General features: G+C 43.7%; 4 protein-coding genes across 6 annotated transcripts in view; 1 reads left to right on the forward strand and 3 right to left on the reverse strand.

The window, feature by feature from the left end:
- Nucleotides 1–17,350: 17,350 nt before the first annotated feature.
- On the reverse strand, nucleotides 17,351–27,582 carry fah (fumarylacetoacetate hydrolase (fumarylacetoacetase)). The gene is made up of 14 exons (XM_012817237.3): nucleotides 27,298–27,582; nucleotides 26,986–27,096; nucleotides 26,761–26,882; nucleotides 26,399–26,448; nucleotides 25,717–25,807; nucleotides 24,573–24,670; nucleotides 24,227–24,279; nucleotides 23,822–23,921; nucleotides 20,517–20,647; nucleotides 20,126–20,201; nucleotides 19,594–19,640; nucleotides 19,220–19,321; nucleotides 18,769–18,886; nucleotides 17,351–17,768 (listed from the first exon to the last, which is right to left on the reverse strand). The coding sequence occupies exons 1-14, from the start codon at nucleotides 27,460–27,462 to the stop codon at nucleotides 17,692–17,694; spliced, it is 1,341 nt and encodes a 446-aa protein (XP_012672691.2). The 5' UTR covers nucleotides 27,463–27,582; the 3' UTR covers nucleotides 17,351–17,691.
- Nucleotides 27,583–27,695: 113 nt separating this feature from the next.
- On the reverse strand, nucleotides 27,696–37,032 carry zfand6 (zinc finger, AN1-type domain 6). 2 transcript variants are annotated; one of them, XM_012817271.3, is made up of 6 exons: nucleotides 36,735–37,032; nucleotides 31,158–31,312; nucleotides 30,656–30,770; nucleotides 30,273–30,376; nucleotides 28,817–28,933; nucleotides 27,696–28,631 (listed from the first exon to the last, which is right to left on the reverse strand). In XM_012817271.3, exons 2-6 carry the CDS (start codon nucleotides 31,306–31,308, stop codon nucleotides 28,483–28,485), a joined length of 636 nt encoding a protein of 211 aa, XP_012672725.1. In that variant the 5' UTR covers nucleotides 31,309–31,312; nucleotides 36,735–37,032; the 3' UTR covers nucleotides 27,696–28,482. The 2 variants fall into 2 exon arrangements, with proteins under 2 accessions (XP_012672725.1, XP_031425585.1); XM_031569725.2 differs by lacking the exon at nucleotides 36,735–37,032 and adding an exon at nucleotides 35,860–36,719.
- Nucleotides 37,033–37,297: 265 nt separating this feature from the next.
- Nucleotides 37,298–42,173, forward strand: mthfs (5,10-methenyltetrahydrofolate synthetase (5-formyltetrahydrofolate cyclo-ligase)). Its single transcript, XM_012817245.3, has 3 exons — nucleotides 37,298–37,596; nucleotides 38,777–39,041; nucleotides 41,387–42,173. Exons 1-3 carry the CDS (start codon nucleotides 37,486–37,488, stop codon nucleotides 41,608–41,610), a joined length of 600 nt encoding a protein of 199 aa, XP_012672699.1. The 5' UTR covers nucleotides 37,298–37,485; the 3' UTR covers nucleotides 41,611–42,173.
- Nucleotides 42,174–65,346: 23,173 nt separating this feature from the next.
- Nucleotides 65,347–72,089, reverse strand: part of minar1 (membrane integral NOTCH2 associated receptor 1) — a 13,896-nt gene continuing 7,153 nt past the window's right edge. For both annotated transcript variants that reach the window (XM_031569726.1, XM_012817252.2), the window contains exons 3-4: nucleotides 71,371–71,622; nucleotides 65,347–66,894 (exon numbers count right to left, since the gene is read on the reverse strand). In XM_031569726.1, coding sequence (XP_031425586.1) covers nucleotides 66,697–66,894; nucleotides 71,371–71,622 — 450 coding nt within the window. In that variant the 3' untranslated portion in view covers nucleotides 65,347–66,696. The remainder of the gene's footprint in view (nucleotides 66,895–71,370; nucleotides 71,623–72,089) is intronic.

Raw genomic sequence — 72,089 nt, forward strand, 5'->3', positions numbered from 1 at the left:
GTGAAACACAGAGAGCTTCCCTAAGGTCATGAGTCATGGCTCCTGTAATATAATTGTATGTTAGGGCCCCATTTTAAGACTGGGTCTGGGTGCGCCTGCATCCCTTGGACCCCCTATAGCACCGGGCCTGCAGTCAAACAGGCCCAGTTTGACACGCAACAGAAGCATCTGACATAACACAATCTGACCTCTTGAACATTTATCTGCTAATCCAGGCTGCCCCCTTCTGTTGGCCCTGCCATGCACTTCCCAGTATTGCTTCTCTCCTGTAGACTGTGCAAAAAAACAGACTCTAAATCAAAGGGGTTTTGTGTAGCATCAATTATATCGATTCCCTAAGGACAAGTAAGGAGCCTTGTGTTGTATTATATTTGTGCACTAATGTGTAACAAGCAGTGGAAGTTGTCCTGTTTGAAAGACAGCTTGTGGCACTTGGGACATCTCTTGTGTCCAACAGAATAAGATATAATACGTTATTAATAGGAGTAAATGGGTCAGCAGTTACACATAAAAGGCACCATGGAATAGGAGCTCAAAGCAAGCTCTTTGGCCCTTTATATCATTCTGGAGTGGACAAAGCTGTTGGGGAGGGCAACAGCTGACGAATGCTTCACCAGCTACAGTCATTTTGTAGGTAACTAAACAACGACTTCAGAAGACACAACTAGGTAAGATGGGACATGAACTGCTAGATGCAACAGTTAGGATTTTGTGTGTTGATACATGCAGGAGGTTTGTATGACCATACATGCATGTGTTTTTATTTGTGTGCCTGCGTGTGTTTAAGGGTGTATATGTCAGCTCCCAAGTTTGTCCGTAAGCAGGACTACAGCACGTAAGTCCAAACGGCCCGTGTTGTTCTTCAGCTACAATAAACAGACAGTTTGGGCGTGTTTGCCCTTGACCTGAAGTCATTTTGTGTAGGACAGGAAGCACAGTTCCGTGTCAGGATGAGCAACCTCTTTTAGACAGAAACATCCAGAATGCGGGAGGGTGAGCATACACACCAGAACGAAGCTGCCAGTTGGCTCACATTAACATCAACACCACCACCCCCACTCCCCCCTTCACCCGGAGCTGACACTTTCTCTCTTTGACGACTAATTGGACTAACCCTTTTGTGTTGAACAATACGGCAGCAGCCTGAGAGATGTTGTGGTGGTGTCTGTGTGAAGTTGGGGAGCTCCGGCCTCTGGCACTGTTGCATTGTTTCATAACGAGGACCTGCAGGGAACAGCATCAGGAGGGAGGCGTGCTTAATGTTGCAAGTAGCAGACAGTTCAATTGTGCCAAAGCAGAGTGAGTGTATATTGAGGCGTACAAACGCTCTTCTGGCAAACACCACCAGAAACACAGGAATGTGTCCATTCTCTTGACTAGACACATGCTTGCATACATGCACAAAAAAGAAAACTGGAATTGCAGAATCACACATACAAACATGCAGAGACAAACACCATGCATAAAGACAAGAGCTCTCTATCTCACACACACACACACACACACACACACACACACACACACACACACACACACACAGAGAGAGACTAGGACAGGCAGCAGTCTGGAGAGCGAGTGTGCTGGTAGTGATTGAGAATGTGTGTGAGTGGTGCTGCACCTGGCTGCACGAGTCTCTCTCTCTCTCTCTCTCTCTCTCTCTCTCTCTCTCTCTCTCTCTCTTCCCCCCACTCTCTCCAGTAGACGAGTGTGTTTGTGCATGTGGAGTCTGAGGAGGCAGTCTGTTGCTGCCCTGGGCTCCACTCTCCACACGCAGGGCGATGCAGTAAGTCTGCGAGGCAGAGCAGTGCAGCAGATACTCTCGCCGGTCTTCAGCAGCTCCAGCTCCAGCTCCATCTCCAGCTCCAGCTCCATCTCCAGCTCCATCTCCAGCTCCAGCAGCCGTGCCGGGAACACGCCAGCCAGCCAGCCCACCCTCGGCACGCCAGCATGTGAGGAGAGCAGGTATGCAGTGGCCCCCTTTCTGCCAACCATCTCGGCAACTCTTGCTGTGTTGGTTTGTGAGTGAGTGTTTGTGTGTGTTGCTTTCGCTGTGCTGTTCCTTTGATCTGGAGGGTGGGAGATGTCGGACATAAACGTCCAGCCAGCAGATGCTCTCCTTTTGGACTTATATGGACGATGAGAGGGGCTAGTCTGGTTTTAGGGAGTGAAAAAGAGGAGACTTTCAATTTGGTTGTCAGTCCATCTTGTGGTCTCAGTGCTTGTTTTTCTTGTGGTTGTGTTTTGGGACTGGGCTTTGGGAGTTCTCCATTGACACATTTTTCAAAGTTCATGTACATAATATGGCTGTAGTTTAGAGTTGAAGTCGTGTACCAGAGTTGAAGTCATCTTCCAGTCTTGCTCTACTCCATCTCTTTACCTAAATGTTTTGCTTGTTTTCTGTCCACAAAAAGTTTGCGGGCAGAGAATGTACAATTGCAATGACACAATAATAACTGACTTGGGTTCTTAGCTTAATTACAGACAGGTTGTTGTTAAAACTGGGAACAATCTAAATTAATACTTAATGCATGTAGTGTAATGCAGCAACTAATTTGGCGTATAATTTAATCATTTCGTCAACATGATCAGCCCAGTATGCACTCACAGCGGGTTCTACAAGGAATTCTATATTCCACAATAATTGCAGGTAAGGTTTTGTAGTGATTCTTCCGGTCATACATTTCAGGGAACTTGTACTTAAATGCCCATAAGGTATTGGTAGCTTTTTCACTACATTTAGAGAAGCAATTACCTATGGGTTATAGACAAATTGGGCAGAGACAATAGGGACAATAAATAAGTATGTCAAACAGAACAATACTGTTTCACACACAAAATGATTAATAGTGTTGTATTGTGAAAGTTGTAAATATCCATGTGAATAAATAAAACATTTTTGCAAGGGGATACCATGGGCAAGCATCCAAAACCACTCAAAAGCTAATTAGCCCAGTCTGAAGTCTTAAAGTAAATGAATTGGGTCGGGGGAAATGAACCATTGAAACCCAATGTGTCTCAGCCTCATCTGTTCCTCCTCCAAATCTATTGAGCTTTTTCTTTTTCATTGGTGCTCATGCATTTATTCCCACTCATTCATTCAGTCCAGTCCAGTAATGCTTTGTTAAAGCTATTAGTTTGTACCTTAGCGAGAGAATACAGCGATAAACAATATCAATCTTAACATGGTTTTGCAGTGACAAAGATTTATATATATAAATATATCCATAATGACTGATACAGGGATGCCCTATTGTTTTACGATGAGTCGCTCTTTTTCCCCAAGGAGTTACAGACTGTGCTGCAAACCAAAATATCTGAGGATACTACAGTCACTTGAGACCCTATATAGCGTGACACGTGTATTTAGAATGGGCCATCCAGGACTTTAGTATTGCACTTTGTTCAGTTCAATGAACTATTAGTACCCATTGCCGAGATTCATCAGAAAGATTGCCATTAATGGAGATTGTGGAGTCAATAGAACGTGCTGTCAGCAGGGCATTGGGGATTTTTTGTGCGGTTTCAGCCAGGTCCAAGATGGATGCAGCAGCAATCACTCGAGGGGGGGCTCCTCTCTGTCCTCCTCTTAGTGTCAGAGAGGAATTGGCACACGGGGAGTGAGACTATCGGCACGGGGAGAGCCAGGGAGGACGCAGCCCGCAGCGTCTGCTGGCACCAAGAGGACAGATCTGTATCAAGATCAATGGGCCATTTAGAGATGATTACAGCCATGTGTACTGACACTTCTGGGCGCTCTGATGGCGCTCCAAGTGATCTGTGCTGTGGATGCTGATGTTAAATAGGAGTATTAGTGATCTGTGCTGTGGATGCTGATGTTAAATAGGAGTATTAGTGATCTGTGCTGCGGATGCTGATGTTAAATAGGAGTATTAGTGATCTGTGCTGCGGATGCTGATGTTAAATAGGAGTATTAGTGATCTGTGCTGTGGATGCTGATGTTAAATAGGAGTATTAGTGAACTGTGCTGTGGATGCTGATGTTATATAGGAGTATTAGTGCAACAGTCAGAAGGAGCAAACTCTCTGTCATATTTGATGGACAAGTCCCATCACAAACTAACAATCTAATAAAAGGGCTTTTACATTTCTGCCTGGGGGAGTTAAGGGTTTCTTGCTGAGTAATCACACACACACACACACACACACACACACACACACACACACACACACACACACACACACACACATTCACACACACACACACACACACACACACACACACACACACACACACACACACACACACACACACACACACACACACACACACACACACACACACACACACTTTTGTATAAACTGCCTTGACAGTCCACACTGCCTTTGACAGTTCTGTGGGTTTCAAGGTGCCCGCTTGTGACCACTCCTCCTCTGTTGACACAGTACATCTATAGAAGGAAAATGTATTGTTTTTGTTTGTTTTGTTTGCTCTACCTCTGTGTCTTAATTCATGCCCCACTGTGTCTTCACACTTCCCTGATGGGTGCCGGTGGCAGGTAGCCTCTGGGCCGGTGCCCTCTGAGGGGCTCTGGTGGCAGGTAGCCTCTGGGGCGGTGCCCTCTGGGGGGCTCTGGTGGCAGGGGAGAGCCTTCTGGCAGCGAGCCAGCCTCCGTGCGGGGACATCGCCCGCTGAAAGACATTTTCCTTTCCCTCCTCCTCCGATGTTGGAGGGCGACATATACTACCAAGACTTCCTCCTCCCAAAGCTGAAAGAAGTGTTCAGTGTTCCAAGGCTGAAGAGTGTTGGTTACGGACACAAGAGTGATCTTTTAGAAGCCAGCATCCACAATGTGTAAAATCATAAACATTAGCAGAGTAGCTCTGGAGTTATGATGCCGAGGTACAGTGTGCTCTTTCATGCTGAGGCAGAATAGATGGCTTAGTTTCGCTTTTTGATTTGCTCCGTGAAACATGGTTATTCTAAATCTGAATATGATTTGGAACACATATTTTGCAAGGACAGAAAAGATTAAAAAAAAAATTGCTCGGCCGTTATGTGACTTTCCAGTCAGTTTTTCAGACAACAATACATTATTCTGCTTAATGCATAATGCTTATGATGGCTCAATCACTCACTGAGAACAATGGGCCATAAAATTGCATTATTAAATTGATTCTGAAAGTAGAGTAAAAAAACTTATAGAAGACATCAAATCATTTCTATATGTCTGACCTTGCACATATCAGCATATTCCACAGGGGTAAAATATGTACATTTCCTATTCCTGACTGAACATCAGTGTCTTTTGAACTACTTACCGTAAGACCTTGCCACAGGACATCGCATTGGAACAATACTTGCACTCTGAAAGTCTAATCCACTGGAGGCCAATGGCCATGGGACAGTAGAGCCCAATCAGTAGGTGGGCAGCTCTTTTTTCAAAAAGTCAAAGTCAAAGTAGCTTTATTGTCAATTTCCTGCATGTCAGACATACAAGGAAACGATAAAAACGTTTCCCACTCTCCCACGGTGAAACATATAAAGTGCACAGGCACAACAACAGATAAGACAAGACATTTAGATACATATAGATATACATATAGATATAAAAAAAACATACAGATACACGTACAGCAGCAGCAGCATACGTTTTTCTTTAAAGTGAGGTTATGGTAGTGCAAAAAAGGCAATTTAGTAATGGCAGCAAAAAGACATCCTGTAAGATGTATTTGCCACCAGAACAGAATCAGGTGAGTCATTTGGACTTGTCATGGCAAGCTGTGGCCATGGCTTTATGGCCTGGGAGCTTGTTTTCTCAAGCAGCCCAAATTCATGCCACATCAGCAGCTCCATTTGATGTGTTTGCTGCTTCTGCAAAGGCTACATGTTCTACCATCGATGATCAGGTCCTCTGAAGTATCAACGAGTTACAACTGCCTGCGGCACTCTCCTTCTCTCTGCTGCTCTACTTGAGCGCTTTGAGTTGTTTTGTTGCCATTCTTTGTCCTGGGTTTCTTTGTGACTCTGGTGAGATGGGAGTGAGACCCTAAGGGAGATTGCTACATAGGAGCTCACAGAGGAGATTGCTACATAGGGAGCTCACAGTGGAGGGTTGGACGTGCCACTTGTGTGTCTGAAGGATTTCTGATCCCCATCTGGGCTCATTGTGATGTGTGTGTGCCTGTGAGTGTGTGTGTGTGTGTGTGTGTGTTTGTGTGAGTGTGTGTGTGAGAGAGAGTGTGAGTGTGAGTGTGTGTGTGAGAGAGAGAGAGAGAGAGAGAGAGAAAGAGAGAGAGAAGCCAGTGGACACACCAGATGCTCTCTGGCAGATGGGGTCCTAATGAATGGAATCATCCCCCACAACTCTGCCACCAGCCAGAAGAAATAAAGTCAAGAGAATCATGTAAATAACATCAAATAAAAACTAAAACTAATATATGCGAGCTTGCCAGTCTCATGCAGGCAGTAGGGAAGTTCCTCCCGAGTCCTGAGTTTTCCCCGTGCGTGTCTTGTGCTGGTGAGTGACATAGTGATGTCGATACCGGCGAGCGGAAGAGTGGTTATCAGCACAGCCAGTGCCGACTCTTACCCGCCGCCCCGTGATTGGGCTGTTAATCACAGTAGGCAATTATGAATATACGCTTGGTGTCGTGCTGGATTAGAGCTTAAATGATAACACTGGGGGAAGGAATTTATCTGCTCTGGCAGAGGAAGGGGCTTGGACTGATGAGAATGGGTAAAGGGAAGCTTACCCCGAGCATTCATTTACGCACGGCGGAACAGACTGCTCCCGACGCGCCCACCCTAGCCCACGCCCAGGGTTCCCCCGCCAGCCTTCAAGATCCCATTACTCATCAATATTTACGCGGGGCAATGATGAATCAACATCACCCTGGCTGGAGATTTTGACCAGAGTCACAGTTTCACAAAGACAATTCATCATCTTAATTAGAAGCCCAAAGCTGCAAACGATTGTCATTCATCACCAGCGCTGCTGCCATGTTGAACAGCACACTCCAGTTGTCTTGGGCCTAGGCCCAGTTTTCATACTTCTTCTGTGAGTGATTTTTTCCACAAGCTCACAACAGAGTTTGTTTTTAGGCACGTGATGTTTCCTCTGCCGAGAGTCCTATGGCAATTCAGACCTATCAAATTACGCCCCCTATGATTTGAATGCACAGAGGGAAGTCAGAAGTCAACCTGTTTCTCTCTATCTTCTTAACAATTCAAAACGTTTGAATTGATTTTCTCATTCTGATCTCTGTTTAGGTTCATTTATCAAAGAGAGTATTTCAAAGAAAGCATTACTATTGATAGAAGCTTGTTATATGTCAGTACCTGCACAGAGCACACTTTGTGTCGTCTGTTCATTTGTGGAGATAAGAGATCTGACATGTTTTTTTTTTTTATACCAGAGTTTTTTTTGCCAGGCACTGAGAGTCTATCAAAACAGAAGTGGAGCGCATTTGCTCCGTGTCAAGTTAATTTAGAGATGAAAGCTTTCCTTTTTCTGGAGTCTTCGGCTGACGGAGTCAGCTGTAATTCTCCATTAAATTGCTAATGGTGTTACCAAGGTTACTGTTGCCCCAGCAGACAGGGAACAGCACACACACACACACACACACACACACACACACACACACACACACACACACACACACACACAAAAGAAAAGCATGTTCTGTTATTTATGATGAATTGCTTGTTACGGTGATGTATGCAATGTATCCCAAAATGTGCTGACATGGGAAACAGGGAGTTCTTGCCGTGATCCTTGAGGTGGACCATCAAAGGGGTCTTTCAAATGTGAGGTCCTGCCGAGATGCATTATTAAAGGTGATTCTTTTCCCCCAGGTCCTATGGCTTCTCAGCGCGCCTGTCAGCTCTCTGTGCTGCTCGTCAGGGGAAAGGGCTGTGCCTGCCAAAACGTTCCCACTCAAGGGTAATGAGTTGCCAGGTTCCCTGAGACCCCTGACTTACATGATGTTGACTAACTTAAATTACCCAGCCTACACCGCAACTGATCGGAAACACATACTGTATCTTTGCGGAGGTCAATACGTAATTAACATCAGGCCACATTTAAGAGCTCCATTTCAGAGTGTAGAAACAGCATGGCCAGCATGATGATTGGTGCGTCATCACCTCTATCAACAGCATTCAAACACCGACGGAGGGTTCTTTGAGGTCAGCCTTGATTTTGACTGTTCAGCTTTCTGATGAGTTTAATGGGGCCAGGGCTAGTAATGCTGAGATGCTATTGCTTTGGCTTCTGCCTCGGAAATGAATCGCTCTGACAGGGAATGCAGGGTGGGGCGGGGGCTGGGGCGGGTGGGGCTGGTGGGGCTGGGGCTGGGGCTGGTGGGGGAGGGGGTGGGGCGGGGTGGGGTGGGGTGGGGCGGGTGGGGATGGGGCTGGGGCTGGGGCTGGGGCTGGGGCTGGGGCTGGTGGGGCTGGTGGGGCTGGTGGGGATGGGGGAGGGGGTGGGGGGCAGTTCATAGGGCAGTAAAAGCCCTCCAATGTTCAGAGTGGATTCAATCCCATCATGCCACGATGTTTCATTCAGTGTGGCATTAGATCGCGTCAGGGCTCAGCACTCAGTCCTACTTTACAGGTGGCAGGGGGGGCGGCACCAGCTCCATCAGCAGAGGCAACGTGGCCGGGAGATTTAGATGCACCTCTGCACTTAATGTGCCAATTAAAGCCAACTGATTGGTTTGAGAGTGCTGTCACTTGTTTAGCTTCAGGATTTAATTAGCAGGGAGGACAAAGAGGCTATTTAAAAAAAATGAAAAATCCCCAGTGCACTTCAGCCCATCTCTGAGGTGCCGAGCGTACGTACGCCTGCCTGCCTGCCTGTCTGCCACATGGCACTGCTTGGAGAATGAGCCCAGCAGAGGCTGCTTGATTCCCATCAGTGCTGCTCTGGGTATATTATTACACAGCCACATCATTCGGTTGCTCTGAGAGCACAGACATGGAGACACTCAGCTCAGCTCCTAAATGGTTCAACTGTGGCGTCGAAAGACTGCGCGGGCTTTCTCTGCGCTCTCACAGTAGATTAAGGTGATAGATGGATGGGCAAATATACAGCTCCGGTTACAAAATAATCTTGGCTGGAAACACAAGGCACAAGTCGCCAGATCGCATTTGCTCCTCTCTTCTCCATCATGGTGAGGGGGAAATGTTGCTGTGTCATCAGAAGATTGACTGAAAAAGTACATCAACAATCTGTTGGTGGCTGCAAAAGAAAATGTCATCAGAAGATGAACTAGTGTCAATAGTGTGAAGAGTATAGTCTGTGATAAATCATTTAAGAGTTTCACCATCCTCACATAACATGAATAAAGTATAGGCTCTTGAAAACAAAGAGTCACACAACGAGGGGTTCACTTCTCACAGGGCCTTTAATGAGTCAGATTAAAATACAAAATACTGGATCTCCAGCACCTCAGCACAACATACTGGATCACATGTCTAGGCTTGACACAATAAGGATTTGAATTTCAGTGCTCCTAAAATGAGCTATCCTACTTGGTCGGAGCCAAGAACAGTAGCTCCTACATTTCAGAAAGCCTTATCAGTATACAGGGGGTTGAGAGCGGTGCCAAGGCAGAGTATCCGAAGTTCACACAGTACTATGCCAGCACAACCCAAGTGACAAATGAAGTGTTAAAACCGAAGCCCATGGCCCTAAATGAGGCCTATACTCATACAATAGGCCTTTAGAACTCTGAAAGAGGCCTGTTGACCGCCGGCTGACTGCACTGGAGATATTCGCTGAGACCTCGGTCTGTCCTTCTCTCTAACTATGTGTCACTGCTCGACTCAGACTTGCAGCTCATATCTTATTTGGCTGCTGTGGATGTATTGGCATAGGTTGTCGAAGGTGGAGATGAGTCACTAGATTTCATTTTCCCCTCCCTGATGATCGGCGGGGGTCCGACATGACTGACCGCGCTCACCTTCCTCTGCATTATTCAATGCCAGCCAATCAGATTATGTGCCCCGTTTATGAACGGCTCTGAACGGACAAGGGTAATTACCACGAAGTAATCAACCATATTCATGCAAATAGAGGGTTTATGAACTGGAGTTTTTCCAATCGTGTCGGGACTGTAAAAATGATTGGTGCCTCAGGGAGTAGGTATCGACAGAACCCCCTCTCCCCTCTCCATAATTATAAGCATAATGTCTATTGATCGCCCTTTTCCCGTCCATACACCTCACCGCACAAAAGTAGCGGTAGCATAGGAACAGTCGAATGTAGTCTTGTGGTCTGAATTGTTTAAGACCTGGATTTCCCAGCGTTGGCAGAGGGTCACGCTGAGTATGAGGGCATGGCCGAATCACAGAGGCTGAGGCCCGGGCGTTTAAGTTCTGCTTACCATGCACAGTTGCGGGGGCACGGGGTGGAATAATTGATCCGCCCCTTTGTTTTAATAGCCACACTGAACTGTGTGGCCCCCTACGAGTGCTGGGTTCTGTTCTTATTGTGTCTGCACATTAAGGATCAATGAGAGGGCCTGGGAGGAGAGTCGTGGAAAGGGCCGGGACAGAGGGAGGGTGGGGCGGTGGGGCGGTGCCAAGCAGAGAGCAGGCACCCACAGCCAAGGCACCTCCAGACCTGATGCAGCGGTCAAAATGACACTAAGTGCATGTTACGACGCTGTCTTCACAGGAAGCTATTTGAATATGACTGAGTGCCAAGGTCAACGCTTAACACTGACATTTGCAGTCAAAAAAAGATCTATATATTAGTACTGAATACATTAGGCAACATCGCAGGCCAGCCAGTACATATTGTAGGTACAGGAGGCCAAGGGAAGGGTCATCTTTTGTCTTTCATGCAGGGAGTTTGTGTTGTGCCAAGAGTCCTTATGCGAGGTGTCCTTGTGTCTCTGTCTCTCCAAGCTCGGGGATCAGGATGATTGCAACAGCGGTGCGCTTCAATGAGGACAGACAGCAGAGATGGAGACGACGCCCGACCCTGAGTTTGTGGACCTGGACAAGGGCCTGACTCTGGCATGCATCGCCTTCCTCTGCATCCTGCTGGTAGCCATGATCATCCGCTGCGCCAAGGTCATCATGGACCCGTACAGCGCCATCCCCACCGCCACCTGGGAGGAGCAGCACCTATCGGATGACTGATGGATCCAGGTCCACGCAGTCCTCTCCCCCTCAACAAAACCACAAACATAAACACACACACACAAGGACTTATTTACATCATGACTCCATCCAAAGATGTACATGAAAATAGCACTTAACCAGGAATACATATAGAGTAGACATACAGTATACATTTAAAAAAAATTGCTATAGGATGTTTCTACATGTTTAAGCACCCATGCACCTGTGCTTAGCTCTACTAATGCATGCAAACACAAGCATGCATTGATATGCACATGCTCCGCGAACCGCACTAGAACACCCCCCTCTACCCCTCTAGACGGGTGTTAGTATGGATGGGGGTGGGGGTGGAGGCAGCTGGCTAATCTTCGACCTCAACTCGTTGAGTAGATTAGTTGCCATTCCAACCGTCAAGCACATGAACTACACTTCAAACTACCTACTGTGCTCAGCCTCCCAGGCTGGCTTAGTACATTCCACCCAGAATGAGGACAAGCTTTGTCAGACTTTGTCAGACTGTAGTCTACACCACAAACCAGGCAGAGATGATTCCATCCACGTGGTGCAGAACGACAGCTCACATTATGAACGTTGGGTCTAAAACAATGGCCAATAGAAACTGAACTTTAGTATGGAGAAACACAGCAGGAAACTTTCATTTCCGTGACTTCCAGTAGATTCATCTACATTTTGTACATTTTTTAATAACAGCAATGGCGATGCCCTGATCCAAATGCTGACTGATGGATGTTGGACGGAGAACCTGCTGGGACCTGATTATGGGTTATGCAGGGTAGCCTTGCAGGTGTTACGCTGTAAAAAAAAAAAACAGCAGTGCCTCTTAATTAATTTATCACGTCAGAGAAACTCAGTGGGCGACAAGTGCTTTTGCACCACTGGAAATGGAAGTCCAGTCATCCTCCGGCACACACCTATGACCGCAAAACTCCATCACAGACTTGGAGGACACTCTCAAAGTCCCCTTTTAGCTCTGTATAAAAACTTCTGCTCAATTGGCCCCCCGACTCAGCTGTCTTTGATTCTGCTGTAGCTTGAACAATCTGACTTGCTGCTCAATTTGATTTCTTGTCTTTGTGTTAGTACCTTGCCTAAACTGAACTACGTATGTTTGTTTGTAAGTGTGAAATGGTAGTCTTGACTGCATGCTATTAAGTGCCTCAGCTGAAACCACAGAGATTGTCTTGAATTGTTTCCTGATTTTACAAATGTCCACAATAAGAGAAGGGAGACGGATAGAGCTCATTTTAATCTGTTTATAGTTCCCGTAAATAAAGACTGTGATGACATGAAAGCACTCTATATGCACCAAGCTTATTTGTTTGAAATCTGGATTTTGGGAAATGAGTCCCACTGCAGTTGGGGCATATTACACCAATGTTTCAAACACCAATGAATAACAAAATATTACAAACGGAATTGTTTTATGCTATGGCATGGCCACCATTTTAAAAACCGAAGATTCAGATCATAAGTCGTTGATGACAAGCTGAAGTGAAATGCCTAAAACCTGACTGAGCTTTGCATTCGCCGTATGGCACGGTTTCTCCTCGTGTCTCCAGTAACCACAGGCGCGATGGAAAAGGTCAGACTTGCCCAGGGGTCTAATCTGGGCTGGGCAACATAAGGACACCATTCATTCCCAACATTCACTGGGGCTGGGGCCTCACTGTCTGATGTGTGTGTGTGTGTATGTCTGTCTCTCTCTGTGTGTGTGTGTTTGAATGAGGACTTCACACGCTGGCATCCCAATGACCACAGATTCGCTTGAAGAGAATTACAAGCATTTGTCCCGTGTGCTCTGTCTGCATCTCACTCTATTTCTCTTAGTCCCAGTCAACACTGCACTGATGTCTACATAGCCCCCCTCTCTCCTTTCCTCGTTGAGTGTCTGGGAACGGGGAGAAGGTTTTGTTTGCCTACCAAATTTCGCAGTTTACGTTCCGCCTGGCTGTGTGTGGGGATGACTCAGGTAGAGGGCGAGGTTCGAGCGCTAGCGCTTCCAGGCGATCCCATCGATTTATCGAGGAGAGCCGTGCCTGCCACCAGCGCTATCCCGTGGTGAAGCAAAAGTAGAGATCAGATAGCGTCACATCCAGCAGAGCTGAGGGATCTGACGGTTTTAGGGTCCCCGCGGTCTCTCGGCAGGGGAAGAACTTCAGCCAATTAAAGCATCCGTGTGAGACGAAGGTGAGTGGCTCCTCAACCGACCATGTATGCAAGCAAGGGTGCACTCTCACAGGCAGTGTGGCTTCTGGAAGTGCCCTCCTCCGTGGGGATTTTGTGAAGCTTGTCCTTCGCTCTACACAACCATGAGCACTACGTTCCGCGCTGTCTGTGTCTGAATAAACAGCAGTCATGGAGGAAGGACAAACTTTTTCGAGAGGAGAAGTGAAGTTTTGAACACAGATCCCCCAACGGCGGGAGCAGTTGCTTAATCAAGTCAAGAGGCCTTTGAGTCCTTCTGTTCCCTTACAATTGATTTAAAAGCAAACCGCTCTGCCATATTCTTGGCACTACGGGGCACATTTCAATTAAGGCTTATAAAAGTTTGTTTGGACTGTAAATTGCATTAACGGGCTGCCTTTCTATTTGAAATTTACTTTTTTCACCGTCTGTGCATCACTGATACCATGTGATTTGTCAATTAGTGGTGGACACGTAAGCGCTCCACACTGCGTGGTAGCCTGCACCAAATACTCACTGAATAAGTAACCTTTTCATTCCTTATTTCCTTAAAAAAGTATTTGTGTGCATTCTGATGGAGTGAAGGAAAAAAGACAGGTAGCTGCAAATCTCCTTCCAGAAAAAAGTACGTCAAGAGAAAATACCAAAGAAGAGATTGACACATATTGCGCATTTTCCATATTAATTCCCAACAATTCCTTGAATGAGATAATTTATAATGCATAGGCTTTTAATAGCAATGGGACATCCATGCACAAAAAACACTCAATCAAAGGAAACTATTTAAAGATTTGGGCAACATTAATATTTAATTATTTGTTTCTGGTATCTGAATATAGGGTGTGTAGCTTTGCTAGGCTGCATACAAATATAAATGGCTTCTGACTGAGAATTTTCCACCCAATACCAGTACACCCAACACCAAAGGGGCTAAATTGTAGATAATCTCCTTTAGGCACAGTTATATTCCAGCCTTGAATTTCTCTATGCATTCAGGTTTTCACATTCTGGTTCAGGAATGTGAGGAGCAATATCTGGAAGTACCCAAAGTAGTTAGACCCCTCTCCTCAATAACCTTTGTCCTGAAATAAGGGCCACTCGGAAAGTGAAAACTGCCCGAAGAAAGGCCAGTCAGATCAATATTTACCTTACCGTTGCCATTTAAAGGCCACATTTTCGGAAATCATTAACTTCCCTTGTTTTCCAACTCTGTGCTTGAGTGCATCTAGCACAGAAATAACCACACAAAACACTTCAGCTGTAGATGACGACATATGTTCAGATACCCCTCTGATACAGCATCAGGTACACACTGTATGTTCAAATACCTCTCTAATACAGCATAATGTACACACTGTATGTTCAAATACACCTCTGATACAGCAGAACGTACACACTGTATGTTCAGATACCTCTCTGATACAACAGAACGTACACACTGGCCCCTTTTGCATTGCAGAGGCTTTGTGAGCAATGTTCATTGCCTGCAGTCTGACAATTACAAGGCCAAGTAAAATAATGAGTTGATACCACCACCCCCCTCCCTTTCCAAATAAATAAATAAATAACAAAAGTAATGAAGCATTGCATAATGTCAGTGTGCAGCAAATAATGGCTGTAGCAAGCCTTAAGTTCACAGTGAGCGCATGTACAATACGAGCAGCGCTGAAAGTATGATGATACAAATAGCTCCCTCGCTGGATTCCTCCCTCTACTATTATATTAATGGGAATCAATTATTCTTAATTAGCTGGCATTTATAACCTGCCCCTGCATCAGCAGTTGTGCGCCTCTGCCCAGCGCAAGTACATTGGCATGGATTTCTAGTGTGCGCCAATGATTCCGTGGGACACAATTGATTAGCAGCGTTTGAAAACACTGGCACACACAAACGGAGAGTGCATTAATATTGCATGGCGCATTCCACCTTGAGCTCCAGTGACGTGTGAGCGGCTGCCCACTCCACAGTCATAAAGCACAGCCCAGAGCTCGTTTCTGTGGCGCGGCACTTATTCCATTAACAGTAAAACTTTCTCGAGAATCTAAACTACAACCGTAATATTTTACATTAGGGTGGTTTTGCTAGAGCAAATGGTGAGCTTTGCTCTGCTTTCATAAAAGACAGAGTTGCTGCAACAGCATTTTCACACAAGGGAATAATTAGAGCGGAGAGTAATGGAAGTACTGATAAGTGTGTAGAGGATACACAGAACCGAACATTAATTTCTGTGAAGGGAACTGTATGCATTCAGGGCTGCAGAGAGGGCCTTCCCTACGCAATAGGTTTTTATGGGGAAAAAGTGAAGTTTAGTTCCCATATTGATGGGGGATGCTGCGGGCTATGCCCGGGAAACTCTTCCCATGCTTCCTCTGAAACCTTCATTTGGGTTTTGAGGTCATTGCTGCTGTGAAGTTCCCACCTGCTCTACATCAATAAAGCCCACACACAGAGAGAGAGAGAGAGAGAGCGAGAGCGAGAGAGAGAGAGCGATAGAGAGAAAGAGAGTGAGTGAGAGGGCTTGGGGGGAGTCCTGTTTATTACTCTTCCATCTGGGCAACAAAGGCAGGGCGTCTACTGTTAGACTATCAGTACTCCACCTCTGCCACCGCTGAACTTCTGACATGTTTGCTGTCCCAGTGAAAACCCACACGCTCACAGCCATTCCATCTTGGGTCCAGTGAAAACCCACACGCTCACAGCCATTCCATCTTGGGTCCAGTGAAAACCCACACGCTCACAGCCATTCCATCTTGGGTCCAGTGAAAACCCACACGCTCACAGCCATCACATCTTGGGTCCAGTGAAAACCCACACGCTCACAGCCATCACATCTTGGGTCCAGTGCTCTTTGTTGTCCAAGTGTGTGCGTCTCCATGGTGACAGAATGCTCTCAGGGCACCTCCCTCTGCCGGCTGGACGGGGTGAGCTCAGAGGCTCACAGGATGGTCACAATGCATTTTCCATGACCAGGCTAATGGAGTTGCACAACATAACTATTGGAAATCCATCCACGGCAAACAACACAGCCTCCTACCTGCAAACACTCTCTCACATACACAACCTTGGGGGAAAAAAATTGATACACGATGGACAGCTCGATGTCACGAGAGCCGCAGTTGAAAATGGAAGTGGCCTGCTTAATGGAACAAGAGGGCTGTTTGTCTGCCAGATGCGTTGGACTGCAGTGATGACGATAGTTTACAATGCAGAGTGCCGGTTGCTTGTTCAGCAAAGCCCAGCTCATCAATACTGAAGGTGAAGGTGTGGATTTCTACATGTAAATGTATTAGCTTCACCAGTACTGCGTTGCTGAATAATACACAAACACATTGACCCAGATGAGTACACTCTGAACTTCATTGCCTGACTCTCACTCACCCAGTTTGTAGAGTGGCTAACTTCATTTGTGTCCAGTTTGCCATTCATATATGCAGTTACTGGGGCAGTGTGTGTTAATAACTGACTTCACTCTGGGAAAAGAATATTATATAACAACCCCCTCTAACTCAATTGCTAAAGAACCGTGACTCACTTTGAGTGGAAAGTCTAGGCAAATAACATTAAAAAAAGGCAAATTTGTATGTGTGAAAATCAGAGCTTTTATAACATGGTTCCTAAATACATTCACACAGAGGAACGTAATACTGCATCTGGTATGGCAACAAATGTTCCTGTTTAATTAAGCAATATAGTACGAGTGCGAGTGGGGTAGGTAAGGGATATTCCCACGGGTGGTGTTCGGCCGTAGCCACGAGGCCGGAGGCCGAGTGGCGCAGGCAACAACACCCGTGGGAATATCCCTTACCTACCCCACTCGCACGAGTACTATATTGCTTTTATAAAACAATTTTATAGTCAACCAATTAACATTTAAACACGAAGTTATTGATTTAAAAATGTTTATTTCGCCATTGTTTCTCCGCAACAAAAAAATAGTTCCATTGTCAACGTCTTTTGGAATTATAAGAACTTTGAATTAACGGTTATCGCTTAATTGTATCAACGTGCTATAGAATGTTTCATCGCGGAGTGATTTATTTTTAGCTGTGAAAAGTCCGAGTTGGGATGTCCTGGGATATTCCAACTCATGGAACGTCTCTCGTCCAATCAGAAACAGCTAAATAATTCAATAGAACCCAATTGTTTTATAACACTAAATATTTCTATACTGCTAGAATGGCGGTCCTGTAAAAATAAAAAGTAACTGCATCTCCCAGTGCGGTGACACTCAATTAACAGAGCGACGAGAGGCCATTAAGGGAGGGGTTGTTCGCCCTCGCTCTGCAGAGATTCTGTGTTGCTCTCGGCCGGTGTCTGTGGGTGTCTGCGCTGCCCTCTCTGGGGGGGGGGGGGGGGGGGGACAGATGGCCACTGTCGGAGCAACATGGGCCTCACTGCTGCAGTGCTGGGACGATCGTTCCCCGACACGGGCCGAAGCCTACCCGATAGCCATGGCCCTGGCAATAACCTGACCAAACACACAGCAGACAGAAGTACAGTGAGAGAGAGAGAGAGAGAGAGAGAGAGAGGGAGAGGGAGAGAGAGAGAGAGAAAGACGTTTAGGCAGGCAGGAAGATAGACATGCAACTTATATAAACTGTTGTGTTTGATTGACAGGTCTCTGAGTGAAAAAAAAGTTTGACTTAATGTCTTGGTTATAGAAGTCAATGAGAGGCTTCTCCCAAAGCAGCCTCACAGCAACAGTGTGCAGACTGCCGCAGAATATTAAATGAACCAGAGCAGGAGAGTGCAGCCTAATGAAAGGCTTTAAAATGTCTTCACAAAAAGACCACACACACACACACACACACACACACACACACACACACACGCTAACACACACACACACACACACACACACGCTAACACACACTCTAACACACACACACACACACACACGCACACGCTAACACACACACACACACACACACGCACACCCTAACACACACACACACACACACGCTAACACACACGCACACACACACACACACACACACACACACACACACACACACACGCACACGCTAACACACACACACACACACACACGCTAACACACACACACACGCACACACACACACACACACACACACACACTTACAGAGAGACACACAACTATGACAAAGAACTCTTCAAAGTTCTCAGCTACTCTGCCATTCTTTCAATAACATTTCAGATCATGTTGTTGAATGTGGTCGTCCCTCCCAGTCTTATTGGTGAGAGTACCTATGGTTCTGGCAGAGTGAGCTCACACCTGCTCTCAGAGGTCCAAGGCAGAGACATGTTGTTCCCAGTCTAGATTCATTCCTGATCTGTTCTAGTGGGTTACCCTCTTGTTTCCTGAATAATTGATCTGATTTTGGTAGTCTGAATTATTCACAAGGTTGAAGAGGAGCTTGGGGTGATGACACAGGAGTGCAGCCACACACACACACACACACACAGACACACACACACACACGTCCTACCTGTAAGGGTAACCTCATCGCCGTCCTTCAGGAATGTTCTGCTCTCTCCACCGCCCAGATCAATGCTTTTTGAGCCCCTCCATGACAGCTCCAGCAACGAGCCAAAGCTCTCGGGCTCCTTGGTACACACACACACACACACACACACACACACACACACACACACACACACACACAGTCAGCTTGGCACAGAATCACTACATGATGATTATTACCCATACCTTGCAATCACATTCAGTTTTCCCAAACAAAAAGTTTGCAGCACACACACACACACACACACACACACACACACACACACCAATATGAATGCACATAACTGAGCATGCAAGGGTACAGTTAGCTACACACATACACGACTTCAGCTACATATTCACACACACACACACACACACACACACACACACACACACACACACACACACACACACACACACACAAGGGTCCTCACCGGTCCACTGATGGTCCCCGAGGCCAGCAGGTCTCCGGGTCGCATATTGCAGCCATTGACCGTGTGATGGGCCAGCTGCTGCTTCATCGTCCAGTACATGTACTGAGGAGAGACAGAGAGACACACGACACCACACACCTCAGCCTCAACTGCCCTCATCAGTCAAAGCCCCTCCCCAGAGGACAGGCCTAATCTCCCCCTCCATCATACATACAGCGTTGAAGGCAGAGTCTATCAGCCACGTCTGGGGAACGCTAGTGAAGACATTGAGGAACTTAATGAGCATTAGCCCAAATGCTATAGGATTACAGGCCTTCCCTCCTCTGTGTTACTGTGCTCCTCAATAGGAAAGACCCAGGGTTATTCTTCCTTACCTTGAAGTTGGACTTGCAGATGGTGGCGGCTTCCGTCATTGCTTCGCCTGGCGGAAAAAACACAGAGCGGATCACTGACTCAACTGTCACTTTCTCTGCACCAAACAATCACTCTGCCGCCGTCTCACAGACCAATCTATTTGGCACGGCTTACACTGTCAAATGAGAAAGCTCCACTCCACATGTCGCTCGATTGCAAACCCAGATGCTAGGAATTTGATGTGCATGATGGTATCCTTCCTCTCCCTATTGTGTGCTGCCACGGACGTGAGCACAGATAAGGAGTCTGGCCGGTCTGGGAGCCAACAGTTACCTCTAGTGTAAAACACAGGCTTTGCAAAAACAAGCTTGAGGTTAGCTACCGAGCAGCCCGGCAGGGGAGGGCAGTGCAGTGATTAGCCCTGCCAGTGGGAGGAGGACGCACTGCTTAATTCTAATGCATTATCTCGGAGAGCCCCGGGGCTTTTGAGTGCTGGGGCTTTTTTTTTGACAATGCCTTTAATTAAGGGGCACTGCGGAGCACATGGCGTACCTTTCACAGACACAAAGAGGTTGATGTTGAAGGTGTAGGCGTCGTCGTGACGGAGATAAGGCAGCGGCTCGGGGTCCTGAGAACAAAAGCACAAGACAGACACAAAAGCAGGGGATGAGGTGGCAGCACAAGGTCACGCGTCTAGCCAAGGCCCAACAGAGGCCTAGGGGTGGCCAGGCTCAGGAGATAACACGCCACAAAGCATACGACATGCTCCAATCAGGCCAGGGCCAGACGGAGGTACTCAGTCAGCGTTTAAAACAGGGTACGGTGACCTCTCAGTGACCCTCCCTCTGTATACTCATACTGCTGACAGATCAGCGCTACACAGGATGAATACTGGCTCTGGAGGGAGCGGAACAGTAAGTGCTTTAATAATAAACTGGTTTACCTGAACTGCATTGGGCTGAACAAAGGGGAGCAGTGCCTCCATAGGCAGGACCCAGGGGGAGATGGTCGTCCCGAAGTTCTTCCCCAGGAAAGGTCCCAAGGGTACATACTCCCACGCCTGGATGTCCCGAGCTGTAATATGTGCAGTGTACAAACAAATATGAGTGAAGTGTCACAACTGCAAACTCATTGGCTTACTAATTACCTTGCAGTCATGTACATCCTTGCTGAAATCTCTAAAAAAAAGGATTCATGGAATCACTAATCCAACCAAACATAAGTCTGACAGTCATATTTGTATGGGCACATGCATACAAATGCATCTACCATGACAGTGCCTTGATGTGTGTAGCAAAGTAGTGATCACGTGTGTTCTAATAGTCAAGAATCCTGTCAAGGCAAACTTTCCCTGATTGGCAAGCATACATCCAGGCAGTCTCGTGTCTGTGTGAAGTGATTTATGAAAATTAGAGAGACAGCTGGAACATTATCTCCACTGTTCTTCCCCCCTGGAGTAGCAGCAAGCTGAAATTAGGCAGGAATGGTTCATTGCCAAGCCCCATCGCCAGAGAAAGACTCAAATGAAATTAAAGAAAGTGTCTTTTTAATTATATATATATCTCAGGATGCTTCTCTCACTCTCTTTCTCTCTCTCTCTCTCTCTCAAACATACACACACACACACACACACACACACACACACGCACACACACTTATGAGGGACTACCCATGGCAGACAGGCTACATGGGGCAACATAATGTAATGAATGTGCAGAGGTGGCACAGGGTCAGGGTATGAAGTCAATCCACAAGAAATAAGATCAAAGGAACGGCATGGCACAGGAGCCAAGCGTAAATGAGAAATGAAGGGGAAATATGGCTTCTGAGTTGCTGTGACAGGCTCTTCCACAAATAAATGAAGTCTGTCTGAAAATAAAATGTGGTTTGAGAAAAGCACACTTCTTATTGCACATCGATAAAGGCACTGAAACAGAACAAGGTGGAGGGAGTGCATTCTTTTACATTCAGTAAGGTGAAAAATTATCATAAATCACATATGTAAAAGGGTTTTAGAGCACCTTCATGTATTCTTGACACTAGGGATGCACCGATACCGATACCAGTATCGGTATCGGTGCCGATACTTCGTTAAAATACTCGTACTCGTACTCGTTTGTGAAGTGCCGATACCAAGCACCGATACCACTCATCAGTATTTCACTGCATCAAACTGGCCGGGCTATGCTGACACAAAATGTGATTTATTGTCCTACCTGTCCTACCACTCTCTGCCAGGCTAGTAAGTAGCTTATTTGCCGTCTTGTGTTGCATTTGCTTGATGTTTGACTGTGTTAGGAAAGTTTGTCATAGTGTCAAAGTATTTCAGTATACAGATACAGATTTCGCTAAATTTAGCTGCTAGCATCTCGTTAGCGATTAGCAATTCCGTTGTGCTGCCTTAACGGCGATTTGGGCTCATTTTAAGATAAATGACGACGACAGGAGTAGGGCACAGCGTAAGATCTGCACTGCTACGGTGTCGAGGGGCGGAAAGGAAAGTACTTTGTTTAACACAAGCAATTTGATTAAACATCTGAAGACACACCATAGTGCTAAGTACACAGAGTTCACTGATGCTAGTGGCGCAAGACTGAAGCAACCAATCTTAACTGACGTCTTGCAAAAGAAAAAAACGCGCACGCACACACAGAGAGAGAGGTAGAGAGAAAGACTGTGCCACATAGGTTAAGTGATTGTGAAATGTGCTCTTGTGCTAATCCAGTAATAGTTCTGTTCACTTTTTGTTAAGCAGACTGTGTTGTTAACTATGCAGCAAATTGAATTGCCTTTATCTGGTTATATTTGCATTTTGTCTAATGTGATGATATTGTCTGTTTGAAGGCTTTTTTTGTGTTTTAAAACCAGAAAGCTCTGTTTATTTTTGGCTTGGGATAGCCTTCTGTTAATTTTGTACTATAGGCTTGACATAATCTGGAGAGGAAAAAATAAAATCTGCCTCCAAATTAATTGCATTTTCATGGAGACCAAATCTAAGAAGTATCGGTATCGGTACTCGGTATCGGCAAGTACACAAATAAAAATACTCGTACTCGTATCGGTTTGTAAAAAAGTGGTATCGGTGCATCCCTACTTGACACCTTCATGTATTGTGTGTGTGTGTGTGTGTGTGTGTGTGTGTGTTTGCATCTGCTTGTGTTAAATGTAAATACACTGTCAAATATGCTGACAGATTATAGGATGTGATGAAAAAATATATTTTGAGGAATAAAACATGCAGAACCACCAGAGGCCTTTCCATAAAAAAGTTCACTTTCTCCACCGTTTCTATCCCCAGGTGTTTTTCATTTCCGTGGATGCTTACCGATAGGCCGTAAAAAAAGCAATATCAGCTGGCATGCTTGAAAGGATGCCATTGTGGGTTTGGGGCGACGGAATAATAAAAGAAATTGACAGCACTTGTTACTCTGAGACGCCACTTGGCATGGTCTGAGAGTGTCTGTAAATCAGGGCTGGTCCAGCTCAAACACCAGGCCCGGACAGGTCTCTCTCTTGGCTTTATGTGTCGCAAAGGCCTCTGAGAGCCTCAGGATGAGATATATTCTCAAAAAAAAAACCCCACCAAACTATGAAAGGTGAGGTTTTCCATTCCAGAAAAAGAGACAGGCCATCTCCTGCAATGTCAATTGGTTTCATCTATTTCCACAGAGATTGGCTGTCTCTGAGGTCCTCTTGGGATGTGATCTATTAGACCAGTGAACCATGGGTCATTTTGTGCATATCTCAAGTCCAACTGCAAAAGGCTCAGTAACTTCAAAAAGTGATGTGAAGAAGGACAAAATTGGGCTATTTTGCCCTCTTTTTCCTCTCAAAGTCAATTGAACTCTGGAGCCTGTGTGATTTCCTCTGATGTAAGATCAGAGAGGGGATGTGAACCAAGAGAAAACTAGTGGAACTAACAGAGTATCATTTATCATTTGAGAAATCAGAAAAAAATGAATTACAACAACCAGCCCCTTCACAGGCAACCTCATAGAGCAAAAATGATTCTCACTACTCACATAAAAACCTTAGAAAGTGAAAACCTTCCAGTCTTTCACGCGGTGTAGTAGGGTGCACTTCAACCATGCGTACATAAGAGAATAAGGTAGCAGTGCCATAGGTATGGAATCAGAATAGCTTACAACATAAATGGTGTCTGTACTGCCTTGGTTAGGGCCCTGGGAGATTGACATCTCTGTGAAAGTGACTGGTTTGACCCGGGTGAAGATGAGAAATGTCACTCACCACTCCAGTCGTTCATCAGCACCATGCCGAAGATGTGCTCGTGGGCTTTCTCGATGGGAATGGGCTCCCCCAATTTGTTCCCAGCTCCCACAAAAAACGCCTATAAAAGACACACACAGACACACGATTCATTCAAGTCTCATGACAATGTGGTTTTTATGGAGAGAAAAAAGGACAAATGCTGTGAGATGTCATTAGGGTCAAAATATAGTCCCAAATATGTCCAAGGCTAAATATCCAGGTAGACTGTATTTCTCCCTGATGTGTGTTACCTTTCATTCAATACTCCTGAACAAACCTCATCATGAATGACTGCATCAAAATGGACACAAAAGTTCAGTGATGTTTGAGTGGGAGCACTGACAGTGTTCATTCCAATTCCCACAATTGAAAGACCACACTTACCATTTCCAATTCAATGTCTAGCTGCTTGCTGGGACCGAAGACCGGGGCCTTAGCTGGGAGAGGAAGAAAGGAGCCGAGGAATAAATGTTAATGCACACAGCGGGGGAAGGGAGAACACACTCATGTGGATGTCAGACAGGGCTCTAGGTCTGCCGTTTCCATTTCTTCAATCAACAGGCGCTCTTATCTACCCAGACTCACACGTCAAGAGAAAAGGCTGGGTAACAACTGAATGACAGAATAAGTGCAGCCATCAAAGAGAAACGCCTTGGAGGGTCGTCATCAGAGAGCCTGCACTGTTGCCATGTCTACTGTTAGTGTAATGTAATGTAGGTCACACACGTACTTGGATCGGGCCTCATCTGACCCGTGGGTCTTCGGATCGGAGAGCCTGACACCACCACCGAGGAGGCCCTGCCGTGGTATCCCACCGGCAGCCGCAGCCTGAGCAGAGACACACACACACACACACACACACACACACACACACACACACACACACACACACACACACAGACAGACAGACAGACAGACAGACAGACAGACACACACACACACACACACACACACACACACACACACACACACACACACACACACACACACACACACACACACACACACACAGACACACACACACACACACACACACACACACACATTTCAGCACCCACTTCATCTCTCTCCCTTCTTGCTTCTCTCGTTCCCATCCCGTGCTGAGAGGTGTGCAGGTGGCTAAACCGATAACATCTGGCTCTCCACTTCACCCCCCCCCCCCATCCCTCCAGAAGAGCTCTCACATCCACATGCACGCGTGCCTGACATCTTATCATGGTTCCTCCGCTGGTGTGCATGCATGGATGAGTCACAGAGGTGCCGGTTCATTGATGTGAAGACCACAGAACCTTTTTTTTCTCCTCTCCAACTCACATTCTGATTCCCTCAGCACCTCTCTTGTTCTTGTTAGTTACGCCAGTTCAAAAACTTGTGAAATGGCGGATTGCCTGTGCAGAGGTGACTGCAGGCGAACTAGCTACTGAAGCTCAGAGGAGATCAGAAATCAATTAGAGAAACCCTCTGTCTCTGGCCTCCGCTGACTCACACGCAGGAGCCCTTGCTCTGCCTCCTGGCCAATAGTCTCTCCCAGGACCTTGTAAGTAACAATGAGGAGAGAAATATAGCTCTGTGCAGAGGCTAAATCATCCCTACAGTGCTGATGGAAAATCAATCTGGGGAATTATTCACAAAGAACAAGTACAAAGCTTGAAATGTGAGAGTATCTCAAGGCAATAACCGAATGTTACAGTTCAGTCAAAGAAAAAAGGGCAGGAAACTGTGATGTGTTTCTGAGAAAAGGTTTTTATCTGTTCAGAATCGAATTTGCCCGGAAGCCTTATACACAGGTTCTTTCTTTCCATATCGTAACGATAAAAGCTTGCAGCTAATTATTTATAATTTGGAATTAATTACTTATAAAATTGCTTTCATACCAGTTAGGCATAAGGGCATTCTCCTTCCCACGGAACATGATCCCAACATTGGTGGCATGGTCTCTGGAGGAGTAGAAATCAGTGTAGTCACCTGGGGAGAGACACAGAGGAAGAGGAAGAGGACGAGGAAGAGGGGCTGAGCGAGAGGGCTATTAACACCACACCAGCACAGCACATGCATATACTAAAGAAGTACGCACGCTCATGGCAACTCTGCTGCTAAACATAGAACACCTCCTCTGGTGTGATCATTCATTGTTAGCTCATGCGGAGAACAGTGCCCTCCTGTGTTGGATGGTAGGAGGCAACCTGGACAATTTTCCACTCTGCTTAACACAACCCATATGGCATATCTAACAACGACTGCATTTTTTAAACAAAGCCCTGATGTTTTCTGAATGCAAGACATTTATGGACTACATCAGGTTCACTATTTCAAATACATTTGTATATACATAAAGTTAAGTATTAAATCGTTATAATATGCTTTGGTATTTGCGAATAAGGAAGAAAGAGTGGGATATCTGGAGAAGTGGGGGGAATTCAGAGGGACAGATATGAGATATGATAGGAGCAGGGTTCCGTGATGCCCTCAGGCAAACAAAACAGCATACATGACTTGTCACTCACGCCCGTCACCTCAGATAAGACCAGATCTACTGAACTACCATTCCAAACTCACCAATCTCTGCCGGAAGATGCATCACCGCAGAATTCTGATGCACAAATGCTCTAAAGAAATAGTCACGCACACACACACACACACACACACACACACACACACACACACACAAAAGATTCACTAAGAAGAAAGCTAATCAAAATAGATGAAAAATTAAAAAGAGTGTACACTTGATTGGAGGCTAACCTCAGAGTGATACCTCAACTTTTCTCTTTAAATTTTACTCTTACAACTCATTTAATTTAAAGTTCTTTCTACAAGCATGGGCAACTACACAACTGTAGTTGTAAGTGGTGAACAATAATGCTGTTTGAGTTTTCAACCAACTCTCCAGTATTTGTTTAAAACGTGGAATTGCCTACCTGCTCCTAAGGCTCACGTCATCACGTAACATACTCTCATTTGCAGATAGGAACTTCTGCAAATATCTTCTGGCTTCTCTCCAGGCCTCATGACCCAAGCTCATGAACGCATTTAACGTTGGCTAAAGAATGGACACATGGAGCAACACTAGGTTTGTTGGCTTTCCTCCAGTTCAAAATTGTATTTCGCTTTCAAAACAAGAAGCCGTTTAGAAGGCAGTTTACCTGGTCAAAAACATCCGGATGCTTTGACAAGGCAGGTCCGTTGAAAAGGTGCTTTATCGCACTGAGGTCCAATATTTGATCTCCAATGGCAGCACCGATCCGATGCCTTGGCTGAGATTGATTTCATGTTACACACATAGAAATGGTTTAAGTGGTCTCTGATAGACTTTTGATCAAACTCATTTTTTTTTTTTTGCATGCTTTAACTTCTAGCATTAACATAATAGTGTGGATGCAGGGTAAGTGAACATTTAGGAATGAGCTGACGTCAACTGTGAACGGTTTCTCTAAAATCTCCAAAAATATACTTACGTTGTCGGAAGTGGAGAAAACACCGTAAGGTAGGTTATGAAAGGAGAAATGAGATTCTTCGTCTACTTTTATGAAAGACATTTTCAAGTTGCAGTTGTACTCTGGAATACTTTTCAGAGTAAGCAACAGGGTAAGTAACCTCTTCCAGATGCTGACTGCAGCCATGCGTTGATACCGCCTCCAAAGTCTGAAGAGACAACCAATCAGGCAACTTCCCTTATATCCACCCTTTCCAGGCTCTCAGTAAATAATGTTTAACGGACTGAAAATGACTCAGCACAATCAGCCCTACCTCCAAGTACTTTTCAAATCATCACTCATTGTTCTTGACCTCAGTGTTGTAGCTTGTTAAATTGTTTACTTTTGGAAATGCATTAAATGTGTTTTATGAGTTTGAGTTTTATGTGTAAAATTTGTTTTTTAATTTGATTCAGATCAAAGCAAAGACAGTGAATAAACAAACATAAATACAGCACATAAACCTCAGATCATCCTGTGCCTTCTCATAAATGAACTATATTATTCTTATAAACACTCAGAACCAACGCTGAGGTGCATACAGGCTATTCACCCAAAACAACATTCACACACACATTTACACTGATGATCATACACTCCTAAGTGACAAACAAATATTAATAAGAGAGAGTGGGAGGAAACGAGCCGTTTTCTCTATGCCGTCCATAATGAAATAGCAATAATTCTCAGCATACATTCATTTACTGGAAGAGCATACAGTACAGGATGGAAAGGATGGGGGAAATGAATGGGTTGACATGCAACACAGAGAGAAAAGGACATACCAGAAGAGCACAGCCCCTCTAGTAAGTCTGTAAATGTAGAGCCCTATTTGTAACTCAACTGAAAATATAATAAAATTGAACAATTTCCTTGTAAAAGTCTATTTAAGATTTGCTCACACAATCCACAACATTACTAGGGAAATAAATTTGAGTAACTGCAAAAAAGAGAAAAAAGAAACATTAAAAAAAAGAAAAAATCAATTTCAAAGAAGTGTTTCCAGGTAGCATGCATGATTTAAGGGGGAGTTGATGGCTCAGGTTGTGAGCAACTTCAAATTGAGGGGGGGGAAAGGGGTGGGGGTGGGGGGGTGAAAAAAACAAAAACAGAGTGTCGCTGATCCGTGTCACACACATTCCCTGGCACCCATGATGAGATGGCTCTTCAGATCTTCTGGATCTTCTCTCCAACGATGACGGGATTTTCTTTCCTAATTTTCTCAGCAGCGTCGGCTTTGTAGTCAAAGGTGCAGTTGTGAATGTCTGAGTATCGGTGGATGCCGCAAAACACATTGCCACATCTGCAGCCGAAGCCTGTGGAGGAAACCAATTTTGAAGAAATTCATGAGAGCAACAAAAAAAAAAGGTAACAATTGCTTTCACACTCACAATTAGTTTGTGTGGCCGGTATGATGCCTTTTTGAAAGAGTACATGGAAGTTGGTGGAAATGTCCCACGTTAGGGGAGACACAGAAATAGCAGCCCATTAACGCCTGTACCTGTGAGTCCAACTTTCTTCCGGCAGGTGAAGCAGCGGTTCTTCTTGGGTTTGCTTTTGTCGTCACATTTGTCCTGGTCATCTATAGACGTCTGGCCGCTCTTTTCAGAACCTGAGGCTGCGGGGAAACAAGGTAACCCACAGGTAAGTAAGAGACAAGCCATCGGCAGAGGGAAACATCACTGGTTTGCTGCACTACCAGCAGCACATATAGAACTGTTCTGTTACACATGTTAACATGGTGGCTGGAAGCGTATTGACCCACTTGCTTGGTACAAGTACAGTTTCCAACAGGGGAAATACATCCTTCTCTCATTAGGATGAGAACAGTTTCAGTGAAAATTAAATTGTACTAACCATTTGCTTTTTTTTGTTTTTCGTCAGTTTTCTTATTTTCATCCTAAACAGATAAACAATTTTTTTTTTTAAACCACAAGACCATGCTTGGTGTTCACAGCCTCAACCAGGAAGTAAGTTCAAGGGGAGGAGTCCTGGGGTTCCCTGGAGGAGTGTTCAGGAGAGAGGCGTGGCCCCGTTCTGCACTGGTCTACACTCACCACGTTCTCCATCTATCTCCTGAGCGCTCTCATCTAGCTTCCTTTTGCCTCTCCTCACACTGTCTTCCGCAGAGGCTGCAGCTGACCCTGAGCTACCTGCCCCCTCCATGGTGCTCACTGCTACGCTATTAGATGCACCAACTTCAGACACGGACACACACACACACACACACACACACACACACACACACACACACACACACACACACACACTCACACACTCACACACACACACACACACGCGCGCATATGCACATGTGTGTGTACACACACACACGCACACGCACACACACGCGCGCATATGCACAGGTGTGTGTACACACACACACACACACACACACACACACACACACACACACACACACAGAGATCAATTTCACACCTAATGCAATCGGATTCCTCCGTAAGGTTATAGTGGCATGTAAATATATTTAAACTTTAGGCAAATATTGATACACTACTGTCCAATATAGTGTAATGTCTCTTGGTATTCACTAAAGAGTATGTTCAGAAAACAAATAGACGCCAAAATAAAAAAAATAAAAAATAAAACTGTGGGACACCCCAGCTGCTTGTGGGAAATGCTGGTGCTGAGCCTTAGGTTTGATTGCCAGACTCTCTTGGCCTGAGCTCAAAGCGGATGGTTGTGTGACCACAGAAGGACCATAATAACCCCCCAAAAAAGACTAGCTGACAGTGGGGGATTTGGTGCTGCGCTCTGTCAATGGCCCTCAGCTCAGCGATTGTCTGAGTTCATATCAGAGTGACCTTGACCAAAGTGACGAAATATAAAGCCTCTTCCTTTGTGCAGAAGAGTCTCCTGTCCTTTGCACAGTTAAATATGGAAGAATAACGAGGTGTCGGATAAGGTGGCACAGAAATAATGAAAATGCACTGTACTTTGTGATTCTTCTGTTTTCAGGTCTACTTTGGCCCCAGCTGAGTCCTCGTCTTCACACCGTGTAGCAGGCGCTTGCGATAGCAGGGTCTGGCTGGCTACAATGCTGAATGGGAACCAAACATTTTTTTTAATTGCACAATACTTCTCCATTATGACAATATTACATGTGAAACGACACTGCAAACATCCTAGACAAGGTGAAAGACAACCAAAACTGTAAAAACAGCAATACCGTACACAATATCCTGTATAAAATGTCATACACCTTAAATCACAATGTCTGGTGCAATCATAATGTGGAGGGGGTCGAAAGTAAAAGAAGTGTTTCTCTGTGTGAGTTATATTCCGTGTTGTGTGCATGAAATGTGGGAGCGCTGAGTACCTGTTTGTGTCCAGTGGCAAGGCTGCCTGGATTAATGCTGATGACACGTCAACAGTGGCGCTGTCGGAACACTGCGTGGGAAGAGATTCTCCTAAACTACTGACCGAGGACACCACTGCCGGGGGAATCACAAACACAAAGCATACCCTTTACAGATTAGCATTGCTATCCGTTTCGCCTCCTCAAATACTGTACTACCGCCGTAAAGTAGAAACAATGTCATTTTCAACACAGAAATTCTATGTGTTTGACACAACTTTGATGGTACAATTCTCAGTTCTAATTACAAATGGCAGGCAGATGGTGGTGATCCTGCACATACATAAAATCACTGACAGGTATGCCTTCAATTGGTTTGTGAAGAATACATAGACATTATTGATAAGTTGCTCACTAACCATCATCATTACTGAGTAACCAGCCAGTAACTGTTTTTTCTTTTCTGAGGATCTCTACAGGTTTAGTACTGGTAAATATCAAGGTAACAAATGCAGCATCTTACCTGCTGGACTGGCTCGGCCACTGTTGTTCTGTCTCTGTAAGAAGTCTTTGTAACACACCGAGCACATGCCACTTGTCCGCGGGTTCCCATAAAATCCACATCCATTGGCACAGAGCATAGGCCCTTGGGTCTGGTTCGTCTCTTGAGCCATGCTCCTAAAGAGACATAAAGACCAGAAGAGTCTTTGTTAATCAGGAGTGCCTGTAAAAACACGTGTTCCCCCCTCTTTTTCACTCTCTCTTTTCAAAAGGACGTTTTGACCCAGTGAGAAAAGGCTTGGTGACAATGGGACAGTTTTGTCTGCAGTTGCCAAAGGAAAAAATCCAACTTCAGTCCAGCTGGTCATGGGAACACGATGACTGACAGCATCATTCCTTTATTACATCATAATGCATTCTGTTATAGACACATACTAAGCAAGGGCAGAGCTTTGCTGGGATATGGTATTTATGCCCTCTAAATAGTCAACAAATGCATTAGAAAACACCTCAAAGACAGTATCAACACACAGAGAATTGTGAACTAGAACCCTTAATATATATTAGTTTTTCACAGCAAAAACCACTGCTTCTTAATTTTTTATTTAAAATCTGGTGATGGAAATTTTTTATTTTTTTTTCAATTAAAAAAAGTTGTAATTTGTTAAGAGTGATTTACGGTCACCGGACTCTCTAATTCTCTGACTTCTGGGGGTACATACTAGTGCTAAAGGGAAGATGAAAATCCAGCTATTGGTTCCTGCAGAGTGTTCTATACAGGGAGCTGGTAGAGCATGGAGTAAATATACAGCTCAAGATATTAACACTGGAAATATCCACAACTATATGAGCTGTGCTAAAAATAGTGACATATTTCTCTGGCTGGCAGTAGGATGGAAGGGTGCCCTCCAGAAGACTTTGAAGTACACACCTGACCCTGGCTCACACATTCAGTGACTGATTATCTTTATGACCATTTATTTAGCATTTGATGTAGGGTAAACAAAACAAAACAAATGAAAATAAAACCAATCTTGAAATCCACAGAGCTGAGAGAAAATGGACGGGGCATTAGTAGCCAGGCCTGGCTGGGCCTCGTGTCAGAAACACTGATCTCCTCTGTGATGTAAGAGCGCTCGTACTAAGGAGGGCATCTGGCCCAGTGCTCTCACAGCCATTCTCTCTCTGAGATATAGGACGTGGGGGTGGGTGGTGAGGGATTAAACTGCACTTTCTGCTGGGGGCAAATGGAAACGTCTGGCAAAGAGGGCTCCATGACCGCCTCATACAACAAAGCGCTGGACTTTGTAAGAGTCCATGTCTTGCCCTGGGAATACTGGTATGGAGTCAGGATCCTGACTCCATCTCTGCCCTGGTACAGAGACAACATCTGCACTGTGTCGTGGGTGGGTATTTCTGATGGCAGAGATCTGAGCCAAGATGCTGGCTTTAGATAATCAAACCGTCTCCCAGGAGAACTTGAACTGAGTGGCACGCGACTGAACGTGAGGCTTAGAAAACAGAACAGTATTCAATATCCCTTCCATTATTGCCTTTGATTTTTAGTCACAGGGGACCTAATCCCGCAGTAATCCCTGGAGGTCATCCCCTGCAACTAAGAGAGAAAGTTTGCGTCCCCCAAAGAATCAATAAAAGAGCACACAGTCATTGTGGGATGACACCACCTGGAGACTGAGGTTTACAACAGTCAGAGCGTTGTGACATGCTGAAAACAAGAGTGAGCGAGACGCAGAGTAAACTGTTACAAGGATTACAGGAGCAGATTACATAGATCAGGGTGGATTTATCAAGATTCCACCCCAGTGTAAAACTAGCATCCCATTCCTTTCTCTAAATGGTGCCAACTTCAATCATAACGTGCATTAGCCAGTGCTGTACTTTTGGAAATAGTCAAAAATGTATTCTTCATCAGTAACATTTCACCAAATCCTATACTGTCCCCACAAATTAGCACAAGAATGACCGTAATCGGCCAGTTAAGATTAAACTTGCATAACCCCAACCTCGGACACCTTCTAAAGCTTGTTAATTTCCAGTTCAAACTGTCGCACCATAATAACAAGTCTTTCTTGATATTATCTATTCACAATTTCCTCAAATCAAGAGAAATATATACCACCTTGACACACAAAGTAGGGGAACCAGAGAGAGAGAGAGAGAGAGACATCACATTATGATTTTTCTCATAATGGCGATGGGACCAAACACATTTAGATCCATGCTGAGAAAAACAAAGCACACAGAGCAGCCGAGCTAACATCATCATAAGCCCCTTATCAGTATGCTGGGGGGAGGGCGCAGTAGAGGAGGCCTCATTGAGTCAATCTTTCATCGAAACTTCAAAAACAGCTCAAATTGTTCTTGTAAGGAAAAAGTACATAAAAGCTGGATAAAAGTCTAAAATCTGTTGAGAGATATGCCTACAGAGGAAAACAGAAATGCCTTCACTCACTCACACTGGCGTGTATTTCAATAATGCCTCAATAACAATAAAAAAGTTCTGGGGCCGTGGGCTCTTAGTTTGTAAATTCACTTCTAAAACGTTTCTTGTCTCTGCCACTGGGGCGTTGGCAAATTAGACAACATTCTCATTAATGCACTGGTTGTAGGGTATGCAGAGAAGGTTCCCTTTTCTCCCAAATTGAATAAGTAAGCCTCTCTGCAGGGAAAATAGAGTGTACTGTTAAACCTGTGCCACTAGCTTAGCAAACACCGATTTATTAGGCCAAAATACCAATTAGTATGTCGCAACATGACATTTCCACACCTCAAACTTTACCCAACTTTGGGTCTTCATATTACTCACGCACTCACTCCTTCCCGGCTCTGACTTCTGTCATGAGAGTGTCATTGAGTAATAGATGCCAAGTATGACACATATGTATGTCAACACTGTGTCAAAGAAGGTGCTGATTACATCTTTTCTGATGAAGGGGGAACTGCCATTAACAGGCTACCAGTAGGACACGCAGAACTAGACTTGCTTTGCCAGATTCTTCAATGTCAAATGAAAACTAAATAACCGAACTGCAAATGCTCAGCGGAAAACAAAAATCTCCCCTCAATCAATGAAGTAAACTACTGAGCCTCACATGATGTTTAGGTAACAAATTGATCTGTTCAGCAGGAAAGTGAAGGTGGTTGAAAATGAGATTACTGCTTGACCAATGTGGGAGAGATTGCTTTCCTTACAAAGATGATGGGCTCAACGCTCTAGTTATGCAGTCACTTACAGTGCAGTACAGGTAAACCATGTATCATATACATACATACATTTGAATCTGTTTGTGTGTTCCTCGTGGTCTTTATCATGTTGGTATCCACCAGTTGAGCTACAGGAACAGACAAATGCAAAACCTGCTTTCTATTTTATTCTATTCCATGGTTTGGTTTTTGATGGGACAGTGTACTGAAGAGGGTCACTATTTGGGCCAACACAAAAATGAATGGTTGAACTATTCTCAAAAGAGAGATGACAATATGTGTTATATGTATTGTAGAAGTAGGCCTATAGAAACAGTGTGGGGAACAAACAGAATTGCACGTGAGTAAGCCCTCTGAAGTCCAACCTTCTAGGGAGGACTAGTGCTCCATACATCACTACAACTGACCAATTATGGGGGCAACATTTAAGGAGATAGTTTGACTAAAATGTGATATTTGAGAAAGCTACAGGTTACTTCAGAATATCTCATTCCTGATATATCCTTATATATAACTATCCTAACTTCTGTCCCAGTCTTAAGGCACCAACTCTTCTGACGTGATAACCAAGACTTTAATAGTGTAAAACTATAGCATTTGTAGAGAAAGATGCACTGTGTTGTAAAATAATCTTTATGTCATTTCCCAGACATATTCTTTCGATGACATAATTCAGACTTCTTCAAAACCATTACCACGCCAGGGAAATCGTAACTGAATACATTCCACTGATGTGTGATGCACAGATCTACCACTTTATGTGAGGGACACTGACCTGTCAGCCCTAGGAGAAAAGCTGAAGTTTCTTAACTAACAAGCTGCCAGACAACAGAAAAGTGAAAGCTCTGCAGGAAGTTTGATGACAGACATGAGTGTCTTCATTTAGCCATCAAAAAATAACTAGAAAATCAGTTGGGTTGTGGACCATTCATGAGACTACAGCATCATGTGTTCTTCCTACATCCTGCTGTGCAGGTACTATTATTATTATTATTATTATTATAGTTAATGTTATTATTACTACATACACAACATAATACAACAATATACTACATTATTATTATTATATAATGTCAGTGACAGCGGGCACCGCACTAGTGCACAGCCTTTAATGAATACCTTTATCTACTCCTGTCTCATTTGCTCGGACTAGAGATATTTTCAGTAAACCAATTGACCTTTAACAAAATCTGCTTGTCCACAGACCAAGCAAACGGGGTCCACTTGAATGTTTCGATGTTTTCCTTTACTAATATGTTTGGCAACATCTTATTATTAGTCCAACGTAAGAATATTCATTAAATGCTGTCGTGTTAGCTAAACACTAGCTGTTGTATTCTTTCCATTTCCTGTCTATACAGTGTCCTTTTGTTCAAATGTTTGTACCATTTTAATATGAGGGAACATAGTTAAGAACAATACAGAATGTTAGCTCATTGGTTATGCTGTCTTTCTACCTGGACCCGGGAGAAATAAATGTAACTTTGAATCCGACGTACCTCAAGATTTGTCCCAAATTCCCCCTTTGCTACACCTTTCTTTCTTCGTGTCTATGCCACCAGCTAGAGCCCGACATCATAAGCAGAAAATACCACCATCTAATTCTCAAAGTAAACACCTACTCTGTGGCCATTGGCTGTTCTCCTATAATCACGCCCATTTCCACATCATCATTGAATAAATGTGGTGCCAATCACAAATTCTTTTTTTCCCCTTAACTCCTGAAAAAGACATGACAAATGGAACACTGAGGGTAAAAATAACAGAGAGGAACCACTGTCTCATAGCTGCTGTAACAGCGTTAAGCAAAAACAACAAATGCCCATGGAGTGAAACACTTTTGTTCGAATGGCTTCTGTATTAACGCAAATGTCGAGTCAACTTAACTCCCCGGCCATTTAAAGACCTCTGTGGTGTTAAGCTAGCTAAGCAGCCTAACACTGTCCCACATGAATCAGGCTAACGTTACCTCTGATACAAATAACTGGTAACACCTACGTTATCTGTCAGTATGCGTATTCAGTTAGTCTTTTCAATAATCATCAAATTCACAAACCTCTGTCTCTCTTGACAGAAGGCTAACGTTAATGTATATTCTGCTCTCCTAACTTCCCCATTGAGACTTGTAAATCCTGACGTATTGTCAGAAAATGAGCAAATGTACGCTGAGTAAAACTACTGTGCTCTGCATATTACATTGTATAATACATCTGTCAGTTGTATATTCTTGGCAAATACATAATTATGCGTCCTATATATTTTAAATGGTCGGTTTTCCTGGAGGTTGCGATGACGCTTCCCAGTCTAACCAATTCAAAAAGCTAATGCTAGCCTGCTAAGCAAGCCAACTTCTTGACAAGTTGTCTCGACTTACCTCTCAGACGCCTGAATTGTTTAAGATGGCTTCGTCCAACTTTTTGAGGTGCTTAAAAATCGCTAAATATGTCTGTCAGTTTAAGCTATTTTGACGGAAACCTTATAGGGTATTAGAGGGTGGTTGTTTTCCCTCTGCTCCCTACCCCCACCCAGAAACACTCTGTTTGTTACTTTTTGTCACTCCAACCCCCACTGTAATCTTGACAATGACGCAATGAATGGACAGACAACGATTGTTCTAACGTGGAGCAATCATACGTCATGTTAAGATAATACATTATACGATGTTTAACGTTAGTTCAATCACATCAGCAACATTTTTGATAAATATATGGAAATCAGATTCACGTCTATGTGGAACATTTCGTGAATTTCATTTACACCCAATACTAAATCCGACATATATTATATCCGATATGTAACTTTTACTTAGTGTACCACTTTAGAATGTTGTAGACTACTCTACATATTAAGAGCATCTTTCCCTGACTGCTGCTGTAGTTCGAACACGGAAGTACACTAGAAAAGCCCACGTAGATAAAAGACACGCCCACTATGATATCCAATCAATGTGGTTAAGCAGGAGTTTGGACAAACATGTGGCTAGATAATCTAATATTGCAGATACTGTGTAATGATCAACCTAAAAGGCTGCTGCGTGAGCTCTGACCTAGCACTCATCGTATGTCCTAATTTCAGGAGTTTTGACGCTTTAACAGCCACAATCAGCTCACGGGGACGTTGACAGCATGGCCGCACTAAGAGCAGCTAAGCAGGCTTTGAGAAAAGAAATAAAGAGACGGGTTGCCGCCTTGAGTGATCAGGAGAAGACTCGACAGTCTAGTGTTGTCTCTCAAAAGGTAAAAACGGAAGAAAATCATTCTTCCACTTGCGTGCTTGGTAGCTGTTGGTCTGCATGCGCTACTCGTGATTCTCAAGTAGCTCTTAAACTGCAGCTGTCCAGTTTCGGATCATGCATGGATAGTTTCTCTCTTGCTGTGGCGTGTGTACCACTTGGCGAAGTTGTGTGAGCGCACATTACTCAACCGCTGCATTTAGATGCAGACATTTTTTGCACAATAGATATAGCTTACAGTCATGCCAGTAAAGACTGTTAGAGTTCATCATCAATCCCCTCAGGCAAGACGCACTTTTTTGTAGATTTAGTGGCCCGCGACACTTTTGCTGGTTCTACTTTATATTGCATAGCACAGTTTAACTGAATGAGCGTTTGTGGTTGTTTAAAAGTTATTACACAACATTGTTAATAAATGGTGCAAATGGATAAATGTTATGTTTGAGCCTAATAGTAGTCTGAACACGTGAAGTGCTTATAAGCTTCATGATGTTCATAGGCCTATTACAATATATAAATATACATATACCATAGCAATGAATCATGATCACATCACCATTTTCTTCTTCTATTATTAGTTGTATTTTGGTTACATCAAGTGGTTAGTAGGATACCATTGGTAGTGGACTAGCCAATATAATTCATTGCAGTAATCATTAAAATGTTAAAGTAACACTATGTAGTTTCTGGAGCCGCCAGGTAGGGGGCTACTTTCTGCTGGACTATTCAGTAACTTATTTGCTGTCTTGCTTTGTCTTGTGTTGCACTTGACTGTGTTAGGAAAGTTGTTGACTCGCTAGTTTGTCATAAAGTAAGCAAATTTCAACCGGTTTCGCTAAGTTTAGCCGCTAGCAGGACATCTCGTTAGCGATGTTAGCAAGCTTGTTGTAACACGCTTGGACATTGATGCTAGTAATAAGTGCTCTCGCATCAGCTTCTTTGTAATGTTATTGTGATAGCTATGTTAGCTAGCTTGCCAGCAACTTTCCTAACAGTCAAACATCAAGCAAGTGCAACACAAGACAAAGCAAGACAGCAAATAAGTTAGTGAATAGTCCAGCAGAAAGTAGCCCCCTACCTGGCGGCTCCAGAAACTCCATAGTGTTACTTTAAATACATTTGCAATATTCAGTCTAGGCTACGAAAATGCTGAGAACTGTGACACATTTCATCTGTTTCATTAGCTGTTCCGTCATCCAAAATACATCAGTAGTCAGCGGATCGCTGTGTTCCTGAGCATGCACGATGAAATTCGCACAGAAGAGATCCTTGAAGATGCTTTTGGGAAGGGCAAAGTGTGTTTCATCCCCAAGTACCTGACCAACAGCAGCCATATGGACATGCTCAGACTGACCAGCTTAGAGGACATGAACTCCCTGCCTCTCACGTCCTGGAACATTCGCCAGCCTGGAGATGATGACAGCCAGAGAGAGGAGGCCTTGAACACAGGTCCGTTAACGTTTTTGGGCCTATTTACATCATGCTGACGTAATAATAACTTGACATTATACTGTAAATCCATCCTCATTTTCATTTCAGCCCTGTGCTATTTACATAACACATTCAGTTCTAAGCATTGTGTTAAGATGATGTGCAGACACCAGTACTTAAACACAGTACAGAAGAAAGTGAGGCTTTAAATATAGTTCTTTTTTAACAGTGGTCTTTCTGGTCCCTGTCATGTTAGGCCAGTAGATGGCGATACATCACCATGAAGTGAAATCCATCTTAAAGACAGCAGGCACTCTGGAAGATGTATGTAGTGCAGAGCTGTAGTAATCCCAGTACATTGAGTTAATGGTGGTCTGTGTTTTACTCAGTGTGACTTGACACAATGACATTTAAAACAAATAATATTGTTTTTTAATTCCATATTCTATATATGAACTCTTTTGAGTTCACACCAGTACTAGTAGGCCTACAACAGGATCTGTGAACCTAGCCTCAGTGTCTTGACATGGGGAAATGTGATTATGTGTATTCACAGTAAGTAACTGTGTTTTACTATGGCAGTAAACTAGGCTTAGAGGTTAGTGTGAAAGAAAGACTCAGCTTTGACACGGAAGAAGACACAATAATAGACACAATAATACACTTCTAACCAACCAGTACACTTTTCAGTAGTTGCTCTGTAATGCAGTACATGGAATAGGAGGGGTGGTTCAGTCAACACGGGGGTGACGTGAGCCTTTGTACCCACTGAGGCTGAAGAGGTCTCTACTCCTGTTGGCTTTGTAATAAGTAAAAGATTAAAGAGCAGAGCTCTTTCACGCAGAGAGAAGTGAGGAGACATTGTAGCCAGTTATTGCACATTCTCAGGGGGCAAAGAAGCATTTTTGTTATTGCCTGGACTGTTTGACATTCTCTCTTCACATAGATCATTTCTCAGCAAGTGTCAGTGCAAAGTTAGAGGGACTTGGCTGTAACAAGGAAAGTGCTTGAACCGATTGTTGTTCATGATTTTGTTTTGAATGTCAGAGTTTGGCTCAAAGCTATACTCACTTAACAAACGCGTGTCTGACTAAATCTATTGTATTGGAAACAGTAGATACACTGTACACTGTCTGAAATGAAAACCTGGCATTAAAAGTCAGCCCATTCCCACCTCCTGAGAAAGAGAGGGCATTTTCACAAACACACACCCCCTCTTCCTCCAAGGATCAATGCCCTGCTGAGAAAGCAATAGTGACTTCAAGGCAATCCCTCCTTTCTCATAAAAGCATGATAGAAACCAAGAAAAGGAGTACTGTTTCCTTAGATCCCTTCAAATGGATCAAGTAATTGAAGTACAAAGAGAACAGAAAACATGGCTGAGAAACTGGACAGATCCTATGAAAGTTGTTATTAAGCGTGTTCTGTCACCTTAGCCTGGCAGGAGATTAATCAAAGGGTGTTAACATTTTATTAAGGAATATTCATGAGTTGCATGCTGACAACTACAATCTATAAAGAGAACATAAACGTGTTTGTTCCTATATGTCGATACGAAGAAATACAGTTAAGGCTCCTACTCAAGGCTCATCAATAATGAATGAATGTCAAGCTCAAGCTTATTAAATCATAGAGTCCTTTTAAATATTGAAGAGCATTCTCAAGTGTGGTGAGGATCACTTGCCACATCACGAGGAGCCTGATTTTGAGATCCCCTCATTAACGAATACAATAGTAAACATTGTTTTTCCTTAGCAATCTAACAAGTGCAATGAGGCAGTTTTGACTAATGAACCATTTTTGGTCACGAAAGAGAAAAAAACATTGCTCAAAGCCATTCCCATGACAGAAACTAATGGGATTGTTATTTGTGTTTGATTCCCTGTCTCAAGAAGTGTAGTTTAAAAAGAAACTTGCTTTCTGAACGCCGTTTCATTCTGACTGAACACTAGGGGGAGATTGATTTCTTTTGCTCTGGCCATCTCAGGGTGCCCACAGCACATTCTGAAATGATACTATGGATGAAGGTCATCCAAGTCTAAAGCAGCTTGCTTCTCAGTCAATATGTTGATTTTTGTTCCCCCGCTCTTCACACATTTTCTAGTTTATACCAGCTTAATACGATATCTAGCAGTAGGGTCAATCACACATTTTAGGCATTCATATATTTCTATTATGGCAGCAATGTTGTACTGTTTCCTTTTTTACCACTAAAGATGAATTGACCTGTTTATATGTAGGTGTAGGTGTGCATCAGTTCATTACAACAATTTTCAGCCCATAAATGTCCTGATATGATGAAGTCAGTTAATGGTGCATATTAACATGCTGATGTGTTCTCTTATTATTTCCACTGGTTGCAGGTGGGCTTGACCTCATCCTTATGCCTGGCCTTGGCTTTGACAAAGACGGTAATCGCCTGGGCCGAGGGAAGGGCTTCTATGATACCTACCTGGAGCGCTGCATGAAACATCCCAAAGGAAAGCCATACACCATTGCTCTGGCCTACAAAGAGCAACTGTGTCAAGAGATACCAGTGGACGACCGGGATATCCACATAGATGAAGTCCTGTATGAAGATGAATAAACTGCACGTAGCGACATGGAGACTCTTCCTGCATCAGTGATCATTTGGTGGGACCACTCGAGTGCCTTCCGAAGACCGGGCACATCACCAATGCAAGGAGCCAGGTCTCTCTCAGGTCTCTTGCAGTTTTCCTGAGTCAGGGTGGATTCGACTGGATGTAATGAGTTTTCTCCATATGAGCCCCCTGGTTTATTCTGCCTCTGCTTACATAACCAGATTTCCCAGTGATTCCTCTCTGTGGAATGCTTACCACAAAGTCCATAAATGTGAAATAGTTTTGTTCAAGTGAGTGAGTCTTAGCCTACCAATTTAATTGAATTAAGACACTAAGGAATTAAGTGAAATTCCCATAACCTTTCCAAAAGCTTTGTCCTTAATCATCTAAAGCTTTGCTGTTAGATGTGATCAGTGGAATTGCCTTCATTAAAGGCACCAGAATTCATACATATCAACCCATTCAGTTACATCCGTAAATGTTTGATTTAACTACCTTTGTACTTGCATTAGCACTTGCTTTGTAAATACAGTGTCTTAATCACAAAACAAATAAACAGCTATGCCTAGTCAGTCGTATTTGTGATAACAAGGCCCCTCGAATGGGAGCTGGAGAACCATAACTCAGTGTTCTCCAGTGATTGTACTCCGTACCTTATTTCACCCCATTACCTCCAGGTTTAATTTCTCCCGTCTCATCCCAGATGAAAGATAAAGGTGTAATTTAAATCCCCCACGTGCCCCAGGTGAAGTGAGAGGAGCTGGCATGATATGAACAAGTTTAACTACCATGGAATCAGTATTAGCATCTGACAGACTTTGCCACCATAGGAATCGACCTACTCCCATCAATGTATGATGCACACATGAAATAATTGTCAGGCAGGGATATCTCTTTTGGATGTTCCTGATTGAGACAGACATTTTTTTTATAGAAAAACTGTTTTTCTGGTTTCCCAAGAAACACTGATTATAGCAGCTTTAAAGATGCTCTAATCCAATCCACTTTTTGTAAAATGTTGCTGTTTGTTTCTCTATCTGGTCCTCTAATGGGAAACAAACAAAGTGGCCTGGACTGAGCCATACACTATTTAGTAGTCATTTTATTGGCTGAGGTGAAATATACATTTTTTTCCAGAATTGCGGACTGTACCTTTAAGACTAACAATAAACATGGGATATATTTTTTGCAGTGTAAGAGTGTTAAACTATTCTCCTCATACCTACCAGTTTAGCATGTACTTTATGTGGTCATGACCTTTTTTTTTTTTATTGCATCGATTACATTTCCCCTTAAGAGTTAGACTTTTCTGAAGTCTCATCTCAACTACATTGCTTGCTATGGGACAACCCTGCAGGTGGTATACATGTAGCACAGACATGCTGCACACATCTCAGTCCACCACTTTACATTGTGGGTTGGCCTAGAACAACCAGGGGAAATCAGCATTAATGTAGGTGGTTTTTTCGAAGGCGGAATAAGCTACGCCTAATACATTTCCAAACTAAAAGAAACAGAAACCATCAACATTGGCGTGCTCAAAGGTGAAAATAATCTTTACTCTGAGAATGAACGAGCCCTTCGCTATACATGTTCTTTCCTATTAATACTTTCCCTCTTTGCCTTCTCACACAGCTTCCAGCCTAATCCAAAACAGTGGGACCCCAGAAATGATTAATTAAGAGTATATCTGTTGGGATGCCAAGGCACAGCGAGAGCGCTCATTATGAGGAATTAATAAGACGACGGAAGACACATCACTGGATGGGTTCACATCACGACAGGCTGGGCTGTGGTGACGCAGGCTCCACAGACACGGCTATACGCTATTTGGAGATTACCCAGTGATCCAGTAATAGCCGTTGGGTTTTTCCCTGGAGGATGATGAGGAGGAACAGAGAGGATAACAGACGTAGGCAGAGAGTTCTGTTGTGAAGCTTTATGATGTTTTATATCTGCTTTTGTGCAGAGCAGTGCATCAGTATTGTGTAACTTTGCTGGTGAGCATCTCATCACGAGACATATGAGATGGCTATCAGCACTCTCTCTTTCCCAAAGGTACACAAGCCTTACATTTACGACCGACTTGGTTAACTAATGATAGTGAAAGGTACGCCACTGTAAGTTCTTAGATTCCTCAGTTAATATGCCACTCCACTTAATATGCATGCATGAACCAGATATTCACTTTCCAGAGATTGGCCTACAAAATAATTTTAAAATGTTTTCCCCCATACAGTTCCCCAAAGCAGCTGAATATATCTCCCCTGCTGTGAGCGCACTCTCAACAGTCTGTACGGTAGTACACCAGTAGCTCCCAAAGCAGGAGGCATCACTGCAAAAGACATTAATAATAGTCCAATAACTACACTTCAAACTAGCGTTGGGCTCTTACCTGATCAGTGAGGTGAGATGTACAGTTGACTTCAGAAGGACCAGTGTCCCCTCAGAGGAAGTAATCAGAAGTATGACAGTTTCCCCTCTTGTTCAGTCCCTCCAGGATCTTGCGATGGTTTGATGCGATTATTGCGGCCAAAAGTCACTGAAGTTGCAGTGGGACATTTTAAAGATTATGGTTGAAATTAAGGCGATTTAGCGTTTGTTTTTTTGCTGAAATATTGTGGCAATAGGAGAAGAATTTAACCCACAATAGCATTATCTGGAGGGGCTGCTTGTTAAAAGATTACTATATTCCATTGTCAATAAAAGATAAGACACAATAATTATAACCACAATTACTGAACAAGTAAACGAATAGTCAGAGTGTAAATGTGGGACATTTTCTCTGAATATATGTAGATCATCTTTACAGCTCACTTTCTAAATCCTTTTAGGGCTCAGCAATTTAAAACCTCTTCATTCATATCGCAGCTCTTTACATGGGCTTTTACAGTGCCATAAATATTAATTTTACAACCTAAATCACATTAGCATTTAAACTATCCATGTCATTTTATAACTATTCCCCCAAAAATACAACGGCTTTGGATTCCACAGTGTTTTGGCGACGGTGCGGAGGAGCGGAGGAGCGGCTGAGTTCTGCACACAGCGGGGTTCTTTGGGAGCGTGGTGGTTAGCCAATGAATGCTGACCTGCTTGTAGGGCCACCAGCATCCCAGCAGCACATTGCATTTGCTGAAAGCACAGAGGCGTAGAACAGCTTACATGGCACTCAGGGTGGGGACGGCAACCAGAGACATCACACCTTCGCCGGCTTCCTGCAACACTGCAGATGGTCCATTGTTTTTCATCCTTCATTTCATATCTTGTGTTAAGGGATGATGCTACATAAGTGTAATATGAACCACAGATAGAGAAAGAGAGAGTGAGAATTGGATTTGATTTATGGTACGCAGGAGATGCTGGTATACCACTAACATTACCAAATCTTTGGTTTGTATAGCCAGCTGCAGACTACAGTCCTGTGAGAAAAATCCGTTTGCCTACAAACAAAATCACCCTAAAAATGTACTTGGATGCTTGGGTTTGCAGTTTAGCCAGAAAACAAGTCAGCCAGACCCAGACATTGACATAAAGTGTGAAAACCACACATTATCTCCATTCAGTCCCTCTCTTATCCATTCCCATGGGCTGTGGGTGTTATGCAAAGTCATGGTGTCCTTATCTACTAAATCCTGGGTAATTCCATACAATTATGTAGAGGCTTCATTCTCCTCCTCTGGCATTCAGCTGACATTAGTCATTGCAACGGCCTCTGGAAATGCCTACATCCACAACAACTCTCCATCACTGGAGTATTTGCCCTCTGTGTGCTTGTTGACACTCGAAAGAATGGGCCAGATTGAGCCTAGCACTTCACTGTTTATGTGTGAAAATAAATCTGCTATTGCTCTTTGTGTTACTCATTGTGGCACGAGCTCTGGGCGAAGACAAGAAAGAAAGAGAGAGGGAGAAAGAAAAGAAAAAAAACAACAACCAAACAAACAGCCTCTTGTCTTGACTGATGCTGGCTGGACCTCTGGGAACAGGCCATAACTCTGAGGAAGTCCGATGAGATGAGATTGAGAGTGTGCAAATTGAGTGGGATTTCTGTATTGAAGGAGTGAAGGAGACAAGGGGGAGAGATTGTCTCGAGGGCCTGGAGAGAGTGGGCCCCGCTCCACATGACGCAGGGGACCAGGCAGGCTGTGGAAGCCTTCAGTGTGGAGAAACTGTAGAATGCTTTGCCACCAAATCACCAATTCATCATCATTTCCACTGAATCCAGAGAGAAGGTCGTTTGTGTAGGACAAGGGGAGCTTAAGGCAGCTCAGCGAGTCACTCACCTCAAAAGAGAAACATGCACATATCTACGGTTCACACCTAAAGCAATTTGAAAAGACATTCACATAAACCTACAGTATATATCCTGTACATTCACACAAACCTGTACAGTATATATCCTGTACATTCACACAAACCTGTACAGTATATATCCTGTACATTCACACAAACCTAAACAGTATATATCCTGTACATTCACACAAACCTGTACAGTATATATCCTGTACATTCACACAAACCTATACAGTGTATATCCTGTACATTCACACAAACCTGTACAGTATATATCCTGTACATTCACACAAACCTATACAGTATATATCCTGTACATGAGCATGAACATTAAGGTATAGGATTGGAGCGATCTGTTGAAGCTGTATTATAGAATGCATGCAGAACTATATGAACATTAAGGTATAGGATTGGAGCGATCTGTTGAAGCTGTATTATAGAATGCATGCAGAACTATATGAACCATAAGGCAGCATCAGTTCCCTCAGAGGCAGCAGACCGAATCTCACACTTGGCTGGCATGGTTCTGTTGTTCACGGGGCTCATGAACAGTTCTGTTATGACAAATCCCAAAACATCACAGAACAAGTTAGGCTGTCAAGATAACATGATACCAACTATACAAAAAAACTATCACAGCATGAACAGGAACAGTATGAATACATTATGTGTTATTATAAACTTGATAAAGGCAGCTGCCATCAGACTTACTAGTAGCAGACAATTGATGCTGTGAATCAGCTGAGTGCTCTCATTCTGGCTGCCAACCCAACCAGGCTGAATGACTGATTGGTTTTAGATGATTCCACTTCACTCCTCGTAAGACTGAGGCAAACACTGGTGAGCTTGATTGCCAATAAAGCTAGATGGTGTACTTCTTGTAATTAAGACTCCGGTCAGAGCATGTTCATTTAAATACATTAGCATATATTTCAAGCATGCTGGTTAGATGAAAAGTTAACAAACACACACACACACACACACACACACACACACACACACACACACACACACACACACACACACACACACACTCAGTAAAAGGTTTGTATAGTTTCCCATGAAAAAGTAGGGTGTGGGCCGTGAAGGGGACTGCTAGGACGAGGAGTCTGGCTGTGTCTGAAGGCTTCAGACGGCCTGTGCTGTAGCATGTGGTTGGGAGGAGACGCTCGCAAAGACTTGACTGCACATCAGGCTTGGCACGGAACAACCACAGCCTGTCAGGCCAAACATACTCACTCTCACCATCCACAGGGTAAACAAGGTCAGCAGCACAACGGCATAAGTAAGAGATGCTTAGAAATTCAATATTACCAAAAAAGGTTCTTCTGTTTATGCCCTTTACGTCTCAGCATAGAGGGAAAACAAGGTCAAGAGTGGTAAATCTCAAGCAGAAAGTTGATATATCCCCTATTTGCCTTCTTAATCAACATCATCGGCAATGCATAATTTCTCTCCCGGGATCTTGTGATTAGGTAATTTAAGATTGCCTATCCCTGTTTTATGAAGACCTTGTCAAATGATATGTCTGGCCCATTTTCAGCCTTCATTTGTATTGTTCTGCTGTTCATGAGAAGACAAATGCACTGTGCTCAGTGGGCTCCAGTCATCCAGCGGCAGTACTCAGTGAATTTAATTAAATTTGCACCCCGCTCAGCTGCATGCGTTTTAATATTGGTCTTGGCTCACAGACTTATTTCCTACGTTTCAAAATGCCTTGGGCACACACGCGGCCATCCCGTGATTGGAATAAGGCTGAATTGACAGACTCTCAATCAGAATGACAAGGTGCCTTTCTTTCAAAGAAACAGCTCCCCAGATGTACTCTTGATTCACACAAACCTGTCGTAGCGCACCGATGTTTGAAGCGGGGAAAAAGGAGATCATACAACTCACATCTGAAACTCCCACAACAGTTGCTGTCGCAGTAGAAATGAAACAGACAAAAGTTACGACCTAGTCCAGCTGCCATAATCTGCATAACAAGAAAACAAAAACACCCAAATGATAATTAAAAGGGCTAGAAAACATTATTAATGAATTCTTCTTCTTTAGTGACCAGGCATGGAGGAAAATGAATCCTATCTACTTGAGAAATTGAATATGAAGCCTTGAATGATAACGACACTGTCTCTAAAAGTACACCATATTTGAAAAATCAGAATGACAGGTGAAACAAATTTGAGTTTAGCTGAGAAAAGCATGTCCAATTTAATATGGATCATAACAATTATCACAGGCCGGTGTCTTCCTGTTGATTTAAATATTATAACATAATTAGAAAACACAACATTTGTTTGGAATGGCTCATTTCTTAAAAAGCTAACCTGAACCTGAACCTGAACCTGAACCTATTATTTGAGCAAATGAGCAAATGTGACCCTTGACCTGTATGTGTGGCAAGGCCATCCATGTCTTCTGCATGCCACTCTGATTTGTTTGTATTCATTTGTTTAGTATCGTTCCAACAGAACAACTAGCATGGCACCATAGGGTAATAAACAGTTAACATGTGGTGCCACCACACAACTTGAATGTCTCAGCATTCACCACATTCGCTGCTTACAAGCAATAAATCCTTTCACACTTCAGAGAGGAAAGCACATATTTGCACATTCAATTCCCATGTGCATCCTATATATCCAATATGTTTTAACATGTCATCCAATTTCACAGTGCGAGCTTACGGATGCCCAACCGTAGGATGAGGTGCTAAAACTGAAAATGAATTCTGGAGCTGAATAAAATGTGTCTAGAAGTCTTTGATGTTGTTGGTCTAGCAGTAAAATGCACACACACAGCATATGGATACAAACATGTCTCGCTGGTTGCCTCAAATGGCCCATGACATGCTGAAAACAGCAACATAATTCTGCAACAAGGCTCTGATGAATGCCTGTGGTATGAAATTGATGAAATAATTACCTCGAGGATTTTTTGGCACATAAAATTGCTCAAAAGTGCTTGGAGTGTTTGATTGTGCGTTACAAACAATGTCATTTTCCTGCATCATTTAGGCCATTTCTATCTATTTTCCGTTGACTAATGCCTGGTTTGACAGATATGCCATTTATTTGATCCATCACATATGTGTGTGGGTGTTTCGCTCCACTCATGTAAATTAACCCCAAGAGTAAATGAGAAATTCTGCTTTTGGGCTGTTTTCCATTCAACAACATTCTGACATGCATGTACATTATTTCGTACCTGTGCCAGTTGATCTCATCATGTTATTATTTGTAGTTTTTGAACACCCATGCTCAGGTATCAAGCATGAGGAACCAAGAGGATGAACACACGTGTCGACATTCAGGCACCTATTGTCAGAGTGTAAAAGCTTTAATTGGAAAGTGAGACACAGGATACTACTCCTTTCCTCCCCACGCCTATTTTTAAACCCACTTGACATGCAGCTGGAGAGAGAGGGTGCGATTCACCTCGGCAGGGATTAATGGTGACTTCATCAGCGGCTCCTCCCTGCGGCACCACCTGGGGCTTCCGCAGCCGAGGCTCCGTGGGCCCTTGCAGCCTTTCGAAGGAAGCTCCCTGCACACCTTACCACATGCACTCCACCCCGCAGATGGCTGCTCTGCAAGTGGATGCATCCTCCTTCCTAAGCAATCCCCCCCCCACCACCACCACCACCCCCACCACCACCCCCCCACCCCCACCCCCACCACCACCACCACCCCTCCCGCCAGGCCCAGCTCATGCTCATGCAGGGCAGGATTGATGTCTGTGCACAGCCGGAGGAATGATCCACCATGAGCTATGGGGATGCTGGCAGCCATATATCTGTGCACTGATGTCAAAGTCAATATCAGCCATCCCTGGACCAAAAAGTGTCCATGCCTGCCGCCTCATGTAGAACAGGGGTATGTGTTGTGGGGAGTGTTTGTGTGGGTCTGTATCTCAGAGACAGAGAGAGAGAGAGAAATGGGCAAGAGAGATACAGACGGGGATGACGAATTGTTGACCCACCACAATATTCACCTGCAATTAAATGGCATTAACTGTCCATTGTTCCGTCTAGAAAAAGTACAGTGGCGTTTATTTCCAAGACCCTGCAACACAGGAGCAGCCAATCCCCCCGCTCTCCAAAGTCATTTGACTGAAAGCTGCCTTTTAATACTGTAGAGGAGAATTGCAGTTGAGAAAGGAGAAAAAAGAGAAAGCAATATCTTTTGCTGATACCTCAGTCATCTCTAGCTGAAAGAGGGGAGAGAGAAAGGGAGAGGGACACAGATAGGGAGGGATGGAGGGATGGAGAGAGATTTATCTGCTCAAAGCTTTGAGAAGAATGAAACTCATCTCATGGCTGGGTGATGGATGTCTCAGAAGGCATTCAGTGTAATTCCTCTGATAGGCTCGGGCTTTTCAAAGTCAAGACCACAGTCGAGTCCCCACACTGTGTGATGGCAGCGCTGCTAAACACACAATCAACTTTGGGATGAACTCGTTCTTTCTTAAAATGAAAAACAATAGAAATCCCCTTATATCCTCTTATGTTACAAACTGTATACAGCATCATGCTTCTTTAGGGCATTAACATTTGTGCATATTTTTTTCACCAATATCTCAAACCCCACTGAGAGCGACATGAAATTTCTATCTAGGCCATAATAATGAATAATTCACACAGATCTTAGATTTGAATATTTGGAATGTTATTTAATCTAATGCATGCAGGATCATTATTGATGGGAAAACGTGATTTGCCGAGGGAGATGCTCAGTACTCATAAGGCCATATCATCATAGCATTGCCGAGGGAGAGGCTCTGTACTCATAAGGCCATATCATCATAGCATTGCCGAGGGAGAGGCTCTGTACTCATAAGGCCATATCATCATAGCATTGCCGAGGGAGATGCTCTGTACTCATAAGGCCATATCATCATAGCATTGTCCACGTCAGAGCACCGGGCTGGTAGGTCTCAGCTTAGATTACAGCTGGCCACGCGGAAGGGTCTCAGCTTAGATTACAGCTGGCCACACGGAAGGGTCTCCTGGACAAATGCACAACTAAGGTTCATGAAAAATTCATCAAGCTTCGCTTTCCTGTGTGTCCAGTTTACATTGCCCTCCAAGGCTGCTGCTAAATCAATAGGTCTTTTTTTCTGTCCCATTGCTGGTCCAGGGGAGGGTTGAAGCCCTTTAAATGATTTAGTGTGTTTGCTGTGATGTGATTAGTGCACCAGTTGGGCCTCCTCTGCTCTCGTATGTATTTGATTAACATATCACACGCTGTCGCTGGACACATACAGGAACAGCTGACAAGTTCGCAGGCAGTCGCTGGCTTTATCAGTTAATTGAGCCTGATTCAACACATTTTTTATAATTTTTATTTCCATCTCTGTTCTTGTGTTCTTTTGGAGACTGGCCGTCTGTACCTCTAATGAGCCATCCCAACCATGTTAGCCCACACAGTTCCTTATGACACAGCAGCTTCATATTACATTAATCTGCCCACCTACACGCACAGAATTAGCAATGTTATTAGCAATGATAAAGACAGATAGCCTCCTGAATATGTAGGCACTAATTCCATTTCGCAATCATGCTGTAAATATCCTTTCAAAAGACTACCAATGATCTGATGGACTGCGTATGGATTGGGGTTTTCTGAGATTTCTATTTTTCTATTATGTAGACTTCTTGACATTCTGTAGTTTGCAGTACAAAATGTGAAAAGAAAAATACTAATAGTTTAAAAACATCTTTTGGAGTGCTGGTAGTTAACTGGATTATAAAAATGTTCAGCAGATCGGTGAATGCACACCTTTACTGCTATTCAAATCCATCCTCTTTCAACACAGTGTAAAAAGGACCATTTTCTCTGATCTTAATCAAATTCTCTGTCTCCTTATCGGTGACTTCTGTGGTAATATCAAAGGTGGTTTCCACCTTTTTCTTCCACAAGATTTCTGACCCAGTTTTTAAAAGCCACAGGCATTTTTTTCTTTCTTTTTTTTTTTTTAAACATTATGACTTTATACAGACAATAACGACTTGGTTCACCAACCCATGGATTGCCCTCTTTTTAGAAATCTCTCTCCTTAGTGTGCAGTAACTTCATAGGCTTCAGGAGGCTACTCTGTTGGCCCATTCCAGCCGTTCAGCTCCCATTCGCTGCTACACTTTATGAGAGAGGAGGCCATCAGGACGCCATTGTAGTCCAGGGAGCCGTTCTGTCTTCATGGAGGCAAAAAGGCAATCGATAGTGCTAAAATAGTCCTTGTATTTTGGATTGGTCGAGATATTGCCATGGTGATAACAGAGCAGTGAAGAAGCCAAATACTCTGAGGTATTTTGGACCATTAGACAAATGCACTGTTCACTTCATCCGCCATAGGCACACAGGGATGTGTGGTCCTTGGAATAAACATTGTGCAGTTTTTGCAGACAAAAAAACTAAATTGTGACTTTATTTAATGAAAAGTAAATACAGCATTTTTTGATCAAATCTAAACCAACAGCAGGTTAAACTTGGTTCCTGGTACTAAAAACATATGCTCTAGTCTCTGCTTATTCCCCCTGTCAGTAGCAGCAGAGATACTGGGTCCTTCTTGAGGTTTTTTAATGATTCTGGCCGCAGATGACTTGAGTTAATTGTGTTTGTCCAGATGACAACAAGCAGCATTTGTGCTGTGGAAGCTCCATCTGTTTCTCTCCTCTCCTGTATGCCACCGGTCAGCTGGCACCAACCAGCAAGCAGTTTCTTCCAAACTCCACTTGGACAGTTGCCCTGCTCTCGCACAACAATTTAAAGAAGACTCTGAAAGATTGACGTTTTCAAGTCCAAAAAGTGATTACGATGCAATTAAATGCAAACGAGTGTTTAATAGCTAGGGTACATTATTTATTGGCCAGCATTAATGGACTGTGGAAGAAGACATTGAGACAAGACTAAGCTATCATCCTTACAACACACACCCCATTAGAGGAATGTCAATTTACATTTTTAGGAAAGATTGTGAAACAGTTGTGAGATGAAGATACCTGCCTTATGTAATTATTCTTCATGAAGGTTTTAATGAATCCCAATAAACTCCAAAATGGCAAGCCAATTAGCCAGACATTCAGTGTGAGGCATGACTAAAATGGGGGAAAGTGCATTCTCCACAAGAGGCGTTGTCTCCAGTTGAAAGTAATTCCATATTTCAAGGTAGCAGAACATTCCACAGCAGAAATGATAATTTAGCATACCACTACCGAACAGTTTAATCCATTCAGACACCGGCCAGGCAATATCATCGCCGCTGAAAATGAGATATAATTTATCGCAAATGAATCCGGTCCCTGCAGTGGCATCAGATTTTTGGGTCGCGCTAAGTGTACCTTTCAAAGCTCTAGGGCCGATGCAAGCCCAGTCCCACTCAGGAATTACACAGATGAGTTACACTGGTAATAACATTAAATTACCACTGTCTGAAAAGGAGAGAGGCAAAAACAAAGAGACAGACACAATAGTTTGCTTTTGCAATGAATATGCTACAAATATTGCATCGCATAATAAACATAATATGTTTGCATGAGACACACAAATAGGATTATTCAATCTAAACAAATTACAAATCTCACAGAGGAATCTTGTTGTCATATAGATATATGCAATAAACTGTTTGTTGACTAAATATGAATAATCCATCCATCTGTTAAATAAAACAATCAATGTATTATTTAATTTTGGGTTTCATTTGGGCATTCACTCACTACTTAAGAGCTGTTTTGTTTTTTAATTATTTTACCTTGCATTCATATGGACGTTTCAAATTCAGAATTCTAGTTTGGTAGTTGTATTTGCTGCTGACAGAATATAACACATTCAGACAGTGGTATTTGAAAGCCTCACACTTGCAAAGACAGACAAACATTGTGATCATAGTGCCCAAAAGCCACATAAAAAGCCACACAAAAAAAACGAAATGTTAGCATCTCCAACATTGCAAGGTTTATTTGTGTCTTCTGCTGTTGTCAGCAGCTGTTGCTCCCTGCTCTATTTAATGCATGGCTGAATACATTTTCCAAACCACTGCTGTATCAAAAGAATGCAAAAGGAGAATAAGTCAGAGCTGTGGCTTGACAGGTCCATCAGTCACATGTATAAAAGTAGTATAGGGGACTGATGGACAAGCACTGGCATCCACACCTCTGGAGACGGGAGAGAACCCCCATGTGAACTCCAGAAACATCCTGGGAGATGTCGTACAGGAGAGAACCCCCATGTGAACTCCAGAAACATCCTGGGAGATGTCTTACAGGATGAATCCAAACACCCCAACACTGTTGTAAAATGGTGTGACTATGGCAAAATTCACACTTAGCTGCTTGGAGTTGTTGTAACACTACTGATAGTATAACCCGGATGCTAAGATGGCATGGGATCACAAATCCAATTCAGTGTGTGGAACTGTATCTTCAGTAGTAGTTTACCTTATCGCATAGGCATATTCTCTGAACTATTCCTGAAACATCATGACCTTCTGATTTGATTTGAGCACTTTCTTATCTGATGCTCATAAAGGTCACTGCAGATGGTAAAGTCAAGACAAAGAGGAGAGGATGAATGAATGCACAGTGTTGTGGAGGAGAAAACACTGAAGAGCGACTGAGTTCAAAGCCAAGGGCGCGGGAGAGCAATGAAAGGCAGTGGTGGCAAAAAGCAGCCAGTGTGTGAAATAAAATGGCGGTATGATTTATTGCTTTTGCAGTGATTTCCAATCTGTAGCTTAACAACTGTCCAATCTGCTGGCTGTTCATTTCCCCAACCTCACCCCCTCAGTTCAATTACATTCCTCTCCATCAGTTGCATGCGGACCAGGAATGGGGAACGTTTTAAATTGGTCCCATTTGTTTCAATTAGCTGCAGACACCAGCCTGACCACGCTGTTGCCTCTCGACACCCCAGCAACAATTAACAAAAGAGCATATTGCAAACATAGTGCTAAATGCCTTTAAATGCTAAATGCTAAATGTCCCCACATATTCGTGGTGGTGGTGTCCTTTGAGACAGAGAAGTGAGCTCACAAGCATGTCCAGTTTAAAAAAAAATAATAAATGGCATGATTGCTGGGAGAGGGTGGCTAAATAATTGATGTTGGATGCACACTGCTATTCCAGGCTGTGTCATTTTTGCAGGCAATATCAGACTTTCTCGTTCTGCAGCCTGACCCTTTGACATTTGTTTATGATAGTGAAACAGTGAGGTATGTGCACAGGGGTTAGTCATCTCTTGCCACCTGTTCGAAGTGGGCCGACACAGGCGGGTATGATGATTCTTTTCTTCCAGGGGAGAGACTTTAGAAAGCGTAGTGTGTGTGTGTGTGTGTGTGTGTGTGGTGTGGGGAGAGTGGAAGAGAAATGAATGGAACATTGTTGACTGAACTGTCTGTGTTTTGAGAGACTACTTATGAAATGAGGATGCTCTCACAAAAATCCCCCAGATAACCAAATATCTGGAATAAAGATTAAACAGGCATGAGATGAACAGACACCCCTTACACCTCAGCCCATCAAATCATTCTTGAATTGAGATGTCCGTGAGGTATGTTACATTACATGCAGTTGACCCCTGGTATCTGACATGAATTGAGATGTCCGTGAGGTATGTTACATTACATGCAGTTGACCCCTGGTATCTGACATGAATTGAGATGTCCGTGAGGTATGTTACATTACATGCAGTTGACCCCTGGTATCTGACGTGAATTGAGATGTCCGTGAGGTATGTTACATTACATGCAGTTGACCCCTGGTATCTGACATGAATTGAGATGTCCGTGAGGTATGTTACATTACATGCAGTTGACCCCTGGTATCTGACATGAATTGAGATGTCCGTGAGGTATGTTGCATTACATGCAGTTGAGCCCTGGGGTCTGACATTCACATTGTCATGTGGAGTTTTTCAGACCAAGTTCAAGTTCAGGAGAAAGATCACGTGCCATTCCACTCACCCACCGTTCTCCATTATCACTCTGCTTTTTCTCCTGGCATTTTGCACACCACCCTCTTTCTCTCTCTGACATGCCATCTCACATCACAACAGATTTCAGCCATAAAAACCACTAAAAGATGCTGCAACAGAAGCCTAAGCCAAACAACTCTTAAATGATTTTTTCCTTCCGCCAGTCTAATTAATGACTTAATAACTCGTTTCCTCTGTGGTCTAAGCTCCTTAATCATTTGTATTGCAATATCAGACAGAAGGCTGCAGAGAAATCACTGAAGGGCTAAGTGAAGAGTTTTTCATGTGACATTTGCTATTTCCTGATATTGATGCCATTGACCCCTGGTTTGATTTGTGTGGCGTGCTGTATGCATCTGGGCACAGCGCAGAAGGCCTTAATGGTGCCAAAAGGTCAGTGCACTCTGCGTTCGATCCGTCGTTTGAGCTGTGAGCGTGCGCCTGAGCTGTGGCCTGTGCCAGTCGGGATTGTAAGCACAGTAAATCCTGAGTGGGCAGAAGCGGTTGGTTACATATGGCACTGTCACACGCTGAGACACTTGGGTGGATGTCTGGGAAAAAATAGAACTCAGCACAGCACAGACAGCCATACCCAGGAATGCATGAATAAAGATGGCTCTCATGGCTCTCATCTGTCAGAGCTAGCTTGAACACAACCAGAGAGAGAGAGAAAGAGAGAGAGAGAAAGAGAGAGAAAGAGGGGGGAGAGAGAGAGAAAAATAACACTGGGTGTTGAATTTAAATGAAATATTACCTTTTACAGGGCTGACGCAGGAGACGGAGATTAAGTGAACGAGAGGCTTGGTAGGAACATAAAACGCAGAGAAGCGGAACGTATGCACTGGGTAATGTCATGGCTCGGAACAGACCACGCGGTAAATTGCTCTGAATGGTGAGACCCCAACATTTTCAGGCAGAATTCAAGAGATTTAGTGCGTCATTGAGTAATCCTGAGAATACAAATGTCAATAGTTTCCCCTTAATTTCTTCTACCAGCATGTGAGGTTTATTGGACACAATTAAAGTGCATCTGGTGAGAGCTCAGTGAGAGGTTGCTGGAGGCATTAGCATTGTTAATAATGTTGTCAAAGGAATATTAGCTCGTTATTAAATTCTAGAAGCAGCACTGCCTAGCAAGTAGCATAGTGGCAACACTGATAAGGAGACAGTGAGACAAAAGAATAATCCCACATTAAACGATTAAAACTATTGAGCTGACAGGGGAAAAAAATGATAAGTATATAAACTAAACGTCCTCACTCTATGATTATCTGCAAGATGTAATAATCACAGAAAAAGATCTGGAAAACCCTTGCTGTGTAGACTATAGCTCCTACACATGAGAGGTATTGTGTGAGTACATAGGCTAAGCCATTGTTATGCAGGAGACCTGGGATTACACCAAGTGCAGAATAAATAAATGAAAAGGATGGACATGAAAAGGCTGCCTTTGGCAGGTCTGATGGGAAGACGTGGCGCGACGTGACGTGACGCCCGGGTAACTGTTCAGCTGCTGCCCCAGCAGACACAGACACAGACTACAGACATTCTTCTCTGTTTGATGATCAAAGCTTAAGGTGAAATCACTGGCCAAAAACACAGGCACAGGGATGCTGAGGTGCAGGACTGCAACACCTCCATTCAGCTTTGGACCACAACATGTATTTTATACATCAATCTATCTGGGTTACTCGCGGGAGTTTTAAATCAACCAAATACAAATTCATATTTTTTTTAGGTCAAAATATGAAAAGATCAAAGAGATTTTGAAAGGGTTATGGAGACATCATGCATTGCTCAAAGCAGAACCAAGGGACCACTCTCCTCCTAGATTTGGATCTTTCTCTCTTGCGTAACCTTTGTGTTGGATGCCTGATGGAACAGGTGATAAAGATGTACTGTGTGGCGCCAGAGTCTACCAAAAACAGTTCAAACAATCAGTTCCCAGTCTCAGTCCATTGCTGCTGTCTGTGAATTTTCTCTTCATAGAAAATGCACCTGGGGAGCAGTCACACACACTGGACGTAAAACCAGCGCTAAGACCAGAGGAAAGCATTCATTGCTTTCTTTCCCAATTAACTGCACTGCCGCTTCTCCCTATTCAGAGTTTATATGTCACACAGGGAGAGGGAGAGGACTGGGCTTGCTGCAGAAACAGGCAAATGATGAAATATTACTCTTTGCAATGAGGTCTGCATATAACATGTGTCTCGTCAGTCGTCGTGTTACTGGGGATGTCGCATGGGATTCCAGAGAAATATGATAACAATTATATATTAATTGCATTATACCAAGTCATTCAGAAACATTCATTGCTGTTCCAGGGCTAACATAACTATCGCTCAAATACTGGTGTGATTAGACAAATGAGGAGTTGCATCAGATGTAATGAATGGTCATGTTCCCAAGGAGTACCATGTGTAAAGAGTTTACTGAAACAAAGGCTACATTATGAACACTAAAGGGATCATTCAGATGAAGCAGGAGCTTTTTACTGGGACCATAGGTACTGAGAAATATTCTCGCAGCACACAGGGTACCCTCAGATTACATTTTACAATTTAAAATTGCATTGTTCACAAATGGAAAAAAGCTTTTTTAACACTTTAACACTTCCTGAGAAAATAAAGCACTTCTTTCTTCCGTCCCCACCGATTGAATATGAAAATATGTTCTCTCTAAATCAGCAAAATTACAGAGTGTACACAGTCAGCTTGAAAAGCCCTCGGAAAGAGCATTCCTATGACATCTCTTGCATCATGATAATGAGCTTTTGAAGCGCTGAAAGCACAAATTAGATAGCTCTTTAAAGAAAGTCTGGGGGAAAGAAAACGCATCTTCATATGAAGGATAAACTAAGCACCCACCATTTTCCTCTCAGAATACAGCACTGCAGAGATAATTAGCCCTAGGTGTGGTGTCAGAGAGAAAGAGAGAGAGAGAGAGAGAGAGAGAGAGAGAGACAGACAGACAGACAGACAGACAGACAGAGCGAGAGAAAGATAGTGAGTGAGTGTGTGTTTGTGCTTGTGTATGCGTGTGTCTGTGTGTGTGTGTGTGCATGTGTGTTAAAAATGGTCTTCAGACTGAGGATCCTTAGATGCTTATTATAACTGTTCAGTCAAAGAGTGGCAACATAATCAGTGCTAAAACTCTCTTTAATTTAACTGTCATAAGTGGTTCACATCCTTGTGCAGAGCCTGGGATGAGGATGCCTAATTAGATTACTTACTTCTGGGGCATCATTAACATTCATAGAGGTGATCCAGGCTTGCAATCGGGACACTCGCTACTGTCCTACAGGGGGACTGGCTAACATGTCTACAGTAGCATTTTGCAGAGGGGTTTACGAAGTAGTTTTATTGATTGTGTCATGGGTTACTGAGAGATGAAAGCTCAAGACACAGAAGAAGTATGACTGTGTTTTCTCTTAGTGTTTAGTCGTTTATGGAAGCTTTTTTAGCTCTCTCTGGTAGAAGGCAGAAAATACTGGGAAACCTTTGGCCAGGGGGTCATAGTGTCAACTTATCAGAGGACCTCTCTCTGATCTTCTCACAACGAAGGACTTTTAGGTAGCAACCCCTGCAAAGGCTCTCACACATCTGGGGAAATAGGTCACACCCCCCTCTGTGAAGGAGAAGCCTGTTCCCGCATAGTCAGTGTGTTTACATGATGATATAATTCGAATCTTTGCTTAGTCGGACTATGCTATCTTTTGGGGCAAGTGCTATTATCCCAATATACATGGCAGTGAATCCATTCCCCTACAACTATTTAAATGGCTGTCGGGCTGGGGCCGGGCTCGGGCACTACTCTGTCGGACGCGGGCCGGGTTCGGACAGAAAAATTCGGCCCGATCCACACTCTATAACAGAATAGGAACAGATAGGAAATTAAACAGGAAATGTGAGATTCCGGAAATGATGTCGTCCGCGGACCAATCACAGTCAAGGGGTATCCGAAGGCTATCCGACATTCCGATGGATAGTCATGAAAATCAGGAGGTGCACGTCGGGCTCTCCGAGGTGCTCGGTGAGGGCTTTCCACGTCGGAGAAGGCATTACCTGTGTCCGTCTCCGTGAAAACGGAATAGCATAATTTGGCCTTTAGGCATAGAGTTGATGTCAAGATAACTGTGGCACATAAAACCAAATTGTTCATTCATTAACCATTCATATAACTCCAAGGGTCTGCTCTGCCATTACGTCAACTAGCCTATATACTGCTTGGTAATATTGGAGGTCATTTCAAAATGTAATGGAGTCAGATTAATTGCGTTTTCTACAATATTTACAATATAACATTCCACCCTGTGATGTCTAGGTGCTCTTGCCTCACTAAGTGATTGTGTCGCCATCACAATTATTGTGGCAGTTAACAATGCTTGTTACGACTGTGGTCGTATGTTGTTGTTGTGAAACCAGAGTGTTTCCTTCCTCAGTGTGGAATCTGCATGAGGTGTATCAGGTGTGAATGCGTGTGTGCGTGTTAATTAGAGTGTGCAAGTATGAGGCGTTGATTGGAGGAACAACCGCCGGCTTGCAAATGATTGGACCCTGGGCGTTGTCGGTCCACAACATAAGGAGCCTAGATGGCGCTGCTGTGGCCCAGGGGAGTCACACCTGTACCTAGCGTAACCACCTGTAGCTTCTGCCATGCAGATGGCTTTGTGTAGCGCTAGGAGGTTGTAGGAATAGGCTGCCATTTCTTTTGACCTTGTTTTCAACTGTGTGCATGGACGGATTATGAAACCATGGGCCCGTGGGCCTGGACATGTAAAACAACATTATAACAACCTCTCAAATAGGGGCACGGTAGCTTGAATGACAGCAGCTGTGCAGGAGATGTTATTGCTATGTCCCTGTTGTAGTGGTTATCAGATATCGTTCTGCTGTCCTCATACTCCCAACTTGCCAAGATGCTGATTGTGGATTATCACTCCGTAACTTTCACCTTCGCTGAGGTGTACACTGCCCTGCTATTGCTTCTGACATGTGACAGAGGCAACAGCCCTGCTTTCCCCTCTGATCTGTCTGAATTTCTCACACAACTCTGCGCCATCTCTCCATCCATTCTGCTATTCAGTGACTTCAATATACATGTAGACTCACCTGACTCCACAACCTCTACAGAACTCCTGGACATTTTGAACTTTTTCAACATCACCCAACATGTCGACTTTCCCACCCATAAAAGAGGACACACACTTGACCTGGTCTGCACCGCCGGCATTACCATCAGCAATCTAACTAGCATCGACCTCACCATCTCTGACCACCTGGCTATCACCTTGGACATAGACATCCCCACGTTAAGCAGAATCGCACCATAATATTCCGGAACATCAAGTCCATCAACCTCCCCTCGCTCTCCTCTGCCTTGTCGGCCACCATCTCTGCCTCTGCCTCTGCGCCAATTTCGACTGTCTACCCTACTGCCCTGGTCAATTACTATAATGATGCACTCTCCTCCTGTCTTGACGTCATCGCCCCCCAAAAAATCTAAACTCATCTCCTTCAACCACCCCCGCCCCCTGGTACACTGACCAACTTCGCCACCTCAAAGGGCATGGCCGTCAACTGTAACGCCTGGCCAAAAAAACTGGACTCACTGTTCACCTTGACGCCCTCAAACTCCACCAGCAACAATATAAAGATGCCCTCAACACCGCTCGCTCCTCTCACTACTCCTCCATCATCCAATCTGGCTCCAACAACCCCAGAACGCTTTTCTCCACCATCAACAAACTCCTCAAGCCCATGGACACCATCTCCACCTCCTTCACCACCAGCAAATGCAACTAATTTCTATCCTTCTTCAATGACAAAATCATCGCAATTCACAACCAGCTAGCTGCCCCCTCCCTCCCCACTACCACCCCCCCCCCCCCCCCCAGCCCTCAACATGACCCTCCCCTATTTCCAAGCCACTCACTCTCATCCTTCAGTTCAATCACTGAAACGGACCTCTCCTCAATAGTCTACAGCATGAAGACCACTACCGGCCCATCTCCAACCTCCCCTACCTGTCAAAAGTCCTTGAGAGAGCTGTTGGCTCACAACTCAAGTCCCACCTCAATCTCCATAACCTCTATGAACCCTATCCAATCCGTCACAAATTACATACTTCTCCACCTACAAAGCCCTTCACAACCTGGCCCCTCCCTACCTTTCAGACCTCCTCCCCCTCCACGCCCCAGCCCGTTGCCTCAGGTCCGCCGGCACAAACACTTTGAAGACCATCAGGACTAAGCGCCGGACCTGGGGTGACAGGGCCTTCTCAGTTGCTGCACCCTCCCTCTGGAACGCCCTCCCCATCCACATCCGTCAGGCTCCCACCCTATCATCATTCAAACAAACTCTCAAAACTCACCTCTTTAAACTTGCCTTCACCTGCTAACTCCTGCCCCCCCCTGCTCCCTACCCTCCACTACATGACTCATTTCGCACAGCTTTTTTTCTAAAATGTTCTGTTTGTTTGTTTTGTTTGATCCTCTGTCTTCCTATATTTTAGTTTTGTTTGTTGTTGTATTGTTTTGTTTGTCTTTGCCCTGTAAAGCGTCTTTGAGTATTTAGAAAAGCGCTATATCAAAATAAAGTATTATTATTATTATTATAACAGCCGAGTGATCCTTTTCCAAATTGAAACTCATTAAGACCTACATGAGGGGCAGCATGGAGCAGGAGACTCTGAATGGGCTGGCTATCCTGTCCATTGAAAAAGCATCTCATGCAACACCACTTTTATGTTTGAAAGGCATCGTTTGGCTTGCAGGTGTGCTGTGCCTTTGGCTATGCTCAGTCAGCCTGTCAGTCTTGACGTTCAGATTTTGCGCCTAAACTAGCTATAGCACGTCGTCTCGTCACATTATCAAATAGAGACTTGACATTGGACAACCAGATATATATTACCCAGCAATCATCATTGCATATCTGTATATGACAAAAATACCAAAGAAAATAAGAAATTGTTAATTTAATTGAATAGTTTTTTTAATAGTTTCCATAGTTTATGTAGGATACGTATATAATTGTGTTATAGATTGCTACTGGCTATTTCCCTCCCCCAAAATAATGAAAACCATGACAGAGATAGGTTTGCCATTTCGAGGGGATATATAGCATAAGGTACTCTTCTACATGTATTATAATTCACCTTCGACCACAGGCGTGTTTACTTAGCGGCGCTGAGAGACAAGCACTTCTGAGAAATGCATCGTGGGTGGGCCCGCTCTGCCCACGGGCCCCAGTGCAACTGTACTGTCTATAGCTGTGCCCCTGACAGCGCAGGTTAAAGCCAACAGCAAATACATAAAATACACCTCTTTCAACCACATATAAGAGATACATAACAGCGACTTCATGCAGAGGCTCTGGCTTAGGGGCCCCTGTTACCGTTCGGTAATCCATCCCTGACTGTGTGTGTTAGACAGGGAGGTAAGGTTTGTTGATTTTGATTAGGTTATCTTGGTTATGTTTCCTTAAATACATTTGTTTGTTTGTTATTTTGGCCTTAGCCCACTCTGAAGTAAAACATTTTTAACCCCGCGGAGCAAATAACCTTTTAAATAAATACTGCACTGGTTAAATCTCAAACATCTGTTTCGGTGGCTGCTTAAGACCGATTGGGAAGATTAGTCCCTTTCATGTTGTGTCTTAGCCACCCCAAGATGGGGCATAACAGCTTGAAAAGGTCATCCTGTGATTTAAAACAAAAGTGAACTTCTGATTTTTGGTGATGGGAAGCCAGTCTGGATTTGACAGGATAAGTCTGAGGACAATAAACATGAACTGAGAAGGTAGGCAGCATGTATATGCACTCACTGGTTGGTTCTTTTCTAGTATGTTAATGTGGTTTCGTTGTGAATAACTGCTTTAGGTTTGGTATAGCTGCATTCCGAGCCTTTACCCCCTCAGCCTCTCAGTGAGTGAAAGCATTGAACAGCTGTAGTTTTCCAGCCTTACATTCGCACTGTAGCATCCATTTCATCTAACAAACATTCTTAGTCACGTGAGTCACAACAAAAATGTTGCTCACACGTTCTACAGGAGACGATTTAGCAATGTCACAGATTGTCAATGCTGACATATTTGTTAGCCACTGAAAGCGTGTACTATGACGAGAACGCACACATCTCTGTTTCCTCTCTATTATTAGTGCAGACTTGCCAGCGAGCGCTGCTCCAGATTGCTGAATTGTTCATGTCTGCACTCCCCAGCTGCTCAGTAATAACAGTGTGCATCGCGATGCCTGAACAAGCCAGTATTTTCTTATTAGCTCGGTTGCTCTCGCACAGTTCAGAGACTATGCGAGCCTACTGAACACCAACAAGTCCAATTAGGTGGATGGCAAGGTTATAAAGGAGTGACATTTTCCCCAAGGTCTATCAAAGTCTTCCAAACTTCACTTTTCCAGCATGACATAATGAGGACTTGGAATGTGTTGTCGGGTTTTGAGGGATGTGTGCGTTCACTATTTAATCCATGTTCTTGATAAGCAGCTGAGCATTTTGCCCCAAATTTAAAACCCAGTTCCTTCTGCATCCCGTAGTCTGGGTCAAGCAAACTGGCCTACTTAGTGAAGTTGTAAATATCACTCATATCTGGCTGGCAACTGTCATTCACCAACCTTGGGCAACTAAGTAGGGTTTCCTTCTTCTGATTACACACCTGCATCATCATTGGCACATGCCAATATGACCAGTTGAGCCTAGGGTCACCCAGTGGCATGCTATAGTATAATGCGACTGATGTTTAGAAAATTAGGCAGTGCATTGTTCAAACACTGAGATGTGCATGTGTAATATTTTTGTGTTTATTACTGAGATTCTGTTTACTTAACCTTTTTAAAACCTGTCTCTGTTCTCTCCCATTTTGTAGAACTTTTGCATGCAGATGATGATGGCTATGATTGTTCATTGTTCCTCCTCGCCATAACCTATAATTACATATACACATCAGGCAACCTGGCTCTGTCCACTCATAACCTATAATTACATATACACATAAGACACCCTAGCTCTGTCCACTCATAACCTATAATTACATATACACATACGACAACCTGGCTCTGTCCACTCATAACCTATAATTACATATACACATACGACAACCTGGCTCTGTCCACTCATAACCTATAATTACATATACACATACGACAACCTAGCTCTGTCCACTCATAACCTATAATTACATATACACATACGACAACCTAGCTCTGTCCACTCATAACCTATAATTACATATACACATAAGACAACCTGGCTCTGTCCACTCATTTAGTCTCTTTTCTTCCCTTCCTGCTCTAGACTGTTTCCACTGTGGGATGCGGCTGCAATCTGTCCACCTGATCCACACACACACACAGACACACACACACACACACACACACACACACACACACACACACACAGGCATGGTGCTGAGCAAACTCACACAAAATGGTGGAAACACTGAAAAGAGTCACGGGAAGCCAATGTAGTCACACACTGAACAGTCAGAACAGTAATTGTTTATTGTTTTTAATATTCCAGTTACACCTTCACATAATGCGCTTGTATCCTGAAAGTATTTACAAAATCCTACAGTGTGCTACGGCTCACAGTTCCTGTGTTGAAGGCAACAAGCAAACATTCTGGACTGGTCAACCAAGCTGTCGAAATACAAACACAACACAATTGGCCTGAGTTGGCCCATTCCATCCCCACGGTAACGCTCAGTGCCCAAAAGCAGCGCCAAATGGTGAATGGATTGTTGATTGGCACTCGGCTCCATGACAAGCTAACAGTTAAATCTCTACCATATCCCTGTTACGCCGTGTGCGTTGTCTGTGCCCATCTCAGTCACGCAAGTGTCTGGGCCAAGGGATATGTATTGGGCTGGCATTTTCTGACCAATTGTCAGTTTTCATTCAGCTGTGCTAAGGCCCCTCGATATAGAGTAGGCTACACGATAAACGATCGTGGAGCAGAGAGAGTGGCAGAGAGTTTCCTCTTTTTGTTTGTTTGTTTTAATATCCCGAAAGGCATTCGGCACAGTTAAGACACCACATCCCAGTGGGCTGTGACAGTAGAGAGGAGTTTCAAGTATTTATAAGTAATTTTGAATGAACTAGGCAAATAATGATCCTGCTCCAGAGAAGCAGCATTGTGCTGTCAACTATTTGGATTAAAGAATACAATATAAATGATGAGAGAGAAACACACTTCAGTACATTTACAATAGTGATCAGAATGAGGGATGTCTTTAAATCCCTGTTATAATACACAATGGCTTTCCATACATTCAGGTCATCTCTTGATCAATCTACAAGCCTGCCATATACTATGTACTAGCTCCAGTACATACAATGGAAATAAATGCATTGCACAAACCCAGTAAAACTTTCTTGATTTGTCAGATAAAACCTTTTGATCCATTTCATTACACTATAGGTTTATTCACAAAAATAATTCTCAGCAAAAAAAGGCTTTTGGAAATATCAAAATAAAAATATCCTACGCTTTCAAAAACAAAACGCATTCCTCTGCTGTTAATTGCAGTTTAGTCATAAATTGTAAAGAAAATGTGTTCTATACTAACTGCAATAGAGTACAATAAGTCTTGCCTAAAAAAAACAAGTTTACAATCTCTGAACCACATAAATGTTCATAATCTAAGTAATTATCCATAAATATTGATAACAATAAATAAAAATGCATTAAATATGTATCTTCTGATAATATTAAAATGTTACACATATTCCTGTCAACATTTCTATATCCACTGATTACTAACATAGCTGGCACTGCAGACCTACATCACGACTACCTCAAAGAACAACACAACCTTAGGTCTTCATTGTGCAAATGGGGACGACTATGACCAGGATCACAGTGCAGGCGGCGGCTGCAATGAGCGCTCCAATCTTGCACGCCTTAGCCCTCCTGAACTCCGCCTCTTTGCGCTTCAGCAGCGAATCATAGCCCGGCGTGTAGATATCCTCCATCCAGTACTCAAGGTTGTTGGGATTCAGGGATTCCTGGGTCTGGGGGCAGAGGCAGGACAGGGTTTGAGTGTGTGTGTGTGTGTGTGTGTGTGTGTGTGTGTGTGTGTGTGTGTGTGTATGCTGTTGTCACTGATGTGTTCCAGAGTGTGAAATGAGACACAGGGCAAAGATGAATGGAACTCTTGTCTACTCCTAAAAATAGTCAGAGCACAGAGTGCTGAAGCGACACATTTGACTTGAATGGGATTTTCAGCAAGTGCACACTGCCATTTTAATTGATATTCAATTCAGTCCTAAACAAGGGAGGGGGAGAGGAATACATTCTCAGAGAGAGAGAGAGAGAAAGAGAGAGGGAGAGAGGGAGAAAAAGAGAGAGAGACAGAGAGAAAGAGAGAGAGACAGAGAGAAAGAGAGAGAGAGAGAGAGACAGAGAGAAAGAGAGAGAGACAGTCCAGCAGCAAAATCACTGAGGTGTGGACTTCAGGACTATTCTCTGCGTGTCCGTCCTTTGTTAGACTCTGGACGGGATGCGTCAGTTGGGCACAGCAAACCGCATGAGGTTCTGGAGCTTTACACAGGGAACAGCAAGCTGCTTTCTGACAGCTGTTAGCCTGCTGGTGTGAGCCAGTCTTATCATCTAAAGACCAACTGTGGTATAAAAAACACTGGTCTGCAGACACCATCGATCTTCAGCATAAGCCATGTCCTTGTGGACGTCCATTTCCCACGGACAGCGGCAGGCGTGTGCAGCCTGGACACTAAATCTCTCACTTGGCCTGAATTTATTATCTTCCGCTGGACTCTGAGCACCATGCTAAGATACAATTCTGAGAGGGAGGGGGTGTCACTGCACTGATTGTCAGTGTCGAATGTCTTTGAACAGAATTGGTGTTTTTCTTCCTGTATGTTCTTGGAATAAGCTCCCCCATAGCATTTAATTAATAGTACTTTAATGTCAAGGTGGCAGAATCAGTCCTAATGGGCTTCAAGCAAGATGTTAAAAATGCATAACGGTCACTGATGGTGTGATAAAAAATTCTGCATTTAGTGGAGATAAAACCTCTTTTAAGACCTGTTAAGCCACAACAGGGTTGAGAACAAGGACATTAAAAGTCCTTGCTGGGTTACTGAGAAACACTAATATGTTGTGTCCTTTGCTAATACAGTATTTCACCACTCATATAATGATATATCGCAAGAATACATTCAAATATAAATCTACTACTTCAAGCACAAGGTTATACACACTTGCAAAGGTAAAACAGTAAAGTGATAACAGTTCCAGTTGGTGATACCACCGATTTACATGGACTACTCTATGGCAAATACCTTTATGCACAGGTGATAAAGAACTATAAGAACCGGAACTATAGTCATGGGAGTACATGAAGGGAATGGTTCCGTTTAAAAGTACATAGTATTGCTGTGTCCAGATTTGACCTTAAACACTAGCATTTTTCCTGCTTGAAGCATAGTGGCTTGATGCCAGTATGAAGAAGAGGAGAATGTTTGCAGGCCAGGGCGTAATAAATATCCCAAACAGCCCTGTGTTTGTCACCATGAGGAATGGTCGTGGGCAAGCAGGGAGCATTAACTGTGTGTCTGCACTGTGATTACAGTAATTTATGTATTTGGTGCGATGTGGAACAAAGGTCAATTCTATTCTCCCCTCTCAGAGCCCCTCACACTTGATCATATCGTAATGAGATATCAATGCGCTTGAGAGTGATGAAGAGCCCTCCATATTGAACATGTCCCTGCCATGTCTGTTATGAAGAGAGCCTCAAGTGTCTCCGAGGCTGAACCATTGTCTGGACGCTGATGAACTGAAGCTTGTTTTTTTGGACTGTATATTCTCGTGATCGTGAGAAAACAGTATTGACATTATTTGACAAGCTAGACACTACATGTTCTTGCTTCAACATAGAAATAGGTGTTTGCCACATAGGAAGTGCAGTTGGACCATCGACACTAGCCCCAAAATTATGGTTTGGTTTGGGTTTCAAATTGGGAGAGTCAAGAATTTTGAAACATTCCTCGTAATGTGTTTGGATGATATGGGGGGGGGGGTTAGTGCATGCAAACTGTAAATGCCACATTCGCTGCTATGAAGTTCAAAGCCTCGTGCTCCACGAAAACAAAGCAAAGTGGCACAGCTGCTGTAAACAAGCATGGCCTTTGAGCACATTAAAATCACTTCACCTATCAAACACTCCATTTCTGCGGCCTTGTACTAATGCAGCACATCCTTTCGTTTCAGCCAGAGATGCAGAGAAGCGATAAACCCACCCTCTGCATCAGGCCAACAGGAAAGGAGCCGTGCACTGGCTCAAGTCAGTCCAGTTGCCCTGTCTGTAATCCATTTTAGAAGAGAGATAAGCGATCATTCAGGGCAGCTTTAAGCATGCGCAGGGGAGGCTTTTCTGTTTTCAGGTAAACAAATGTAGTGGTTTGCAGGCTAATTAATTGCAATCAGCTTGGTGTCTATTTTGGGTGATCAGATAAAGAGTGCAAGTGTTAAAGAGAGAATGGAGCATGCACAGGAGGTGACAGCTGTGCCAAAGCAATCACACTGTACATGATAAGCTCTCAGAGGGAGAAGATTAATAATGCTTACAGTAGAAATGTGTTCAGTGGAATTGCTATGCAATTGGTTTCATCATTCAATTTCCGAAGAGTGATACAAATAAGTCCAAGTACTGTATAGTATACTGTATGGTCAAGTCTCAGCCTTTTATTATTTCAGTCCCGTAACAGGTACGCTCAGGGACGGTGGCATGCCCCCTCAAATGAGTTAAGCCAAATCTGGCGTTTTATTAATCATTTTTTTATCTATCATATTAAAAGTGCAGTTTGTACTACACCTGATTCGGTGCTTGGAGAGATGGATAGCAGATTCAAAGGTTACAGATTCACGAGCACAACTCACAGTTGGCTCTAGTGCACGTGTTACACTGAACCCAGAAAGTGATACATTTCTTGATGTAAAGGCTGTGAAGCATATTATGGACCCGTCACGATTGTCTATAATTGAGACGGAGTACTAAGTTGCTAAACCGTTTTTCAGGTCACGAAAACTATCACAGCCAATTGAGGGGGACCACACACATTTGATCCGAATGCTGATACTGACCGCCTCCAAACATGCTTTAACATTTGGCGTCTCCACAGCAATGTGCAAGAATTCATTCTCCACTCTGAGAAATGTATTTTCGGACCACAGACACACAATGCTCCTCAAAAGAAAGGCCCAGTTGGTTCAACTAGAAAGACGAGGCTTGCACATAGGCTACATGAAGTGCAGTGAGGGTGCACAGTGCAGTGTGTGTGTGTGTGTGTGTGTGTGTGTGTGTGTGTGTGTGTGTGTGTGTGTGTGTGTGTGTGTGTGTGTGAAAGAGAGAGACTATTCAGCATGTTTTGAAATTGGAACTGGGTTGGTGTGTTGGTTGTTGACGCAGACTTGTATTATTAAGCATTAACATTATAGAGTAAGTTGGCCGACAGCAGTTTGGTAACCTTAATGCCCACCGATTCGATTTGTTCCGGTGCTGAGTCTGGGTAGGCTAAATGAGAAGAAGAATTCACAATATGCTAAAAAATCTCTGCATGTCCTAAATCTTTCAAAAGAACAACTGAATTGCATAGATCAAGTATGTGTTACTTTTATACTGTGGAGCCTCTGGTGGTTCCCTCCCTTCATAACTCTTTGCTATAACACAGTTTTGAGTCTGACTTCCTGCTTCTCACATTTCCACTGTCTGAGGCAGACCTTGATGACTGACAGGGGCCCTATCTTTCTCAAGGCTAGACACAGCTGTATTGGTCTGCTCATTCGCAATCTCATGCAATCCACTGAAACTTTCACATTGTCAGGTTACAGTAAAAAATACAGAAAGTGAATTTTGCAGGGCCAAGGAAGCTCTGGCCTTTTGAATAAGACTGACCCCACTGATGTGACTGGGGCATATACAGTACATAGGAGAGGGTCTATTTCCAGGACCTCATCAAATCCCCTCAACACAAACAAAGGCTTGCATTTCAGACATAAATATACCATTGTTCGACTGATTTGGACTTCTCCTTTTCTATACATACACACAACCAGAGGCCCTGGGGCAGAGGCCTATAGCAAAGGGTAATCTCCATAAACAACAGCAGAAGATTCTAGACATTACAGAAACAGGCAAACGTTGTCATAATATGATATTGTTTTTGGTCAGTAATGAGAGAGATGAAAACCAGAGGGAGCACACACATCAAATGTTGTTCTAGTTGTGCTAAAATGTGATATAACCTGGGGCATGTTTACAATAGCTAATCTGGATGTGTCAATACACAATGTTCAGCCACGTAGAAATCTGCTGAAGACTGCAGTGTCACTACACGTCATGTCAGACTTACCGATCTAAATGAAATCAAACTGCTCCACTTACATTTCAGATACGTACAGTATAGGTCAACAGGGGGGATAACAGAGAGGTGGGGGGATAACAGGGAGATGGGGGTGGGACTCACCTGCAGGTCTAGTGCGGCCAGCTTGCCCTTCTCTCCTGAGTTGCGCTTGTACTCCTCTATGGTCCAGGAGGGCTGAGAGCGCTTGGCCTCCGACAGGTGGGTCAGCCTCAGGTCTGTGTAGAGCGGGCTGCCCTTGTGGGACTTGACCGAGGGGGAGAAGTGGTGGGGGCTGAACACCTGCTCTACCAGGTAGGAGTCTTTTGGAGGTTTGGAGGAACGGTGAGCTGATTGAATCTCATACTGGCGGTCCGTCTATGGGGGTCAAAAGGGGAAAAGATCAGTGTCTTGTGGGATTATGTAGGGTTCACTGATGTTCAGTGGCGTGTTTGATGGTTTGCAACAGTTCATTATGGTTGAAAAATCTCTGTCAGAAGTGATTCTGAAATCCAGATCATATGGCCTTTAAAGAAAAACCAGCAGTCAGTACTTTCATTCTGAGTTAGAATCCTTTGAATTTATGACTGCCTATTCCAAAGTGTTTTTGTATTCTTTGCAGTCCATGGGTGGGTGATTTCTTTTTACCTTACAAACAATGTGTAGGGTTTAATCACCAGAGAAGCATCTTGCCACTCTCCCGTGGGTAGCAATAAGCCCCAGATACAGATATATCACAAATACTGTGTTCTAGGATGGTAAAGGGGCTCAAGCTTTCTGCTGTGTAAACGAGACCAAAATAATTTCTGCAAACACGCTAATGCCTTGTTAAGCATCCCATCTCC

Source organism: Clupea harengus, chromosome 6 (assembly GCF_900700415.2).
Source record: "Clupea harengus chromosome 6, Ch_v2.0.2, whole genome shotgun sequence".
Classification (NCBI taxonomy): Eukaryota; Metazoa; Chordata; class Actinopteri; order Clupeiformes; family Clupeidae; genus Clupea; species Clupea harengus.

What these genes read in the sequence shown, in the direction of transcription:
- fah (XM_012817237.3), bottom strand. Translation starts at nt 27,462, where the DNA reads ATGGCTGCAGTCAGCATCTGGAAGAGGTTACTTACCCTGTTGCTTACT. An exon ending in CCTCTTTGTGTCTGTGAAAG is followed by an intron (nt 19,641 to 20,125) that starts GTACGCCATGTG and finishes TTTTTCCGCCAG; the next exon opens with GCGAAGCAATGACGGAAGCC. An exon ending in TCTGCAAGTCCAACTTCAAG is followed by an intron (nt 19,322 to 19,593) that starts GTAAGGAAGAAT and finishes GTCTCTCCTCAG; the next exon opens with TACATGTACTGGACGATGAA.
- zfand6 (XM_012817271.3), bottom strand. Translation starts at nt 31,308, where the DNA reads ATGGCTCAAGAGACGAACCAGACCCAAGGGCCTATGCTCTGTGCCAAT. An exon ending in TGGCCGAGCCAGTCCAGCAG is followed by an intron (nt 30,771 to 31,157) that starts GTAAGATGCTGC and finishes TTCCCCCGGCAG; the next exon opens with TGGTGTCCTCGGTCAGTAGT. An exon ending in TTGCCACTGGACACAAACAG is followed by an intron (nt 30,377 to 30,655) that starts GTACTCAGCGCT and finishes GTTCCCATTCAG; the next exon opens with CATTGTAGCCAGCCAGACCC.
- mthfs (XM_012817245.3), top strand. Translation starts at nt 37,486, where the DNA reads ATGGCCGCACTAAGAGCAGCTAAGCAGGCTTTGAGAAAAGAAATAAAG. An exon ending in CTAGTGTTGTCTCTCAAAAG is followed by an intron (nt 37,597 to 38,776) that starts GTAAAAACGGAA and finishes CTGTTTCATTAG; the next exon opens with CTGTTCCGTCATCCAAAATA. An exon ending in AGAGGAGGCCTTGAACACAG is followed by an intron (nt 39,042 to 41,386) that starts GTCCGTTAACGT and finishes CACTGGTTGCAG; the next exon opens with GTGGGCTTGACCTCATCCTT.